This window comes from Tamandua tetradactyla, chromosome 16 (assembly GCF_023851605.1).
Source record: "Tamandua tetradactyla isolate mTamTet1 chromosome 16, mTamTet1.pri, whole genome shotgun sequence".
NCBI classification, from domain to species: Eukaryota; Metazoa; Chordata; class Mammalia; order Pilosa; family Myrmecophagidae; genus Tamandua; species Tamandua tetradactyla.
Genome location: NC_135342.1, coordinates 6,182,658 through 6,247,800, shown reverse-complemented (window position 1 = coordinate 6,247,800; position 65,143 = coordinate 6,182,658). Strand labels below are relative to the sequence as shown.

Here is a 65,143-nt window from a genome sequence, read left to right as displayed (position 1 = left end):
TTTTTTATTTTTATTTTTATTTCTCTATATTAACATTATCATATTTTGTTTTGTTATATTAATATTATATTATTATTTATTTTTTTCTCTATATTAACATTCTATATATTTTCTGTTGTTTTGCTAGTTCTTCTTCTAAATCGATGCAAATGTACTAAGAAATGATGATCATGCATCTATGTGATGATGTTAAGAATTACTGATTGTATATGTAGAATGGAATGATTTCTAAATGTTGGGTTAATTTCTTTTTTTTCTTTAATTAATAAAAAAAAAGAAAAAAAGACAGGAAAGGGAGGTCTGCAGGAGGGCATAGAACTAAGAATACCAGTATGTGTAATTAAAAGCTGAAAAGAGAAAGAAGGGAAAGAATATATAGATCTTACAAATAGAAACCAAAGGATAAGATAATAGATTCAAGAACTGCTTTTACAACAATAACTTTGAATGTTAATGGCCTAAACTAATTAATTAAAGATGCATATTGCCAGAATGGATCCAGAAAAGTGGTTCATCTATATGGTGCTTACAAGAGACTTGTAAGCCTGGATACACACAGATTAAAAATGAAAGGATGGGAAATGATGTTCCATACAAGTTATAACCTAAATAAAGCAGAAGCAGCTCTGCTAATATCAGACAAAATAGGCTTTAAATGTAAAGACATCCTCAGAGACAAAGAAGGAAACTGCATATTAATAAAAGGGACAACTCACTAAGAAGAAACAACACTCATAAATGCTGATGCTCCCAATCAAGGAGCTCAAAAGTGCATGAGGCAAACATTGTCATAATTGAAGTAAGCAATAGATGTGCTAACAGTAATGGGGGGACTTCAGTACACCAATCTACTCTATACATGGAACAACCAGAGAAAGCATCAAAAAAGCAATAGAAAATGGAAAACACCATTATAATTGAATTAGACCTTACAGATACATATATGGAGCTTTACACCCACAATCAGCAGGATAAACATTCTTCCCTAGTGCTTATGGAATTTTCTTCAGAATCAATCTTATACTGGTGTGCAAAATAGGTCTTTAAACATTTAAAAAGGCTGAAATTATGCAAAGCACTTCCTCTGATCATGATGGGATGAAGATGGAAATCCATAACCAACACAACAACCAGAACTTTCACAAATAAATAGAAGTTAAATAATGCACACTTAAACAACAAGTGGGTCAAAGAAGAAATTGCTAGAGAAAATGACATAATGCTGAGTGAAACAAGCCAGGTGCAAAATGATAGACTCTGTTTGAATTCACTTTTAAGACCTTGGTAAACTCAGAGGTTTTAATATAGAATCTATGGACATAGAGTTAAATGGAAGCTAGAGATGGGTGCATACTTATCTAATGATAACTTAAATGTAATGTATAGAATATAATATATATGGATAGAAGTGAAGGCAGTTCATTAGTGGGTCTATAAGCATTATTGCCATATTGAAGGTGATCATGATTGTAAAGGATTGTATAGAGCCATGTATCCCACCAATTGACACTGAAAATATAAGTTCTTATCTGAGTACTTAAAAGGTATGTGCCTCGTACAAGGATTAAATAATAGTGGGGTATACAGGAAAACTACTGCCGCATGCAGTATGTTTAACAGGAAGACATCAGCAGTACCACTGCCATGCCAGGGTTAAATAATTGGAGGGGGCAGGAAAAACGTTAAGGGTAGGTTTTGATTTTCTATTTGGTGAGAGTGTGATTATTCACTATTTTTCTCCTGGGAGCAATGAAAATTTTCTAAATTGAGAGTATTGAAGACTATACAACCAAATGAGGATAGTGTGGGACATGGATTGTTGACTTTGGAAATTATACATGAAGTCCAATGGATGGAGGTGGCTGAGAAATAGGAAAATTGTGGTTTATAAATATGATCAAATAATGTGTATCTCCAAAATGAAACAAAGTTGTGAGACTTAAAGCGAGGTAAATGAACCTGGGGGACATTATGTTATGCAAAGTAAGCTAGAAACAAAAGGATAAATATTATATGGTCTTTTTTATACAAAATAAAAGAAATATAAGAAAATTGGGGCCTAGATTTTAAGCTCTTATAGCTGTCACATTTTGGCCAGAGCTGGTATTGTTATTTCTAGATTTTGAGAGGTTGAGCTATATCTGTATAACCTGGTATTCCCTTGGAATTTTGAGGACCTCTGTGACAACTAGGACTCAGAGTAGGAATTCTGCTGATCTGAAAGTCAGCACTGCCACATATAACAATGATTAAAGTAACTGAAAGAGATCAGGCTTCAGTGAGAGATTTGTCAGTCCAAAAGTTATAAATGAAACTCCTCCCTCTTTCCCATTCCATCCCCAGGTGAACATTAATCTACTTTAGTTTTCACTCTATATTCCTATTGGAAGGGAAAGGAAGTAAAGTAAATTGTAAGATTGTGCTGTCTGTTGTGCCATGATTGAAAATGTCCTTTGTCTCTGACCCAGGAGTCGTGTGTTTTCTGCTATCATTCATAAAGTGTTGTAGATAAAACTGTATATTTGCAAATTGTGTTAAATTCTACACTATTTACAACTACTTGAGTTAACAGTACTCATGATTTGAATCCATAGAATCATAATGTTACATATTTGATATTTTAATTCACTTTCTAAAAACAGGTTTTCTTGTTGTTGTTGTTGTTAAAGAGAAGATAATGCTCATATAACATCATACACTATCAATATATGGATAAGTTTAATATGTAGTTGCCAAAATCTCTTTGCAAAAATGGAACAACAATGTGGAATATTGGAATAGAAGGCACTGGTGTATGGGAGAATAGGACCAATAGAGCTGGGTACAGAATTGGGAAGGGAGATGAGCCAATCACCCTCATGACAAGAGCAGCTCAGAAGGAACGTGGAAAAAAATCACTTACTATGAGTTTATTACATCATTTGCTCTAGGGTCAGCTGGCCTGTCTTCCTTTCTGTCTCTGTCTGTCTCTCATGCACATGCACATACATACTCAAATATGCTCAACCTTATCATTTCTTTAATAATGGCCACTTGACTTAGAGTCTCTATTCTGTGAAAGGGTATTCTTCTGGGGACAGATGAGCCAGTTTCTACATTTGTTGGCATATGGCCAAGGACACCTTAGACTAGGAAGACTGAAGTGAAGAAAGAGGAATGTCTGTCTGCCAAGTTCTATAATATAGCAAAAAATCTTGGGAAAATGCCATTTGCACTTGTGTTTTGGTGTGAATTCTAGAATTTATTTGCAAAACTATTAGTAATGCCTCCAAACTGAAATCCATTGCAATGTGCATCAAGTAAGATCATTAAATAGTTAGTGAGACACACAATGGAGTCCTCCCCAACAATGCCAATGAGTGATCTCTAAGACCATGTTACCATAAAGATATATTTAAAAACAACATATGAAAAGAAAACATTCACATAGAGAAGGTTCATTCTGTTAGATTCCATTTATATAAGGTATAAAATGGGGGAAAGTGATTTGTGCCATTAGGTGTGCTCACAGTGGCTTCCTTTTGGAAGACTAAGAAGGTCCCCCAGAGCAGCCTTTGGTGTGGCAATACTCTGTTTTCTGATCTAGGAGTTACATCCAGTTTTGTGTTTGATGTGAAAATTGCGTTGTGCTGTGCATTTATGATCTGGACATGTGCATTGTAAAATTGATTTTAAATACCTATCTACAATTATTAAAAAGTTGAAAGCAGACAAGTATGTTTTGAAATATCCTCCTATTATCAACATGGAAGGTAAAGGTATTAAATAACTTTACACTGAATTTAATTAATTAATTTATTAAGTAAACTGGTTTAAGAATGCATTTATTCTTAATAAAGAAGATCAGAAGAGTTTGTATAAAAGAAAACTTTCTCCTCCCCCTAACTGGAAACATATATTTCTGATCATAACCTGCTCTAAGAATCAGATCCACTCAAGTGTCACATTGAAAATTTTGACAATATGCTGAATAACTTTATTATGTGAAATAAGGAAATGTCTAGATATATAATTATTACAATCTATTTTCCTCTGATTATTCTTTGTGGAAATATTATTTGGAAGACAATTATGTATTAAGGATAATTTGAAAGTTTTGCAAAACTTATTTTAAATCACATTAAAAAATCTAATTCCATCCATTTGCTTCTTAAAAAATGAATAGGCAAAACAAAAAACAAAAAACAACAGAAGTTCAATAAATTGTGCTGCAATAATGAGATACTCACATAGAAAAATAATGAAATGTGATTCCCTATACAGCACGGAAAAAGAAATATTTTTTTTTCTTTCAAAAAAGTTTCAAAAATAGTTTTATTATGTGCGCTGGTATGTAATTTATTTATCACCTAAAAGCTACAAATCTCTGAAAGTTTTCAAACTTCGGTCTTGTACATATCTGTAAAAATTCAAAATTAACTCAAATTCCTTTGTAAACTCCAAGTTGATTCTTGATTTGCATGTTCAATTACTGTGATTCAACTCAGGAAACCCATGAAGCCCACCTCCTTGTAATAGTGTCATTCATCTGATGTAGATCATGAAAGAACATTTCTGTATTTGTGCAGTTAATCATGGACATTGCCCATCACAAGATTCACGATGTCGTACATTACCCTTAGACTGCATTTAAAAACATGTTGCAATATTTAAATTAAAAAAACATAAATTGAATTTAGAACCTCCAAAATCAAAGAGTGAAAAGTAGAATTCTTTTTAAAAAATTTAAAAGCACAGAAGTTAAAATAATTAGAACAAGAAAATAGATTAACAGTAATGAAGAGCACACAATAAGTTGGTATATCTAACCCCAAACCTGTCAATTATCACATTAAATCTATACAAAATAATTGCTTGTGTTCTAGTTTGCTAGCTGTTGGAATGCAATATACCAGAAACGGAATGGCTTTTTAAAAGGGGAATTTCATATGTTGCTTGTTTACACTTCTAAAGCCGAGAAAACGTCCCAATTAAAACAATAGCAATATTGTTTATTCAATCAACGGCATCTGGGGAAAGATACATTGGGTCAAGAAGGCCGATGAAGTTCAGGGTTTCTCTCTCAAGTGAGAAGGCTCATGGTGAACACAGTCACAGTTTCTCTCTCAGCTAGAAGGGCACACGGTGAATATGGCATCATCTGTTAACTTTCGCTCCTGGATTCTGGTTTCATGAAGCTCCCCAGGAGGTGTTTTCCTTCTTCATCTCCAAAGGTCACTGGCTCATGGACTCTCTGCTTCATGGTGCTGCAGCATTCTCTGCTCTCTGAATCTCTTATTCTCCAAAATGTTTCCTCTTTTATAGGACTCCAATAAACCAATCAAGACCACCCAAATGGGTGGAGACATGTCATCATCTAATCCAATTTAACAACCACTTGATTAAATCACATCATCCAGAGAGATGACCTGATTACAGTTTCAAACATACAGTATTGAATAGGGATGATTGTACCTTTATGAAATGGGATTTTGATTAAAACATGGCTTTTCTAGGGGGCATACATCCTTTTAAACCAGCACAGCTTGTATTTGGGTAACATAACTTGTTAAATACATTTAATTGGATAATTTTTCAAGACAAAGTACAAAACTTCAGGATCAAAGAATAACAATTATTGATGCATTGTACACAATTTTAACCAATTTAAACAACTATCATCATCTAAACATGATAAAATAAATATAAAAGTTAAAGTAACTTGCTTTTACTGTAATTAGTATCATTGCATTTGTTAATGTAAAATTTCCAGTATAATTGCTTGATAAATAAAAAACATGATCACACTGACTAAACAAACATATATTCACATAGGAAACAAATAAATACATGCACATCTCTAAATAAATTCACATACACACATGTATATACATTGACAGATGCATGTCCATGTGTGTGTATGTGTGGGAGAGTCTGTGTGCATGTCTGTGTATATATTCAAATCCTTCCTAAACTTGAGAACTATCTATTTTGTTCCTTTGAAAGTCATGCTGGCCCAGAGCATGAGTCTCAAACATACAGGTCGACATCAAAGGAAGGGATATGACTTCACGATTTCTGAATGTTTATTCCTCCACTGCTTCCAGATTCAAGATATTCTACACTTATTTCTTCACCTTAGAGATGTGAGGGTGTCCCTTCTAATGTATCCAGGTGGCATCTCACACTTTACCTCAATATCTGCCTTCTATGGAACTCTAAAATCTGCACGTTTATCCAAGATATCATACGTTTTTGCACTGTCAACATTTACCTAACTTTTCTTTTAATCGGTAAAGGCATATTTTCTGCTATACTGTCTCTTACTGCTGTTGCTTCTGGCCATTTATTCATGAGAATGTTTAAAATATATTAATGCCAATCCATGGAATTATATTTCAAACAACTGTCATCTCTCCATGGATTTAATGTACAAATTTCATAACCTGGTTCTCAATGCTTGTACTGAAACAGAAGTCATTGTCTAGTTTCAGTCCATGCTCATTATTACTTGAGAAGAGTTTTTTTTCAGGTTTCTGAAGGACTCTCACACATTTTCCTTTCTCAAGGAACTCTACCAACACTTCCATCTTTAGTTAATTCAAGGAGAATTTAATATCAGATTGAAAGTTGCAAACCAAAAAATTTCCTCCATAATCTCTACAATATTTCAGCAATACTGTTTTTAATTGCATAAACTCTGAATGACTCCACCACAAATAATATTAAAATTTCAATTCTTTAGGTAATTACATGATAGTTACTTAATATTTCATATATCTTTACCATTTCCATTGATTGATATATTTGTGGGGCAGAAGCTCAGTGTAATTGCTCACCACTCCATTGTACTGTGATGATTTCACTACTGTGATTCAAAGTCTGTAGGAATGGCTGAATAAGCAAGTAAACACTGTATGAAAACATAGCATTATATATTCCTAATCGGATCTGGAGACTTTGTTTTCCTTATTCAGGTGAAACAGAGTCTGCATGTACTGCAGTCTTGGCCCATAAGTACAAAGGGGATGAGTGCTGGAAAAAATGCGGTGCATAGTGCAGCCATGTCAATAAGCAACCAACTGGGATTATCAAAAACAATAAGACACATCTAAAACATGGAAGAGAGTGTGTAAAAAGGGACAAAGGTGCTCACCAATAAAAGGATAATTTGCGTAGCGCTGGACTCAGCAGAGGGCCTGTTAAAGAGGGTGGTCCTGTGAATGTGTTGGACCCGCTGTTTGTGCTGGTACAGGATGGAAACCATGGAGCTGCTGGCCCAGAGCAGGAGCCCCAAACAAACAGCATCAGGGAATGATAGCAACACTGCAGAGATTGAGACTGTGATTTTCTTATTAACTTGAAGAGAACAGTACCCAAAATTTCTTTTTGATGGTGTCATTTTTCCAACTACCAGACAGATACATAGGAAATAAAGATATTTAACAACATGAAGAAGAGCCAGCCCAGGGCTATGGAGAGGCTGATGTACTTGGGAGCTTTCACTTTAAGCTCTGCCCACCTGGAGTTCCTGGGGCTGATGGTGATAGCCTGGAAGATTCTCAAGAGGCAGGTGTTGCCAATGGACACACCCGTGCCCACCCTGTGAAGGTAGTAAAGAAGTTTGCACACATAATCCCTGGGAAATCATTTCCAAACCAAAGCTTCCATTGTCTGGGGAACTCCTCTGGTGATTAAAACTAAGGAATTGTCTATAATTAAGTGCTTGAGAATCAAATTTGTGGTCCTTAAACAACACCCAGTGAAATAAATGAAAAGATAATGAAAAAGAGAGGCATTTCCAAGGACTCTTACTATGGTCTGAGATAAGAAGATGATTCCTATTGCCAAATCCCTGGAGAACATTCTGTCAGTTCCCACTGACTTTTACTGACGTGATGTCAGAGTCAGAACAGCCTGGAAGGAAACACGAGGACAGTTATGTCCACTGAACCCCTACATTCTCCATTTATCACTAAGAATATTAGAGTATCAGAGTGTATAATGGGGATTTTTTATTAAGAGACTTTCAAGAGATAGTTGTATGACATTAAAAGAGTACTTACAATGTAGGTATCACTGCTAAAAAGGCCATCTATGAGGTAATTTCTTCACAAATTTTGAATCGGGCATTACTAAGATTTTCACTGGAAAGATTAGGAAAACATATGCAGAGAATGGCTGCATAATTTTTCTAAATTTCCTTCCGGCTTAAGGGCAAATCGGTGACTGGTACTTTCCTGGGCTGTTTCCAATGACATAGACTTTAACCACAGTGCTACAGGACTCAACTTAGTTAGGTGTCTTCTTCCAATAATCCAGATTGCTATTTTTATTTTTATTCATGGGATTTTAATCTCATGGCATTTTAGTTTATAATTTTGGTTGCAGCATTTTTCAATTTACATGTAAAGGCATAGACTGTAGGTCAACATTGAATAGAATAAAGATTTAGAGAACTTAAAAAATTAAGGCCTAACAAAATGTCAAGTAGTACAAGAGGTGGCCCCCTGAGACAGTTTGACTCTTACAAATGAAAGAACATGTCCATATGAGGGTAGCAGACAAAATACTTATTTTCATTTTTCAGGAACAAAAGTATAATGTCACTTATGAAAATAATTATTCAACACTATCATGGTTTTCCTAAACTGAAGGCCATGAAACACTAACATTGGAAATAAGTTTTTAGGGTAGAAAGAAGTTACTGTTTATATACACATCATGATATGAATTAATTTAATCTATTAGGAATCCAGAAATTTTTCAAAGATTTTTAAATGATGACATGCAAAAGTGAAATATCTTGTGCATTTTATAAATGGAAAGAGTAGATTTTTTGTTTATTAGAATATTTTTAAAGGAGAACACAATTTGACTCAGGCAGCTTCTGTGTGAAACACAACTATAAAGTTATTTTTTCCTTAAATTCTGAATCTCTGACTACAACAGAAAAGACAGACTCACCATAACCCACAGAGCATGAATGTTTTCAGTAAAAACATTGTGTTTCTGTTAAACTTGTCATACTCTGAGAATTAGAGAAACATTTGCATCCCAGCCGTTGATATTCACATCACTGTCTCTGCACGATAGGAAATGATTCCTATAGATTCATCTACTACTTACTACAAGTATAGAGTTATTAGAGGCACACCACTTGTAATGTTGAAAATTGTTTCCATGATCCTTTAAGGGTGGCTGAACAGTGACTGATTTACTAACTGCAGGCATTGAACACCTGTTTAGTAGAAGGGAGGTTTTTAATCATCTAGATAAACACTCAAATCTCTCTCAGAGAGGATTACATTAAATGCCATCAGGAGACTTCAGACTGTCAAGACAGCCAGTGTGTGTGGGAAGGAGGCACCAGATCCTCAGTTATGGATTTGTCATTCTGTGACCTCACCTCCCCATAGAACTGCAATTATCATTTCATCTGGTGTGCTCTTGACAGTGCAGGCTTGGGGAGAAGAGAATCTTTCTAAAAACATTTTCTCAGTTGCTAATTAACCAAACTAATCACAAGTTTTTAGTTAGCATCATTAAAGAGAACCTTGAATGAGAGAAGCTCATTATTTCCCAGTCTCCTTGGAATAGGAAGGGTTTTCCATGGAGGGGCTGACAAGTCCTCATCTCACATATGAGCACTCAGACCAAGGGCTGTGTATCTCTCTGCCCTGAGACTTTCTGCCAACCCAAAATGAATCCTTTCCAAATCGCTAAATAACTGAGTTGCATAGTCACTTTATTTAGTACACAACTTGTGGAATCAATGCATCTGAGATTGATTTCCAGTGATCAAGTCAAAGGTAGAACATGATGCCTAGTATTCAATGGCAACTAACTTGAAATTGAGATTGTATAGAAGTTTTGTAGGAAAAATGTCCTTAATAATATTGAGTACCCAGTAATGACAGGAAGTGTAAACAGAATAATAACTATAGAAAAGGATAAGGTTATGAGAGTCTCAGAATTAAAATGCCAGGATCAGATACTTTACTAAGGCATACACTTAATGATTAGATAAGCCAATACTACTTCCTCAATTGGAGAGCACTGTATAGTCAACAAAGTTCTGTACTCTTACCTTTGGCTGAAATTCCAGTACCGGCTGCTTTTGTCATCAATAAATGTGAGTTCAAATTAAGCATTTGGCTATATATTCACAAACTCTTGCTTTTACCCAGGTCTGCTATCATATATTTCTCAATTCCCAAGTCAGGAATTAGAGCCCTCATAATGAACAACTTTTAAAACGCACACACACATTCATTTACACACTTACACACAGATGCAAATACTTTTGGATGCTCAACAACAGACACCCTGTCACATTCACCTATGTGAGTACATGTATATAATATATATACCTCAAATCTGCCTCAATTATATATTCACATGCATATTTCTTCACATGCACATTTCCTCACAAACATACACAAATCTACACACTAGCCACCTGTAATCCCACACACACATTTACACACTTTAATGCACACTATCACAACCTCACACAGTCCTACTCTCATCAGTTTCACATTCACTGTCTGCATGTGGTGTTCACATGTGCAGAATAATACCATGTTCATATGTGGGAGAATAGTGGTATTTTCAGGTCTCTTTTATAAATTCAACCTTTAAAATCTTGCCACCTGTCAAACAGTTCTCAAGGATGACATCATAATATTTAAAATGTAAAAAGTGCTGTGAGCATTAGTGCCAAGAGAAAAAGTTGTGGGGTTCAAATTGCAGTGCAAGAGTGATAAAGTTGGGTAAAATGAGGGCCATGAGGAGGGGTTGTTTAGAGAGAAGAGGGAGAATCTGAGAGCCTTAAAATGTAGAAGGATAGTGAGTGTTGATGTGGAAAGACAAACAGAAGGTTGGAAGTCAGCAGATAAGGTCCAATAGGATAAAGTGCTCTGTCTTAAGGGTAAGAGTGGGCAAAGTGCCCAAAGACTTTATGGGAACGCTCAAGTTTTGGATGTTGAAGACACTAGGTCATGGGAAAGCAGGGGATCCTACAGATGTTGAGATAATGAGCAAAGGTTGATAAAGAGCAGGAAGGGGTAAAAGGCCTGAGAGACTTAATATCAACATGGAATTAAATATTAGGGGTAGAGGGGAAAGGGTGGGGTAGGCAGGTACTGAGGGTTATTTGTTTACCAAGGAACAGATAGAGGTTTGGAAGGTGAGATGGAATTGGGAATGTAATGGGACCTAGGAGGCAAAATGGGAGCAAGATGATCAAGTAAGGAAGCGGATTAGGAAACTGGAATGAGTGGAAAAAGAGCCAAGGAGAATATGGCAGGGATGATAGAATAAGGTGTTTGGTTTAATGGCAAAAGTAGAAGGCACCCCCTGCTTTTTGATATTTAGCTTTAGCATATTGCCTTTGTTACAGTCAATGGAAGAATATTACAATATTACTGTTAACTATAGTTCCTAATTGCATTCCTTGTGTTTTCCCTGCAAACCATCCCATTACCAACACCTTTCAATGTGGACATTTGTTCTAGTTTCCTAGTTGCCAAAATGCAATATACCAGAAATGGAATGGCTTTTAAAAAGTGGAATTTAATCAGTTGCTAGTTTACAGTTTTACAGCCAAGAAAATGTCCCAATTAAAGCGAGTCTATAGAAATGTCCAGTCAAAGGCATCCAAGGAAAGATACCTTGGTTCCGGAAGGTTGATGAAGTTCAGGGTTTCACTCTCAAGTGAGAAGGCACATGGTGAACACAGTCAGAATTTCTCTCTCATCTGAAAGGGCACATGGTGAACACAGTCATGGTTCCTCTCTCATCTGGAAGGGCACATGGCAAACACAGCATCATCCGCTAGCTTCTTCTCCTGGCTTCCTGTTTCATGAAGCTCCCCAGGAGGCATTTTCCTTCATCATCTCCAAGGGTCAATTCATTCTCCAGCAATATCTTACCTGGGATTTCATGCATTTAATATAATTCTTAACTAGTGATGAAAACCCCACCAATTTTTTGATATAAGTTTTGCCAGGTTTCTCTATTGCAAATTTAATACATTTCCCTTTCCTTATTCTATTTTTAGAAAGAACTTTCTCTGATCAGCCCAAACTCAAGCAGGGAGAAGAGAGTCTAGGAAGACAAGGGTGGGTGGGCATTGATTTAAGTACACTTCCTATTGGGTAAGTAATATACACATATATTACTTGATTTCCAATGTGGACATAGTCTCCATTGCTCATTTGCTAAATTATTTATTCACCTTAGGTGGGACTTATCTATATTTGCTTTATACTTTGAATTATAATATAATACTATACTACTTATTTTGTTTTACAAAAATTTTCTGCTTTGTCCATTGGGAATCTTTCACAATGGAACCTGGGTCCCTTTGATATAACCTCGATCTTCTGGTTTTTCAGCACTTCTTTTATTTTTGGCAATACAGTATGTTTCAGGCTGATTTTAATTTTTCCTGCTGAAATGTAACCATCCTTTTCTATAAGGAACCATTGATTAGACAACGGTATTAGAAAAAAATTACTGGTTCTAAATGTATTCATTGTTACTGGCTGTCACTGATCTTAAGCCCTCTAAGCAACAGAGCTTTGAAATGTGTATTTGCATTAATTGTATAATTATTTCTGGATCTAAACATCTGTGTTTGTATATGCATTCATTCTCATGTCTCTGGCTCTAGTTCAGTACCAAAAGTTTCATTCTATCCTTTCCTCCATTCCTTATTTGCACATATCTATATTTATCAAGTATAATGACTTTGCATGTTTTCAAGGATACCCTTACGCTGGATAAGGCAAATTTGGAGGTACATTGAGAAAATATTAATTGTATACCTTTGCCCTTTAAAATTTCACTTTAAGGAGGGCCATGGTGGGTCAACAGGTAGGAATGCTTGCTTGTGATGCCCGAGGACCCGGGTTCAATTCCAGTGCCTGCCCATGTAAAAAAAAATCCACTTTAACTTAAAGTGGGGTAAAAATACCCAAAAGGTATCAGGAATTACCTCATCCAGTAAGCAATACAGACACTTATTAATATGTCCATGCCATACATTTCCATTACCCCTTACCTCAACTTGAGTTCTGCTGCTGGGGTATTTGTAAAGGCCATCCCATTGTGCTTCTCCTCCTAATTAATCCAAGGTGTCTTTCTCTGCAAAAATCACTGAGTTAAAAGACAAGTAAGAAACGATCCAGAAAGTTCCTATGTGTAAAATACATGAACTTTTATATTATCCCCCAGCTCGCTCCTTTCCCACAAACTCTAGAGAACAGCTGTTCCACTACCAGTAAAACAGTAAATTTTACACTGAGGAAAACAGCAGTGTTGTCAGAAGTTATGCCCAGTAAGATAAACAGCCCCATCATTAGAAGTTATGCCCATGAGGAAAACATATAGTGTGTAGAGGCTTGGTAAGCCAACTTGTCATCCTTAATTGAATGCATGCACAGTGAGCCATGCTGAGCTATGCTTCAACCCCATGTCACTTTGTTCAAATTTCATAAAGCATTGCGCCATCCTCTGGTCAGTGTGGACCATCATACCAAGGAACTACTGTCTCTCCTCTTGCCACTGAGGATAGGGACCCCATACAAACCCTCAATAACTCTCTATCTTACTCTCCAAGCTGGGACTTGTCTGTGTCTGCTAACATCACAGAAGCATTCTTCTTACTCAGAAAAACATGGGACTACTTCTCCAACAGCACCACTATCCTCTCAACTTGGCAGGTGTTTAAGGCTAAAAGTTTTTCACATCAGAAAATTTATTATTTTTGTGATATATAAGTGTGCCTCAAATGTTTTGTTTGTAAAACCTAAAGATTTTTAAAATACTGTGACCTGATTTAGATGGAATCTAAAATTCTAATCTGTGAAGTAAATAATTGTAGACAATTTTTAGCATACATTAAATGTTTATGCCTAATAAAATTTTTAAAAATTACCTAACCCAGAAAAGATCTATATGGAATGCTTATAACTATAAAGTGAAGTTTACAGAGGTGGAAATAATTGAAAACATCTAACAACTGATTGATGATGTATTAGTCAGCATAGTCAGGATTCCCAGAGAGATATAAAGATAGATACCTGTGAAAATGATGAGAGACAGTTGTAGAAAATAAGCAACACCACCATGAGGACTGACAATTTTGCATTCTGTAGAGGAGTCTGCAAATTAGAAACTTGGTGAAAGTGATGTTGAATTCCCCAGGAGATACTGGGTGCTTGAAGCAGACATAATAATTCCTCATTCTGAATACTGCAATCATCAGTTCTCATTTTGAGCTTTCCAACTGATTGTATAAGGTGACTCCTCTCATCTCTGATTGTACACGTAATCAGTGGTAGTTGCAATTAACAGAACAATGGCTTAATTCCATCTGAACTCTGACAATAACAATAAATGTGTTTGCTTGACTGAACAATTGGACACCATAATATGGCCAAGCTGATGTGTGAATTTAACCATCATGGATATATAAACTAATCTATATCCATACAAAGGAGCCATTACTCAGAAATAACAATAACAAAACTAATGATATATGCAACACCATGGGTGAATATATAAGTTTTTTGCTGAGTGAAAGAAATAAGTTTCAATTTATCATATACTACATGATTGTATTTATATGACTTTCTGAAAAAGCTAAAGACATGAAGAAAGAAATCTTATCAAAGTTTTCCAGACTGTGATGTAAGGGGAGGGTATTGATTTCAAAGAGAAATGAAATCTTTGGAGTACTGAAAAAGCTCTACCTAGCTACTGGTTATGGTTACTTGACTGTTTGTCAAAACTAATTGAAAGTTCAAAAATTCTCTGGGTGAATTTCCATGATATAAATTATATATCAGTAAACCATACTTCTATAAAGATTGTTACATAATTGAATCAAATTGTTTAGAAATAGCATATTTAGCACAATGCATAACAAAATAAACAGGCTTCTCTTTACCAGAATTTTTACATATGCTAATTCATTAAATTTAATGTGCCATAATTTATGAGACACTTTCTGTTTGTTAAGGTCCAGTGAGGAAAGAGAATCCACTTTGAGGTTTTACTCACAGGAAATTTTGAGGTAATTAGCCCGCCTGGAAGGTACTCTCCACACACACACAGCCACCAATCCCAGGGCTAAAGGGATGACATGGGAGAGTTTGAGTTACCTGAGCCCAGCATCCATGACCATTTGCAGGGGAGGGTCTCCCACCTTGATATCTCTTCCCCCTCCAATCACTGTCAGTGCCTCCTTGTGCATTAATTGACAAAGGGCTGTGGGGGTCTGTGGAATACCTGACCATGTGTTCTAGTTTACTAGTTGCCAGAATGCAATAGACCAGAAATGGAACAGCTTTAAAAATGGGGAATTTAACAAGTTGTTAGTTTACAGTTCCAAGACTAGAAAAAGTCCCAATTAAAATGTCTAATCAAAGGCATCCAGGGATAGATACCATGGTTCAAGAAGGCCAGTGAAGTTCAGGGTGTCTCTCTCAAGTGAGAAGGCACATGTTGAGCCCAGTCAGGGTTTCATTCTCATCTGGAAAGGCACGCGGTGAACACGGCATCATCTGCTAGCTTTCTCTCCTGGCTTCCTGTTTTATGAAGCTCCCTGGGAGGTGTTTTCCTTCTTCATCTCCAATGGTCACTGGCTGGTGTACTCTGTTTCTTTTGGCTACATCATTCTGCTCTCTCAGAATCTCTCCCATTCTCCAAAATTTTTTCTCTTTTATAGGATTCCAGTAACCTAATCAAGACCCACCTAGATGGGTACAGACATATCATCACCTAATCCAGCTTAACAAGCACTCTTGATTAAATCACATCTCCAGGTAGATGATCTGGTTAGAGTTTCAAACATACAGTATTGAATAGGGATTATTCTGCCTTTATGAAATGGGATTTTGATTAAAATGTGGCTTTTCTAGGGTACATACATCCTTTCAAACCAGCACACCATGTTTCTACAGCAGACCAGGTAACAGGTGGTCTGTAAATCTGACAGCTTACAGGCAAAGAATGTGCAAATCTTTTAATAAAAGAAATGAGTCAAAGAAAGTCCCCAGGTGGGCAAGTTGGGCAAGATCAAAGACCAAACCATTGAGCATTGTCTCACGTGAGGTCCATGACTGTCCCATGGGGAAGTGTCACACATTCTCTGTCCCTGCAAATCCTGGGGTTGCAGTTCCTTCCTATAATTCTGCACTCAGGGAAGACAAGGCATGTGCAGTGAGACCATGATTTTGTCATAAACTATAGAAGAGCAGTACACTAAGTCTTTTCTCTTTTTGATGGTATTATTTCTCCAATCGCCAGTCACATACACAGGAAAAATGATATTTACCAGCATGAAGAAGAGCCAACACATGGATATGGAGATGCAAATGTACTTGGCCCTGTCATTTATATTTTCAGAGTCAGAAGACACTGCACAGGAATAGGAGATGTGGGCTATGTCTTCTCAGGTGGGCAGAGCTTAAAGTGAAAGTTCCCACGTACATTTGGTAGCTCCATTTTCCATTAGTGCCCACAAAGAAATAATTGCTTAAAGTTTGTCTTTAATTTACTGCTTTGTGAAAGTTGAATGTTCAGCATTTAAGGGGTATTTTTTTGGCATTAGCACACACTGGGAATTGAACTAAAGATTATTTTTAATGAATGAATCACTGCTATGAAGACTGTAATGTAGTAATGTCCTTATTCTTCACAAATCCTTCCAGTCACTACTATTGTTTTTGGGTAGCATTGTATCATTTAACTATCCATTCACCCTAGTCCTTACTATTGTTTTATTGTAAAGATGATGAGAGCTTAGGCACAGGGGGGGTTGTCTATGTTCACATGATGGCTAAGGGCAAAGTGGAGACCTGAACCTGTCATCGTAGTTGGCCCCCATGCTCTACTAACAAAATTAGTCAACCGTGTTCTTGCAGTAATACAGATATAGGTTGAGTTCTGTTTCAATGCCTTGTAATTTGACTTTACACTGGTGACATCATACTTTACCATTTTGGTGGTAGCAAACTTCCAGTAATGTATATAAATGCAATCCAGAGGCCTAAATTAATTATAAATAAAGCTTTAAAGATTCTAATAAAATGTAGATGCCCTGCTTACAGTATAAAGTACTACAGGAACCTGTCCCATGCACAAAGTAGATTTCAGAAAGCAAGATTAGGTCAACATTAGGATGGCATCTGAAAGACTCACTTGCTTTTATACAAAGAACAAAGATATGACAGTGTCTATCTCAGAGTTGTTCAGCAATCTAATATCACACCCTAAACTATAGAACCTGAAACTCTAAAATGTAAAAAAGAAAAATGCAGCAGTATAGGCAAGAAATCAAATGTTACTCTTTGCAATTCATATATTCATCAGTTAACTAATAAATGAGTTAAAATTACTCACAATGAGATGAGATGAGAATACTATTAAAACCTTAAGACACATATGAAAAATTGAATGTAAAAGTCATGGAATTTGTGCACTTTAAAATTGAAATGGTGTACTTAAGGTTGATATTAGAATATTTTAAACAGGGAAAATGTTAAAAGGGAGATTTGAGCATGACAACTGCTGTATGAAGCCCATAATTATAAACTTTCCTTTTACTTTAATCCTTCTTCCCTAATTCAATAGGGAAAACAGTCTCCCCATAATTCACAGACCACATGTGTTTTCAGTGAAGATGCAATTACTGTCTTCAAAAAGTACTTTGTACACTCAGAGAAAACATGTCCATCCCAGCAGTTGCCATTCAGATAAACTGTTTCTACACTGGATTAAATGATGCTTGCAGATTCATCCGACATTGTATTAAATGCATGAATGTGTTATATGTTCTTCTCTAGTGATCATGAGTATTTTTTCTCTGTTAGTGATAATGATGTGATAATGGTGGCATAATAGTAGATATATTTCAGAACTACCACATTTAAGAATCTACAAGTCGGGTTCTCTTATTCTTGGGTTACACACTAAGAATCACTGTTATTGAGGACAACACCACATCCCACTAGAAGCCCTGAGGGGTTGGTGCTGATCTGGGACCCCCATCTCTCTATACCTGCTCAGTCCAGGCCTCAGGAATGATTCCTCTGTCCCTGTGACTTTGGCACTGATCAGTTCCAACCCCAGTTGATTCCCTTTTTCTCCAATATGGTTTGCTTACAAAGACTCCTCATAGGTCTTCTTTCTTTACAGAGTCTCATTGGACTGATATACAAAATATTCACTCTACTCCTTTCTGGATCCAAGCCAGTGGGCTCAGTGGGACAGTCATAAGTGTCAGGCAAGTGTCAGAAGAGCACCATGATGATGATATAAGGGCTCATGGCTCTGTGATCTCACCTACCCACATAACTGTAATTAACATTTCACCCATAGCAGCAATGAGACTGCAGGATTATGGAGCTGAAGATATTTCTGAAAAAAATTTTTCCCAGTTGCTAATTAAGAGAAAAATATTACAAACTCCTACATAGCATCTCCAAAGACAATTTGGAGGGTTTGGAAGGGGGCCTTTCTTACATTTGTGCCCTGGAGGCTGACAGATTCTCACTTGGAGGTTGCAAGTAATGCTGAGGTCTGGTTGTGAGGGACTGGCCGCAAGGTAGGTGCATCTCACTGGAGGCCCTGCTTCCCTGAGAAGTCCTTCCATGCAGCATAGAGCTCTTTCCAAATCCTCAGTACACGCAGCTTTATCATATTTCATAACCAGAGAGATGGAATCAGTCCATATACCTGAGAAGTATTTGTAAAATGATACAAGTAAAAGGAAGAAAGTGATGCCCATTATTTGTATTAAAAAGTAAGGAATTCATCTGAAAACCTCAATGTCAATTAATTTTTTTTCTTTCACACACATTTATTGGAAAAGGTAGGTTCCCATTTTGCCTCCCCCTTTTGGGATCTTACTGGCAACCCCACTGTAATCTACGGATTTGCCCAATTTCCACAATCTCAGCTTCGGAAGACAGGTGTGGAGAACATTTTCTCCTTCCCTTAACTTCCACACTTCATTGCCTAGGAATTAAGTAAATGGCAGAGAGCTATTTGGGGAAGGTTTTTAGCATTACTTGACATCTTAATTGTTTAATACTATATCTCAAGGATAGAATCAGATTCAAAATTTGCAAGGCATTTTCACCAATGATATGAGAAGTGTGGACCAACAGGAGACTTCTGCTACTGGTTTGGATTTTTCAATACAATCATGCCTCTACGTAAATTGAGGATAAATGGCCCAGAAGATGAGATCAGTAACAGGAGGAAACATGAGAAGGCGGCTTGACCTGTAGTTATAAGAATGCTTCAGATTAGAAAGCCCAAGCCTGTGGCCTGTAAGCAGGAATACTTTGTTCCTGCCCCTCACTGTGTGAGGTTACTGATCTAAAAATTGTCTGCCCATTTTCCTTTTCTTACTTTATTTATGCGTCATTCCTTCATTCATGATGGGTAGAAATTCATTTTCATCTCTACTGAAATTTCCTGTCTGGGAGACAGACATTGGAAATATATCTTTTCCTTTTCTCGCATCCTTAAAGTATATTTTCAGACAGCATTTTCTAGTGCTCATGTTATCAGAGCTCCAAGGTTTGGTTCCATCCGTGGATTTTCTTTTTGGCATGGGCAGGCTCTGGGAATCAAAACCAGGCCTCCAGCATGGCAAGCAAGAAATCTGCCACTGAGTCCCCATTGCACCATCCCTCCTCCTTGACATTTCTATCTTCTTAAAGAAATATGCTTCTTTGACATCATCTAAAGTTCTAAAATTTGACCGCCTGTTCTCATGTCTGCCAGTATCATTCTTGTCTCTTGATATATGTAAAACTGCTGTATATAAATGATATGTTGTAGAATATAATTAAAATTCTCTGTATCCATGTTTAATGAACAATCCAAAATTTCCTTACAGACATGCCAAGCTACCTCAGACATTTCCATATTTATTATGTAAAAACATCACTCTCAGGGCTATATTTCCTGTTTCATTCATCATTATGCTATCCCCACTTTCTTCTTTGAAGTTTATTAGAATACAGTGTTCTATCTGGTAATATTCTTTCATGCAATTTTTCCTCAATTTGTCTTTGCTATTATTACATGAATCTTTTTTTTTAAGTGTGGAAAACTGCTTTATTTTTTTATTTTTTTATCATTCATTCTCAAACTTTATATCCTATCACTTAAATAAAATTACATGAACAATACAACTTATGTCATATGATAAGAGAAAAACAAGTTATTTTTTATGTACAAATATGAACACACTCATAAGAAAACAGGAAGAAATATTCTTACAATCACAGTCCTCATTTTTGTAACTAGTACATAGTCATACTTCATATTTATAACTACCTTCTTCTACTACCCATTCCATATTGGCTTTGTCCTCAACAAGAACTTTAGTTGGCCATGATTCTTTTCCAGGTGGGTGAACCAAACCTTAATTCCTCAATTTCTGGGCCATTGGTTGTCCAGAACCTAACCATCACAGCATGATTCTGGACCTGTGCTGAATTATGTTTTTGTTTTTTTTTTAATTAACAGAAAAAAAAGAAATTAACCCAACATTTAGAAATCATACCATTCTACATATGCAATCAGTAATTCTTAACATCATCACATAGATGCATGATCATCGTTTCTTAGTACATTTGCATACATGAATCTTTTTGAAAAATTTTTTATTGCATTGCCATACTCATAAAAAAAACCTTTGATTGGTATGGGCTGATGTACACATTACTTTCTAGAGACAAATTTTTCAGCTCCACCTAGAGAAACACACCACAATCAAATTATTTAAGTGTTCCATCATGCCAACATGAAATACTTTATAATTCTCTTCTTAAACCTATTCTGAGCTTAAGACTAGAGCCAGACTATAGTCGGTTAAATTTTGGGACTGCTTTCCTTGATATTCCATCCACTTAAGTGTATATTACTTGTTTTGAAATAAATATAAATGTCTTTGATTTTGGTGCATTGTTTTTTGTAGGCAGCAGCTGTGTGGAATTCTATTCTTAAAAATGCTGGGTTTGATTAGTTTTGCTTACATTTACACAGAGGTAATTACATCATCAGACACTAATGAAAGCTCCAATAATTATTTTATTGCTCAGAAGATTGGGTATGCCTGCCAATATAGTGACAATGAGAAAAGGGGTTGTAGGTGTCCTTCTGGCTGGACCTGTCTTTAAAGTTATGAATGCATGACCATGTCTCCTAAGGTGTGCCTAAGATTTTAATACCATGATCCTTTGTGTTGCATTTGAAATTTATGGTTCTTTCTCTGTGTTAGTTTTAAAATCTGCATCTGTTCAATGAGTATTGACCAATTAAATTGATGATGACAGTACTCACTATGCCAAACCTAAAACTTTACTAAATAATAATTGTAATGTAGGAAAATTTTTAGGTCTTGGGCCAAGAAAACACCAGAATAAAATTTATACCTTTATCTGTTTAATGCTGTATTTGGAATTGTTTTGACTTTCAAGTCTATGATTTTGAATGAGGGATTAATTGAGAGCCAAAACATTCATGAGATAAGAAGTACTTATGAGTGAAATGACATAAATCAAGGATTTGATTAAATTATCTCAGCTCCATTACCCCTGGTCAATGGGCATGTCAGGAATGAGTGATACAAGACTGGCCAATGCTGTCTGAGTTTCTCTCCTATTGCTTTAATTTTCTGAATGGTTAGAATTCCATTTAAAAGTTTGAAAATAAATAAACATATCTCTACAACAAATATGTTTCCAAAAAATATTTATACTTCATTGCTAGTGTTGCTTTCTTGACAATGTGTGGTATTTTTGAAATACGTTCATTGGCACCATTGATGGTTAATTCTCCTCATGTGATAACCAGTATTTCCAGACTTTGAGTTGACTCTCCTCTTATCCCAAGCCTTGGAGTAGACATTAAATCACACCCAATGATTGGGGCTTTGATCTACACTTATGCTTTGAGGATTGGTTTTCCTGTACCTTACATAGCCTGAAATTATGGGAGACTAGAGGATTACAAATAGATGCACAGTACTTCACTAATATAGAGGGAATGTTTGAGATTTGTATCTTTGTTTTTGACATGCCGATGACCCTCATTTCTCATTTCATGGTGGAGGAAGTTGCAGAAAAGCCATAGGCTTTGGACTATAGATGAAATTAAGATGAGAATTTGTCATCTTGTCTCTCTTGCCTACTAGCTCTATTCTCCTGGCCTTGATGTCATGACTGGACCCTGTATATCTCTGACTTTGTTTGTATCTGGTGTCCACTATGAGCAAAAAAACAATGTTCCAATCACAAAACAGCTGGGGCACTGATGAGTGGTGGTTAGGGATGGCATGGGTAGAGGAATTTTTACAACTAATCAGAGCAAGCCACACCCAGTTGTCTGAGAAACTAATTAAAGGCAGGTCCTTCAGGCACCGTTCACTCTGACCCTGGAATAAGAAGAGAGAGGACCTTGCCATTGGGCACAAAGATCGGCATGGAAACTGGAGAGTGAAGCCTCCTTGGTCCTCCACCAAAGGGCTACAGAACAGCCACCTTCCCAACACAGCTCTGTTAAGGAAAAGAGCTTAGATATGGAGGAAAAATTACCTGATAGAGAACATAAGACAGTCTCATTCAGGCCAGGGGAGACCCCCATCCAAAGACAAGGTAGGCCTTTGGGGTATTTTTACAAAGATGGAAGAAAGGATGCAGGCAAATATGCAGACTCCCACATGTTTTCTTAGGTTTATTTTGGGGGAGAAGGATGGGACAATGATGTTAGAGTCTTCAGGGTGCTTTGAGAAAGGTGGACATCCTCACATGGAATGTTATGCTCCCAATTCAACTGCCAGGAGTTATGAACAGCCTCCTTGAGAGAATGACTGAGAAATATGGAACAGGAATTGGCTTGGAGCCTTGGTTCCCTGGAAGTTCATTAAGAAATTGTTTTCAGAAAAGCAGGTTCAAAATGAGAAATGGCTGCATAGGGGTTTCAGTTAGGATATTATTCTTTTCCTACAAGGAGGTCCATGGCCTGAGGTAACCCGGAGTCCTTGGGCAGTGAGCTGGGAGCTCACTGACAGCAAGGGGTTTGCTGACCCCAGACTCTGGAGAACAGGTGGTTACTGAAGTTCATTTGCAAAGACAGAGACTTGTCTGTCCCAGATGAAACAGGTTTTTGGAGTATTCACTTACAGTCATTCATGTACTCTCTCTTTACCCACAGAATCTGAGGGCAGCTGTCATGGAGTGAAATCCAGGAAGAGGAGAGCCCCTACCAGGGACATCAAGCCTGGGCAACCAGGTAGGAACTTACTTTAAGTTGACAAGGACCACAGGCAGGAAACCAGATAAGTCTATCTAGGGCAATGGTGGATTCAGTGAGTTTTTGAAGATGCCAGAATCCAGGGATTTGGGGGACTAAGAATGGGTCTTGCCTCTTTCCAGAAGCACTTATACCAGGAAGGGGGAGTGTTTCTGGGGTTTTGGAGAAATCCTTGCTCATGACGAGATAACTGAAAGTGGAGTCAGGCCATTAACACACATATGCTTTTCCCGTAGGTTCCTGTCTGGTCACTGAACACAGCATGACCTATGGAAGGAAGAAAAGAAAGTCCTTCAATTCTGGTGACTATAGCAAGATCCAGAAGAACAAAGGTGCATGCCTGACTGGACACTCAAGGTCATCCACTGGGCCCAGGACAACACCCATATCCCAGTCCCTAGGATATCAGCCACTGCTTCTTAAGAAGAGTCTGGTATCCAACCTGCAGGCCCTGAATGAGTGCATTTATCAGGACATGGTAGAAGTGTGGGCCCAGCAGGTACGTTCCCTGCTGACCTGGGAGCAGCTCTCTGCACTCATCTATCTCTGGGGATCTTGGTGCTTTGCACCACAGAAGTCCAATGCCATAGCCACCCAGGAAGATTTCTCTGCAAAGTCTGGCTAATCCCAGCCCAACTGTCCAATACTCAGGATCAAAGGACCATGGAGATGTAGTTGAGGTCTCTTCTGTGGGACAAAGGGCCAATTTGTCCATGGAGTATCAGGAGCCAGGAAATCAGTGGATCTGACTAGGCTTCAACAGAGATGCATGCAACACTCATTCCCAGTCGACACAGCTCTTGCAGTGAGAACAACACTCTGTGCTTGCTTAAAAATATACAGATGTACAGGGAAGACTTTAGACACAGTGCCTTAATAAATTACATAAACCTAACAAAGAGATTCTTAAATTGAATACTGTTAATTGTCATTTTCCTGGGTTTCAAAATTTTATGTTCACCAAAAAAGCCATATCCTTTAGTTCTGATTGTAATGATGGCACATTTTGGTCAGATCATTTCCACAGAGAGGTGCAAAAGAGTGTTAACTTTTGTTTAAATGGAGACGTGATTCCATCCATTCAGGGTGGGTCTCCATTAGTTTACTGGAGTCCTTCAGAGAACTCATGGAGAAAGAAAGACAGGTCAGAGCTGACAGAAATGCAGACATTTGGAGTGGTTGTTGATGAAGAGCTGGTCAGAGGTGAGGCCACTGGGATGATTACCTTGCAGAAAAAAAACAGGAGCTAAAGGGCAGAAGGCATGGCCATGTTTCCATTAGATTCTCAGAACACTGGAACTCAGAGTTTTGCCTGGTGGAGAATAGTAAGCACCTCAGATGCCAGCCACATGCATTCCCAGCTGGAAGCCAAATTCCAGAGGTCATTCAGCCTTCCTTTGAAATGAAGATGTTCTTTTCTGTGTGACTCAGTTTGGACATATTTAAGCCCTTAAATCTGTAAACTTGTAACTGGGTAAAGACATTTAATAAAAGCTGTTTTTTTTCTTACAAGTTGTGTTCAAAAATCTTTAACAAACTAAAAGACATGTACTTATTTCTATGCAAATCTTTATGGCATAAGAGCCCTGTAAGAGCACTTAGAGGATTCATAGTATATTAAAGACAAATTGAAGAAAATGATAAAAGCTCAGAATAATCAGGATAATTTCAAGCCTGTGTTCTCATAGAACAACTTCTATTCTATAACATAGCTGCTTCCTAAGTTTATTTCCAAAGTATTCCATACTTTAGTTCATCTAATTTGTCTTTTTTACCCTCACCACAATCTGAGAACTGTTAATGGACACGTGACAATGGATATTCCCTATTCTTCTCCTTCTTAATCCAAGATTTCCATCTTTACCTGGATCACTAGCTCAGGAGTAAGAACAAAGAAAGGGTCCAGATGGTCCATTAGAGACCACTTTAGCAGTGTCAGTGTGCCTTGTCATGGGGACACTTAAAGTTGCATATTCTGTAATAGGAGAATTGTGGGATTACGTGATATATCCTTGCTCATCAAATGCTTTATACTTGACACCTTTAAAAGAGGGAGTAAGACTCTAAGACCTCATTTACGATGGTGTGTAAAAGTTAACTTCAGGAACGTATGATTGCAATACAAGTTTTTTTTTACAGTGTCTCAAATAATTAGAAGATTCATGAATGATTTTCATCACCAAACAAGGATGTGTCTGAATCCTACTTTGATGATGGTGGTGACACAATATACGATAATCCCCAAACCATTAAATGACACAGTCTAACAACAAGACAGGTTTAAACAAACTAAGCTTCTGAGTTGCCAGAATGAGATATCTCTGAAGCAGAGTGGCTTTTGAAAGGGGGATGTTAACAAGTTACAAGGTGACAGTTTGAAGCCTGTGGAAATGTCCAAACTAAGGCATCCAGGGACAGACACTTTAAATCAACCAAGGCCAAAACATCAAGAACACCTCTGTCAGCTCAGAAAGCACTCTAGACCCTTCCTCCTGGGCCCCTTGACTTTCAGGCTCTGTTCAGTCTGAAACTTTTGCTTTCATCTCGTGGCTTCTCTTGCCTCTCTCCAGGTCCTGGCTTGCTTAACAACTCATAGCACTTTCTGATGGGCTCCAAACACTTCCAAACATCCATGCCTCCCTTCTCTGTGCATCCACACCTCTCAGCCCCCCTTTGATGTGCCTCTCAGCTCTGAGTCTTCTGTCATTTCTTTATGCTGGGCCATTTCTGAGGTTTCCCCCAAACGTTTTCACTTTAGAAGGATTCTGATAAACTAATCACAAAACACCTGAATGGGGTCTAATCTCATCTCACCTAATCAAAAGGTGTTTCCCACAATTGAGCATGCCTATGCTCTGTGGAGATAATCTACTCAATTAGCCACCTACAATGTGGCAAGGGGTTTAAAATAAGGGCATCTTCCACAAGGTTGGATCCATACTAGAACATGGATTTTCCAGGATATATAGACAAAAACTGTGCTACATGCTTTCCATAAAATACCACTAAGTTATAAAAAATTACCCCGTGGTCTATCTAAGCACATGAGTACACATCATAGGCAACATTTGTAGTGAAATGAACAAGTGTCACTAGGTTCATCCTGCACAATTAATTAAATTAATATGACATCCTGAAAAACAGAAACCTATGATGTCCGAAATCAGATCAGTTTCCTTGGACATGAGGCTGGGAGGAGAACGTGATTTCCAAGAGACAGGATGAAAACATTGGGGTCATGAAAAATCTTTATACCTAGGTTGTGATGATGGTTAGAGCACTATACGTGTTTCTCAAACGCTTTGAATTGAACACAAAAATAATGATGAAATCTACATTATGTAAATTAATCCAATATGTCATAGTTTGATACGGAGGTTACATAGTCAGAAATGCCATAAAATTAGCATAGAAATGGGACCATGACATTTAGTTTGTTAAAGATGCTAGAACACAATTTGTAAGAAATGGAATGGCTTTTATTAAAGGTCTTTCTCCAGTTTCAAGTTTACAGACCTCAGGGCCTATCATTGTCCAACCTGAGTCACCCAGAAAAGGACAGCTTGAATTCAAAGGAAGACTGAATGTTCTCTGGAATGTATGTCTCTATCAGTTGGGAATCCATGTGGCTGGCATCTGAGGTCCTTACTTCACTCGGCCAGGCAAAACTCTGGGCTCCAGCTTTCCAAGCATCTCATGGGAACTTGGCCAAGCCTGCTGACCTATGGCTCCTGGTTTTTTTGCTGCAAGGTAATGGTCCCAGTGGCCTCCCCTCTAACCATCTCTTTCTCTCCAATCCACTCCAAATGTCTGCATTTCTCTCAGATCTGACCTGTCTCTCTTTCTCCATGAGTGCTCTGAAAGACTCCGCTAAACAAATCAAGACCCACCCTGAATGGATGGAGTCACATCCCCATTGAACCAAAACTTAGCAACCTTTTGGCACCTCTCTGTGGAAATGATCCCATCAATATGTCCCATGCCTACAATCAGGACTAAAGAACATGGCTTTTCTGGTGTACATAAAATTGTGAAACCTAGACCAATGACCACTATCAGTATTAAACTAAAGAGACTCTTTTTCAGATTTCTGTAATTTATTAAGGCACTCTGTCTAAAGTCTTCCCTGGGACCTCTGTGTACTTTTGAGCAAGCGCAGAGTATTGTTCTCACTGCAGGAGCTGTGTTGACTGGGGACGAGGGTTGCATGCATCTCTGCTGAAGCTTAGTCAGATCCACTGGTGGTGCTGGCTCCTGATTCTCCATGGAAGGAATGGACCCTCTGTCCCACAGAAAGGTCTCAGTGATGTCTCCATCCTTCACTGGAACCCGAGTATTGGAAAGTTGGGCTGGGATGAGCCAGGCTTCGGCAGGGAAACCATAGGCTGCCTGGGTGGCCATGGCATAGGATTTCTGTGCTGCAAAGCACAGAGAACCCCGGAGATAGGTGAGTGCAGAGAGCTGCTCCCAGGTCAGCAGGGTATGTACCTTCTGGGCCCTCACCTCTACCATGTCCTGATAAATGCCCTTAGACAGGGCCCACAGGAAGGATACCAGGCTCTTCCTAAGAGGTTTTGGCTGATCTCCTTGGGTCTGGGATTCAGGCACCGTGTTGCACCCAGTAGATGACATTGAATGTCGAGTCAGGCATGCATCCTGTCTCTTCTGTATCTTGCTGCCATATCCATAATTGGAGGCCTTTCTTTTCTTCCTTCCAAAAGTCATGCTGTGTTCAGTGACCAGAGAAGACCCTGCAGGAAAAGCATATGTGTCAATGGCCTGACTGCACTTTCAGTTATCTTGCCATAAGCTAGGCTTCTCCAAAACGCCAGAAACATCCCCTGCCTTTCCTGGTACCAGAGACTCTGGAAAGTGACAAGACCCATTCTCAGTCCCCAATGCTCCCTGGATTCTGACGTCTTCCAAAACACATGGAAGCCACCATTGCCCCAGATAGATACATCTGCTTGCCTGCCTGTAGTCCTTGCCACCTAAAAGTAAGCTCCTAACTGGCTAACCAGGCTTGATATATCTCATTGGGGCCTTCCTCTTCCTGGATTTCACTCCAAGAGAGCTGCCCTCAAATTCTATGGGTAAACGGAAGAGTAGGTGAATGCATGTAGGTGAACACTGCAGAAAAACCTGTTTCATCCGGTACAGACAAGTCACTGTAGTTGCAAATGAACCTCAGGAACCACCTGTTTTCCAGAGTCCAGGGTCAGAGGTCCCTGGGACCTCTGTGTACTTTTGAGCAAGTGCAGAGTCTGTCAGCGAGCACCCAGCGCACTGCCTAAGGACTCCAAGTCACCTCAAGCCATGGACCTCCTTATGGGAGAAGAATAATATCCTAACTGAAACCCCTATGTAGCCATTTCTCATTTTGAGCCTGCTTTTCTTAAAATAATTCCTTAATGGACCCTCCAGGGAACCAAGGCTCTGAGCCAATTCCTGTTCCAGATCTCTGGGTCATTCTCTCAAGGAGGCTGCTCATTCTTCCTGACAGTTGAAGCAGGAGCATAGCATTCCATGTGAGGATTTCCACATTTCTCAAAGCACCCTGAAGACTCTCACATCATTGTCCCATCCCTGCCCCCCCCCAAAATTAACCCAAGCAAACATGTGTGAGTCTACATATTTGCCTGCATCCCTCCCTCCTACTTTGTAAGAATACACCAAGGCCCTACCTTGTCTTTGGATGGAGCTCTCCCTTGGCCTGCATGATACTCTCTTGTCTTCTCTATCAGATAATTTTTCCTCCATATCTCAGTGCTTTTCCTAAAAGAGCTAAGATGGAAAGGTGGCTGTTGGGTGTAGGGTCAAGAAGGGTTCACTCTCCAGTTGCCATGCCAATCTTTGAGCCCAACAGAAAGGTCCTCTCTCTTCCTGATCCAGGATCAGAGTGAAGAGTGGCCTGAAGGACCTGCCTTTTATTAGGTTCTCAGACAACTGGGTGTGGCTTGTTCTGATTGGTTGTAAACATTCCTCTGCCCACGTCCCCCGCCCACCCCCACTCATTAGCGCCCCAGTTGCTTGCTGATTGAAATATTTTTTGTTTGCTCATAGTGGACACCAGATACAGACAAAGTGAGAGATATACAGGGTCCGGTCATGACATCAAAAGCCAGGAGAACAGAGCCAGTGGGCAAGAGAGGCAAGATGACAGATTCTCATCACAATTCCATCTACACTCCAAAGTCTACAGCTTTTCTGCAACTTCCTCCACCAAGAAATGAGAATTGAGGGCCATCAGCACGTCAAAAAGTAAAGACGCAAATCTGAAACATTCCCTCTATAGTAGAGGAGTCCTGTCCATCTATTTTTAAGCCTTTTGTCTCCCATAGTTTCAGGCTCTATAAGGTATAGGAAAACTGATCCTCAAAACACAACAGTATATCAAAACCCCCATCATGGGGTGTGATTTAATTTCTACTCCAAGGCTTAGGATAAGAGGAGACTCAACCCAAAGTCAGGAAACACTGGTTATCACACGAGGAAAATTTACCATCGATGGTGTCAATGAACATATTTTAAAAATACCACACATTGTCGAGAAAACAACACTAGCATTGATGTGTAAATATTTGTTGGAAACATATTTGTTGTAGAGATATGTTTATTTTCAAACTTTTAGAATCAAATTCTAGCCATTCACAAAATTGAAGAAGTAGGATAGAACAAATCTGACAGGATTTGGCCAGTCTTGTGTCATCCATTCCTGACATCCCCATTGGCCAGGGGGAATGGAGCTGGGAGAATTTAGTCAAATTTTTGATTGATGTCATTTCACTCATAAGTACTTCTTATCTTATGAACGTTTTGATTCTCAATTAATCCCTCATTAAAAATCATGGATTTAAAACTCAAATACACTATTCAAACAGAAAAAGCTATACATTTTATTCTGGTGTTTTCTTGACCTACATTACAACTATTACTTAGTAAAGTTTTAGGTCTGGCATATCGATTACTGTCATCATGAATTTAATGGGTCAATTCTCATTAAAGAGATGCAGATTTTAAAACTGACACATAAAGAAAGAACCATAAATTTCATATGGAACACAGAAGGGTCATGGTATTCAGACCTTAAGCACAACTTATGAATCATGGTAATGCATTCATTACTTTAAAGAGAGGTCAACCCAAAGGGACACCTACAATTTCTTTTCTCATTGTCACTCTGTTGGCAGACATAGCCAGTCTTCTGAGCAGCAATGAAATAATTATTGGAGCTTTTTGTTAGTGTCCAATGATGTGATCATCTACTTGTAAATGTATGTAAAGCTAATCAAACCCACTACTTTTAGAAATAGAACTCCGCACAACTCCTGACTACAAAAAGCAATGCACCAAATCAAAGACATTTACATTTATTTTAAAACAAATAATATACACTTAAGCAGATGGGATATCAAGGAAAGCATTCCCAAAACTTAACAGACCATAGTCTAGCTCTAGTCTTAAGCTCAGAAGACGCGGAGGTCGAGAATTATGAAGTATTTCACATTGGCATGATGGAACATTTAAATAATTTGACAGTGGCATGTTTCTCTAGGTGGAGCAGAACGGTTTGTCTCCCAAAAGTAATGCATACTTCAGTCAATACCAATCAAATGTTTTTTATGAGTATGGCAATGCAATTGAAAGCATTTTCAAAAAGATGTGTGTAAAATAGCAAAGACAAATTGAGAGAAACTTGCATGAAAGAATACTACCAGATACAACACTCTATTCTAATAAACTTCAAAGAAGAAAGTGGGGATGGCATAATGATGAATAAAATGGTAAAAATAGCCCTGAGAGGGATGTTTTTACATAATAAATATGGAAATGTCCGAGGTAGTTTGACATGTCTCTAAGGAAGTATTGGATTGCTCAATAAACATGGATATAGAGAATTTTAATTGTATTCTACGGCATATCGTTTACATACATATATCAAGAAGCAAGAAGGAAACAGGCAGATGTGAGAACAGTCTGTCATAGTGAGAACTTTAGATGATGTCATAGATGGATAATCCTTTAAGAAGATAGAAATTTCAGGGAGAAGGGGTGATGCAATGGTGATTCAGTGAAGGATTTCCTACTTGCCATACTGGAGGCCTGGGTTCCATTTCTAGAGCCTCCCCATGCTGGAAACAAAATCTTGGGATGAAATCAAACTTTGGAGCTCTGATAAAATGATCACTAGGAAGTGCTGTCTGAAAATATACTTTAAGGATATGAGAAAAGGAGAAAATTCATCTCCAATGTCTATCTGCCATACAGGAAATTTCAATAGAATTAAAAATGAATTTCAAACCATCACAAATGAAGGAATGACCCACAGGTAAACTAAGAAAACCAAAATGGGCAGGCAATTTGTAGACCAAAAACTTCATGCAGTGAATAATGTCCTACATTATACACAGTGTTTTTCACAATAATGTAGATGTCAATTCAGTTGTCAGTATTTCACTTACTTACAACCATTACTTGGTCTGTGATGTGGGGAACTGAAATCCTCATCTCCAGGCTTCATGATGCGTACTTGTTTAAACCTCTTCAGAGGAAACTATGCCCCCGAGTCCTCCATTTAAAGATGTGAGAACTACACACATGAATTATTAAGTCCTCATTTTATGAACAGTCCTCTCCTCATAAAAAGGGCATTACCTGAGTGTATTCATGGCAGCATTGACAGTAGTTGAAAATAATTGGAAAGAGTAAACCTTGTCATTGCATCAGACATTAAATGCAAACTGTCAAAAATCCAGTGTATCTGCACAAGAAAAAATTTGATGAAGTTGAATTAATTCAAAGTACATGTATGAAGGAGACTTTCCAGAAAGTTATTTGCTTGGAGAACACTATGTACCTGCGTAGAATTACATTAATTGGGCACAGAATAATATCTAATGCTAAAAGTCAATGCAGATATGTTTCCATAAGAAAAATGCTTGGGAATGGAAAACAACAAGGTGTAGCTGATTTTATTAGCTGCGCACACTGATGATAAAATAGCAGTGTAGAGGAAAATTAAACACCAAAAAATTATCACAGCAAACCTTGGGCTAGCAGAAGATGATTTGCTCACATGCAATAGTGCTGTCATGATTACATTAGCATGAATGCAAGAATGTCCTGAGGCAGGAAAAATCTACCTGGAGAGGGAGTTTCTCATCCACCTCACCCTTTCCGGATCTCACTGGTAACCCCACTGTGATCTATGAATTTGCCCAGTTTCCACAATCTCAGCTTCTGAAAACAGGTTTGGAGAATATTTTCTGTTTTCCTTGAGTTCCAGACTTCATTGCCTAGGAATTAAGCAAATGGCAGATAGCTATATTGGGCAGGTTTTTAGCAGTACTTAAGTTGTTTATTGTTTAATTCCTTATCTCAGGTAGAATCATATTCAAAATTTGCAAGGTTAAATTAAGCCTAAGAGTCACCCCCAAGAGAACCTCTTTTGTTGTACAGATGTGGCCTCATTCTCTCAGCCAATACAACAAGCAAACTCACTGCCCTCCTCCTCTGTACACGGGACATGACCGCCCGGAGTGTCGACCTTCCTGGCAATGTGGGACAGAAATTCTAGAATGAGCTGGGTCTCAGCACAAAAGGATTGAGAAAAACCTTCTTGACTGAAAGGGGGAAGAGAGGAATGAGATAAAATAAAGTGTCTATGGCTGAGAGATGCCAAGCAGAGTTGAAAGGTTATCCAGGAGGTTGTTCTTACACATTAAATAGATTTCACCTCTTAGTTAAGGCATAACACAGAGGCTGGAGGGAACTGCTGAAAATGTAGAGCTGTGTTCCAGAGCCATGTTTCTTGACAATAATTGCATAATAATGTAGCCTTTACCATGTGACGGTTTGTGATTGTGAAAACCTTCTGTCTGCTGCTTCTTTTATCTACCTTATGACAGATGAGTAAAGCATATGGACTAAAAATAAATCAATAGTAGGGGGAACACATGTTAAAAATAAATTTGACAGACTGAACTGTTAGGGATCAATGAAAGTGAGGGGTAAGGGGTATGGTATGTAGGAATATTTTTTCTGTTTTCTTTCCTCAATTGATGCAAATGTTCAAAGAAATGCTCATGATGATGATATAAAACTATGTGATGAAAAAATAATGTTAATATTGTACCTTAATTGGTTTTATTAATAGGAATTAAAGAAAGAAAGTATGTGCTTGTACATTGTTTTATCAATAAATTTTTTTTTAAGTTAACACCCTTTTGCCTCCTCTCTCTGGAAATGATCTGATCAAAATGGCCAATCACCACAATATTGAATCAGGACTAAAGAACATGCTTTTCTGGTGTACATAAAATTCTGAAGCTTAGAAAAATGACCATTATCAGTATTAACTTAAAGAGTCCTTTATTAAGTTTCTGCAATTTATTAAGGCACTGTGTCTGAAGTGTTTTCTGGGACATCTGTATATTTTTTAGCAAGAGGAGGGTTTTGTTCTCACTGCCAGAGCTGTGTCAACTAGTGATGAGGGTTGCATGCATCTGTGCTCAAGCCTAGTCAGATGCACTGATGTTGCTAGCTCCTGACTCTGCATGGAAGGACTGGGCCCTTTGTCCCACAGTAGAGGCCTGAACTCTATCTTCATACTGCATTGGATCCTTAGAGTCAGACTGTTGGGCTGGGATGAGACCGTCTTCACCAGGGAAGCCATAGGCTGCCTGGCTGGCAGCCTAATGGTAAAATAATATTAAAATTTGATGCAGATGTTTCCTAAGAAAAATGCTTGGGAGTGGAAAACAACAAGTTGTAGATTATTTTATCAGCTGTACACACTGATGATAAAATAGCAGTGCACAGGAAAATTGAATCCCAAAAAATTACAACAGCAAACATTGGCTAGCAGAAGATGATTTGCTCATACACAATAGTGCTGTCTTGATTATGTTAGCATGAATGCAAGAAGGTCCTTAAGCAACAAAAATTCTCCTGGAGAGGGAATTTGCCATCCACCTCACCCTTTCTGGATTTTACTGGCAACCCCACTTTGATGTGTTGATTTGCCCAGTTTCCACAATCTCAGCTTAAGAAGACAGGTAGGGAGAATATTTTCACTTTCACTTGAGTTCCAGACTTCATTGTCCAGTGTGGTCATTAGGTTCACGGGGCAAACTAGCCAAGTGAAGATGCCTACTTCTGTTACTGTAGACATGAGCCAATGGTCATCTGTTGCTGATTACATCTGCAGTTGGCTAGGAGTCATGCATGCTACAGTGAATAACGTTTGCTTTAATTGGCTGGAAACTTAAATGAGAAAGCACAACAAAGCACAGCCCAAGATGCTCAGCACACCCCCTCTCAGCATTCACAGCTCATCCCAGGCCTTTGGAGATGCAGAAAGGAAACACCCCGGGGAAAGCTTTTGGAACCCAGAGCCCGAAGAAAAGGTCAGCAGAGATTACTCTGTGCTTCCCGTACAAGAAAGAACCTCAGTTGAAAGTTAGCGGCCTCTCCTCTGAAGAAGTATATGATTTTACCAAAGAAATCCCCTTTTATTAAAAGTCAATTCATCTCTGGTGTGTTGCATTCTGGCAGATTTGGCAGACTAAAACACCCAGGAAATAAGCAAATGGTAGGTAGCTATATTGGAAAGGTTTTTAGCACTAAATTAGACAATTTAGTGTTAAATTGTCTAATACTATATGTCAGGATAGAATCAGATTCCAAATTTGCAAGGAATTTTTCCCAATGAAATTAGAAGTGGGATCAGCAGGACACTTCTGGTATTGGTTTGTTTTTCCCAATACAATCTTGCATCCACTTATCTGCTTGCCTGCCTGTAGTCCTCAGCTCATAATTTGAAGATCCTACCCAGTGGAAACTGGATTTAAGTGGGGAAAATTTACACACCAACACTGCCACTGTATATATTTTAAAGATGCCAGAAAATTTACTGAAAACATCACCAGTAATGAAGTACAAATAATTGTTGGAAACATATTTGTCAAAGTGATACATTATTTACTTTCAAAATTTAAAAAATTTAAAAATGGAATTTTAACCATTCACAAAAAAGAATAGGAAAGAAACTCTGATAGCATTTGGCCGGTTTTGTTTCATTCATTACAAACATCTCCATTGGCTAGGGTGAACGGAGCTTAGATCATTTAATGCAAATCTTTGCTTTATTTCTTTTCTCTTAGAAGTAATTCTTATCTTATGAATGTTTTTGCTGTCAATTAATCTCTCATTAAAAATCATGAACTTAAAAGTCAATACAGAGATGCAAACTGCCAAAATGTCCATCAACAGACAAGTGGCTAAACAAACTCTGGTATATACATATGATCAAATATTATGCAGCTTTAAGACAGAATAAAGTTATGAAGTATGTAACAACATGGATGGACCTTGAGGACATTATGCTGAGTGAGATTAGCCAAACACAAAAGTACAAGTATTGTATGGTCTCACTGACATGAACTGACATTACTGAATAAATTAGAATATTTCATTGGTAACAGAGACCATCAGGAGATAGAAATAGGATAAGATATTGGGTAATTGGAGCTGAAGGGATACAGATTGTGCAACAGGACTGAATGTAAAAACTCAGAAATGGACAGCACAATACTACTTAACAGTAATACAATTATGTTAAAACACTGAATGAAGCTGCATGTGAGAATGATAGAGGGAGGAAGGCTGGGGGTATAAATGAAATCAGAAAGAAAGATAGATGATAAAGATTGAGATGGTATAATCTAGGAATGCCTAAAGTATATAATGATAGTGACTAAATGTACAAATTTTAAAAATGTGTCTGCATGAGGAAGAACAAAGGAATGTCATTACTGCAGGGTGCTGAAAATAGATGGTAATTAATATTTTAAAATTTCAACTTACGTGTGAGACTAAAGCAGAAAATATTTATTTGGTACAAAATTTATATTTTGACTAGTGCATCTCCTAATGTAATTTATGTTGATAGCTTGATTGAACACCATAAGTACTTGGAATCTTGGGTAGGACATGAGATTTTGTTGGTTTGTCCAGAGTGATGCCTCAATGAATCCCCGAGTGATTTGATCAGTGAGTGGAAAAGTATTTGCAAAGTCCCCTTTGGAGAATGATGAGAACAGGGAGAAATTCAACTTCCCCAAGTTGAATTCTTGATGTTCTCACAAGCAGTGTGGACAACCAAAGTTTTGGCTGAGCTCCCAGTCTTGGCATATGTTCATATGAAACGTAATCCCACAAAGGATAAGTCAAGTCTACTTAAAATTTAGGCATAAGATTCACCCCCAAGAGAGCCTCTTTTGTTGTTCAGATGTGGTCCCTCTCACCAGCCAACACTACGAGCAGTCTCACCACCCTCCCCCTCTCTGCATGGGACATGACTTCCAGGGGTGTGGACCTTCCTGGCAAAGTGGGACAGAGATCCTGGAATGAGCTGAGACTCAGCATCAAGGGACTGAGAAAAACTCTAGAATGAGCTGAGAATTAACATCAAGGGATTGAGAGAAACTTCTCGACCAAAAGGGGGAAGACTAAAATGAGACAAAGTGTCAATGGCTGAGAGACTCCAAACAGAGTCGAGAGGTTATCCTGGACGTTATTCTTATGCATTAAGTAGATATCACCTTGTTGTTCAAGATGTAGTGGAGAGGCTGGAGGGAATTGCCTCAAAATGTAGTGCTGTGTTTCAGTAGCCGTGTTTCTTGATAATGATTGAACAATGGTATAGCTTTCACAATGAGACTCTGTGAATGTGAAAACCTTATGTCTGATGCTCCTTTTAGCTACTATATCAATAGAAGAGTAGAACATATGGAATAAAAATAAATAATAAGGGGAACAAATTTTAAATTAAATTCAGTTTGAAATGCTAGTGGTAAATGAAAGCGAGGGGTAAGGGGTATGGTATGTATAGTCTTTTTTTCTCTATTATCATTTTATTTCTTTTTCAGTTGTCTTTTTATTTCTTTTTCTAAATCGATGCAAATTTACTAAGAAATGATGAATGTGAAACTATGTGATGATATTAAGACTTACTGATTGTATATGTAGAATGGAATGATATCTAAATGTTTTGTTTGTTAATTTTTTAATTAATCAGAAAAAATTAAAAAAAATTTATTCCTAGGAGTCATCCCCAAGAGAGCTCTTTTGTTACTCAGATATGGCCTCTCTCTCTCCAGCCAACACAACATGTAAATCACCACACTCCCCCTGTCTACGTGGGGCATGACTCCCAGGGGTGTGGGCCTTCCTGGCAACGTGGGACAGAAATCTTGGAATGAGCTGAGACTCAGCATTAAGGGATTGAGACAAAACCCTAGAATGAGATGAGACTCAGCATCAAGGAATTGAGAAAACGTTCTAGACCAAAAGGGGGAAGAGTGAAATGAGACAAAGTGTCAATGGCTGAGAGATTCCAGAGTTGAGAGGTTATCCTGGAAATTATTCTTATCCATTAAATAGACATCACCTTTTTAGTTAAGGTATAATGGAGAGGCTGGAGGGAAATGCCTGGAAAGGTACAGCTGGTCCAAAGTCATGGATATGAGCTTGTTTACTTCTCTTCAGAGGACATTGTGGTCAGAAGGGATAAACTTGACTATTTGAAAACTGTGAAGAAATCCAAGCCCTCATTTTCTGTTCACAACAGGGACATTACCCAAGTATATTCATGGCAGCATTTTCAGTGGAAGAAAAATACTGGAAACAACATAATATCTTAATAAGATCAGACAGTAAAATTTTAAAATCCAGCATATCTACATAAGTAAAAAATTGGTGAAGTTGAATTAATTATCAGATGAGTATCAGATGTTCGGAACATTAATGAGAATTTGCTGCAAGGAAGAAAACTATTGTTAATATGCTTTCCTTTATACCTAAATATTGGAGCTGTCTTCTACTCCATGATTTCTATTTCCTTAACTACTATGAAGCCTTAAACTTCAGTAAATCGGCTTCTACCTACAGGGCTTGGTCAAGATGAATGCGACAAACATTTATGACTGTATCCCAGCATTTAACCCCAAGAGTCAAAGCTGAGTCATTTATTAATATTATTCACAATCTACCCACAATCCTCCACCCCATTTTTAATTTAAAAGGGATTTTATGTGTATTCTATATAAGCAAGTTTTTTGTCTCATGAGCTAAATCTGGAGGGATCCATGAGGCACTCATCATTCCACTATCCATCCTGCTCTCCCATACTTTATCTCCCCCAATGACCTCCACTCCACCATCCCAACACCCCAGTGAACTTCAGACATTTCTCTGACATCTATTACCCTGTTCTACATTCAAATGGACTTCTTGACATCTTTAATTGGACTCCACCTTCTTCCATTGGACTTTTCCACTTCCTTCCCTCCAAGTCATGTTTCTGTGGAGACAATTTTTCATACCTCTCTGCCTCTCACCCTCAAGCTCCCTAGTCCCCAACCATAGAACATCCACAGCTTCTTAATGATTCCCATGCATCACCCCAGCCATACAATCCTTGATGTTTTCTCTTGGCGCTTTTATTCCACTAATGCCAAGTTTCTGAACTAGCTCCCTTCATCATCTTATACTCATTTTGACTCGCACAGCCCAATAATTTTCCCAAGTACATCTTCCATTCCCAAAATAACACCCGTGCCTTGGGGCACTAATAATCCCAGGGCATGATTATTTTTCTGCTCATTTTACCCTCTCCTTATCATTTTATTTAATTTCTCACAGGCATTGGTCTCTTATGCCTTTTTCCCACACCTGCTCCTTACCAAACTTTACCTATTATCTCGACATCCCCATGATCCCTGCTTTCCTTTACTTTTGCATCTATAAGATTCTTCATTCCCATCTTGCATTTTCCATGGCCCTGCCTTAGATTCAGCCATTTCTCCAGGGGACTTTTCATTAGAGAATATTAGAAACCAAGGTCTGGGCATGGGGTGTGTACTGTGCTACTGGGCTGTCAATACTCTTAGGACTTCTAAGCACATAGAACCAAGAAAATATGCTTGCACATATCTTCAATTATTTCTCAATATCTATATAGCTAAATGTGGTTTCAAACTAATGTGTACACCTTTAAGCCACAACCACAAGATTTATTAAATGTTTCTCCTTTTCGTATATTCGCTCCTCTGCATTTATCAAATTGCATGATTTAGAGAGTCCTGCATCTTGATAATAGCTGTATTTTGTTTTTCTCATCAAACTTCAGGAAGATTATAAAATATTGAACTTTCTGATTTCTTAAACTTCAGCGTAATTTATATTGGACAAAGGAGAAATTAGAGGTACTTTGAGAAGACATGAATTACCCGCTTTTCCCTTTTGTTTCCACTTTGTGAAATCAAAACCTCGGACAGATTTCTTAAAACCTCAGATATAAATTCTCTTGTTTCTTTCGCAATTCATGCAGGAATTGATATGATGATGCCATATTTGCACAGCCCTCATTTCTAATGTGAGTTCTGCTTTGGGAAGGTCAAAAGGGGTAGTCCCCGCTCTATTCACCCTTAATCCAAGATTTTCATCCTTGCATGGATCACTGTCTCAAGAGTGAGGAAAGTGAAGGGGTCCAGAAAGTTCATAATGAACTACTTCAATAGTGTCAGTATTCTCCCTTTCCCACAGACATTTAAAGTTGCAGTTTTCTCTCATGAGATAATTGTGAGATTTGGTGATATATCAGTGGTCATGAAATGCTTTATTTTTTATATCTTTTAAAGTGTTTCATAAAATTCTGTGACATCATTTTCTATGGTATCTAAAATTTATTCTAAAGAATTAATTGTTGGAAAAATACAATTTTCAGATATCGAATACTTAAGATTTAAAAATAAACATTTTGCATCACCAAATTATGACTCAAAGTAAGATTTGTGGGTTTGTGGGGAATTTTTTTTGCATTATACTATTATCTTCAAAGCTATAAATGACCCAAATGTATAACCACTAATGGATAGATAAACAAACTTTGTTATAGCCATTGAATTAATTACCACTAGGTAAAAAAAAAGTGAAGAAATAATATACTCAAACACCATAAATGCATATAATAGGCTGTGCTGATTTAAATCTATTATATACTCCTCAAAAAGCCATGTTTTACACCTGATCCAATATTGTAGGAGCAGATGTTACTTTTAATCCTGATTCAATACTGTAAGTTGGAAACTTTAATTAGATTATTTCCACGAAGATGTGGCCCACCCTATTGTAGTCTTTTTATTAGATGGAGATATGACTCCACCCATTCTACGTGGGTCTTGATTAGATTAGTAAAGTCTTTAAAGAGGGGGACATTTTGGAGAAAAATCAGAGCTGACATAGAGAAACCCATCAAAACCAAGTTTGACCTCACACAGATGTGGACATTTGGAGAACAGAAACACAAATGTTTGGAGATACTTGGGGCAGGAAGATGTCACCATGAGATGCTGAGCAAGCCGGAACCTGGAGAGAGCCAAGGGAGCCAAGAGATGAAAGCCAGGATTGGGGAAGCAAAGTGAAGAATCCTCACAGAAACAGAGAAAGCAATGGAGCCTAGGAGCAAGGGACCAGCATGCCTTCCCAGTGACATACTTGTTTCAGATGCATTGGTCTCTCTTGAATTAAGGTATCTTTCCCTGGATGCCTTCATTTGGACATTTCCATAGGCATAGAACTTTAAATTTGTAAAGTATTAAATTTCCCTTTGTAAAAGTCACACCTGTTCTGGTATATTGCATTCCAGCAGCTTACACATTAGAACACCTTCAGACCCTCAAGGAACTCCACAAATGCCTCACAATTGTCAGCCCATGACAGTCTGAAATATGTCCTGGCATTACACTAACTACACAGAAACACAAGGCTTCATTCCTACTCTGGACCCCAGGAGACTAGATCATTCAAATGAGCTATCTAGACAGGTTGATTCATATTATGTGTTACAGAAAATCTCGGATCTAGACATAATAAGCCTCTCCACTTTAAGTCTCATACTAGAAGGTCTAGGGTACATATACTATCATCTTTTACCCTATATTCCAATTTACCTTAGACCTAGCCAAAATGGCTTCATGGGAGCTGCAATCTGATTCTACAGATAAAGGGAGAGCTGCAATGGGTGCCTGCAACAGGCACTGCACAAACTCTGGACCATCTGGCAGAGACATGTAACCATAGCTGCAATCAAAATTCAATTCCCAATTTTCCCCAGAGTAAAGGCTCTACAAGCTCCTGGCTGCCAATGAATTCCCTACTCTCTGCTTAAAAGAGACAGATTCAACTCACCCCAGGTACATATCACTTTCTCCCACCTCCCCACTCAATGGAGCTTCAACTGAATTGTGATAAGGAACATTTTTGGCTGTGAAAATTCTGGAGACCCAGGTCCAAAGTTAGGATTACACAGAGTCCTGTCATGATGTTGAAAAATAGGAAAACAGAGCCAGTGAGAAAGAGGCAGGATGTGAGGGGCATGGTCCAGTCTTATCTCTGGTCTAATTCCTACCCAGGTTTCTGCATCTTCCTCCACCATGAAATAAGAATTGAGGGTCATCCAAGGACAGGACACAAAAGGTAAAGAGGAGAATCTGAATAATTCCCTCCATATTGATAGAACACTGTACATCCATCATCATCCTCTTTTCTCAGATAATTTCATCCTACACAAGTTATAGGGAAAATGATCTTTAAATTGTATGTGTACAGCAGAACCACCAAGCAAGGGGTGTGTTTAGTTCTGCACTCAAACTTTTGGAAGAACAGATTAGAGTCTACCTTAAATCTGGAGAAAACCTAGGTTTCACTTGAGAAGAATTTACAAACCATTTGTGCAAGTGAATATGTTTCAAAAATATCAAAACTTTTCATCAAACTAAAAGCAGCAATGAAATATTAATGATGTTAAGCATATTTTTGGCAGTGATATATTTATTTCTTTTCAAGACTTTAATGTGGAATTCTAAACACTCATAAAATTTTAAAAAATGAAACTGAAACTCTGGGTAACCTAAAGATAGTTTCAAAATGTGTCAATGTTTGGCAAGTCTGATATCATCTATTCCAACCCTATCCATTGTTTGGGATAATTTAGTTGGAATAACTGAATGCAAATTCTTTATTGATGTCATTTCTCTCATAAATAAATAATATCTTATTGATTGTTTTATGCCATAAATTAATCTCTCAATAATAGCTCATCATGGATTTAAAAGATAAAACAATACCCATCAGATATCAAAATAAATTGTTCAAACTTCGTTATTACAATTTATTCTCAAATAAGTCAAACCTACATATTTTTTCTTGTTGTTTTACTTTTGAACACAGATCTAAAAGACCTACATTACAATTGCTTAGGAAACTCTCACGGTTGGAATATCCATTAATGCATCAACAATTAAATGGATAATCTCTGTCTAATTTTACATGTCCAGGGTTTTAAAAGTTTAATAAATAACCTCAAATTATATTGAACATTACAGAATCATTGTAATAAAATGCTATAACATACCAAATGCTTTGTGGTAATACACTCATATCTTTAAAAACAGGTAAACACACAAGGAGACCCATAATCCCTCTTCTCATCGACACTGGACTGGCAGACACAGCCAGTTTACTGAGAAATAAATATTTGGTGGAGCTTTTAATAATGGAAATAAAGACCCCAATATTTTCGTTAGTCGAAGATGATGTAATTAACTACTTGTAAACATAAGTAGAAATGATGAGACTCATCATTAAGTATTGATGTTAGCCCAAATTGTATGTGCAGAAGTAATGTACATTATCACTGTCATTTTCATCTATTTTCAAACAGTTGTAACAGAATGTAGCAGGAAGACTATTAACAACAGCAGCCAAAAGTTAAATGGTCCACAGACTAGTTCTAATCCTAAGACTGACAGAGGATTAGGAAGAAAAGTGTAAACTGTTCCACGTTGAAATGATAGAACACTTAAGTAATTGGAGAATATCATGTACCACTAGTTGGAATGAAAATGTTTAATCACCCCAAACTAATGTATAAATCAATCATTCCAATCAATATATTTGCTCTGAGAGTATAACAAGGCAATTTCAGGATTGAAAAATAGAAGCATGCAAGAATACCCAAGACAAATTGCAGAAATAATAGTGTGAGTGAATTTCCCAACCAGATTCAACCCTCTATTTTTATAAAATAATAATAATAATAAGGTGATGGTGGCATAATTATGAACTGAAAAGTCAATGTAACAAGATAAATAGTCTCTAGTGAGATATTCATATATAATAAATACTGAAATGTCAGGAGATGGTTTGGAATATCTATAAAGAAATAATGGATCACTCAATAATCATGGAGGAATACAAATTTAATTATGTCCTACCATATATGATTTACATGCAGAAATGTCACATGCATCAAGGGCCAAGTACAGAACTGGAAAACATGAAAATATTCTATTAAAAATTATAAATGAAAGCTTTAGAATTAGGACATCAGAAAATATTTCTTTAAGAAAATACAGAATCCAAGGAAGAGGTCAAAGATTAAAACTATGATAACATAAAAGATAGTAAATGGCTATCTGAAAAATATTTTAAGGACACCACAAAAATGAAAGCATATATTTGCAATGTCTATCATCCAGAAAGAAATTCTATACAGATAAACAAAAATAAATTTCTACCCATCCATAAATGAAAGCACACACACAAAAAGAGTTTAAAAAGGAACGTGAATAGGCTATTTGTAGATCAGTACCCTCATGTGGTGAATAACATATTATGCTATATACATTGTCATTAGTAGTAATATAGGTGCAAATTAAAATGATGCCATTTCAGGGGGCCACAGTGGCTCAGTGGCTGAATTCTCGCCTGCTGTGCTGAAGACCAGGGATTGATTCCCAGAGGCTTTTCATGCTAAAAAGAAAAAAAAGAACAATAAAACGATGCATTTCACTTGCCTACAATTTAAAAAATCCTGATAACATGGTGGGTCCAAGATATGGGGACTAGGGTTCTCCCCTAGGGTTTGTGGATGTGCACTTGTTTAAAATATGTGAGAGGGCAATGTGGTCATATGGAATAAATTTGAACAGGTGAAAACTATGCATCAGAAACAAGTTCGTTTTCTGTTTATCACAAGGGCACTGCCTGAGTATATCATGATAGCATTGACAGTGGAAGGGAAATACTGGAAGATACATTACATTACATAAATCAGGAATTTGAAACAAAAAACTCCAGTGTGTCTACACAAGTAAGGGGAAAATGGTGAAATTGAATTAACTAGAGGTACATGTGTCAACAAGGAGATTTTTCAGAAAGTTATTTGATTGGAAAAGCACAATGTAGACTTACACGGTATTTTTACCTGTGTATAAGTATTTTAAACAGGAAGAAAATCATACATAATGTGAAAATATACACCTATAAGTTACTAAATTTAAAATGCTTGGAAATCAAAATTAATCCATTATGTTTGATTGTATCAGCTGTATGAGAAAATAAAAGTGTAGAGGAATATAAATAAATAAAATATTGTACCATATCTTGGGATATTAGCAGATGATTAGATTGAACATGACGGTGTCATCTTGATTAGGTTAGCATGAATGCAATAATGTTCTGAGGCAATGATACTCCAGCTGCAAAGGGAATCTTCCCCTTAGCCTCACACTTCTTCAATCTTTCTGGACAACTCACTGTTGTCCTGTGGATTGGCCCATCATCCACAATCTCAGCTTCTGAGGACAAGCTCTGTTCCACATTTATCATCCAGGAAGTAAAAGTAGGAGATATCTACACTGGAATGTTTTCTGACATTAGGAAAGGGTTAGTTGCTTAATACTACATCCCATGATAGAAGCAGTTTCAAATGAAACGAGAGGCTCTTAATTGAGGTAAGGGGGAGAAGGACCAGTGAGCCAGAGGATGAAATTAGGGACAAAAGAAATCATGAGAATGTGGTTTGGAATGGAAGATTTTATGTGAATGTTTCATAATCTGAAGCACAGAGCATCAACCTGTAATGTGGAATAGGTTGTTAGGAAAAGCTCCTCAACTTTAGAATTTGCTTATCCCATGCATACAAGAATTTAAATATTAGAATGCTATTTAGAAGTGGGCTTTAAGAGCAGTGTTAGTGCATATGTTAGTTATTACAAATTGAAGCAAATTTTCAGCACTCAATAAGATAATGAGAATGTTTTCAACGCTGTTTTCAAGTAAAAGATCTCCTATTATCATTAGTGCTTCTCAACTTAAATTTTCAAAGTATTTCAGTAACTTAAATTGCTCTAAGTTGAAAGTGCAACTTAAGTCCAACTGTAAGGGGGCCCTGAAGGAAGAATGTGGGTTCAAACTTAGTTTAGGGGTGATCACAAGAAGCACATAAAGCACAGTGAAGGAAGTAAGAGGGCCAGAGAAGAAAATCAATAGATTATGGGTTATGAGTTAGATTATTTTTATTTACAAAAATAATTTTGGATTTTCAAGTCAAAGAATTAATATCATGTCATACACAGGTTTCATTCCCACTGTTTTTTTCGGATGCTATGTCTTGAATGAGTTATGACAATGCACAGGCTCTCAAATTTAGTTTGTATGTGATTGATCTCCCAGGCTTGAGGGATAACATACTAAGGTCTATTCATGGAGCCCAAAACCAGGGCCACCATATGCCAGGGCAGCCAGCAGGAGAACAGACATAGTCCCCGAGACAGAGGACAACAGGAAAGACACAAATATCTCCCAAAAAGGGATCTGGACTTGCCCTCTCTTCTGGAAGAAGACCCAAGCTCCCTTCCATCCTGTGCAGCCTTCAACATGACACACAGGCTGCTTGAGTGACCTTGATATAGGAGATATTTGGGGCTGGGCAAGCCCAGATTTCTACATCCCAGTCAACAGAGGTTATACCTACTGTGTCCTCATTCAGGCCATGCTCTTAAAAATGACCTCTGACACAGATCAAAGATCACTTTTGAGGCTTTACCAAAATGTCAGGAGTTGTTCTCTTGGGGAGGATCAGGGCTGCTTGGTGTGCACAGTGTGCATGCTCTGGTGGGCATCTCAGGTCTCCCCATGCTTGCAGCTATTGCTGGCTTCAGAGGCCTTTACTTTCCTGTTTTCCAACTTCATGCTATGCTACTTACTGAGAGAAGATTCTGCAGAGGAAGCTGGTGGGTGAGAGACCTGCCTGCCATGGTTAAGGACATCACATTCCCAGGATCTTCATTGCGACTTCTTGGGGACATAGACCATCTCTTGCTCCCACTCTGTTCCACCTAGTCCCTGGAAGCAGGTGAAACGGTGCCCACCCAAGTGTCCAGATGCCTATAAGTTATCAAATTCATTTCAACCACTGAGAGTCACTCTACCTGCCCATGCCCTGAACAAATTAGGTGCTTGCCTGTTTATTACGCACAAGGCAAAAAGGTAATATCCTACCTCTTGTACCAGAGCACCTGGCATGGAATGGACTTTCGTCTTCCTAGAGATCTCCCCATGTGAGCTGTGCTCTGATGTAGTAGATAAGGTGAATGTGGATATTGTATGGTCCCCAGACCATCTCAGACACACAAGATGCCAAGGTTGCACCAAACTTTAGTACTCAGGTAAAATCCCTGCTTCCTGCTCAGGGGAGACAGAGTTACTCATCCCTTGTCTTGCTACAGAAGAGTAAGCTCTTAACTGATCCTGCATTGCAGATATTTCTAGATTTCCTCTTAGTTTCCTTAGAATCATCTCTTCATACCTCCTTTGAATTTGAACTCCTCCTCACAGTTTGAACTCTGGCCCTGTGGAAGACCTGAGAGTGAAAATACTGCTACTCCCCAGACACATTTGACTTTCTTTTGAATCCATGATCTATTTTTGTGGGTTTTTCCCTATACTAAGGCAGATCCAACTTTGTCTAAGTAAACTTGAGAAATCTGGCTCCAGAGGATTATTGACAATGTTCCTAATATCTTCTGGAAGCTTTAAGTCATTCGTCCCACTCCTCTCTCCAAACAGAAATTAAGACTGTTGTTGTGATCTCCCTGGCCCCACCCCTCCCTAAAGCCTTCAAACTAATAATCTGCATTCCTGCCTCCCCTGCAAGGGAACAGGTGCTGTGACAAGTAATGCCATGTTGCCTAAAGGGGCTGATCAAGGGAGGCTCCACGCATGTGCAGGTGATGCTAGAAGTGATGTAGAGACAAATATTAAGACTCAGAGCTTATCTCCCTGCAAGTCCTCCTGGCTTCCTCAGGTGAGGGATATTGAGAGAGCTGTGAACTCTCTGGAAAACTGTCCAAAACAAAGAAATATGGTGGTTGGTGGATACACAGATTTGGGAATAATATGTTTTCCAGATATTTGCAAATCCTGTAAATTTGCTATACAAACAGAGATTGGGTGACCCTGACAGTTCAGTTCCATGTCTAAGGACCACCTACATATTCCATAGGTATTCAATTCAGTCTGACATTCACATTACGTGGGTGTGTGATTGCAGGAGACAGAGGGTCAAATTCAACCCTGAAAATGGGTAAACTGGGAGTATTTTCACAAAGATGGCTCATATCTAGTGTCCAAGAAATTACAGACTGACCAAAGGTATAATTGGGGTGTTGGGATCTTAGAATTGCAATTTGGGAAACAGAGATTCAGGTAGCAACACTAATTGTGTCCCCGGGAAGCTAAAACCACTTTAAGGAATGCTTAACTTGAGCAAACTGCTGTCAGAGCATTTTGCTGTTAACAGATTATTAAATGCTTAAACTAAGCAAACTGCAGCCCGAACATTCTACCCTTAACAGGTGGTTTAATGGATAAATTGAGCAAAGTGTGGACAGAACAGCCTGTTAAAGCAAGAAACAAAGCCACAAAGGAAACACCCCCAAGAAAGCGCCCTAGTAATCTATGCACAATACTACCATCATCTAGCCCTATAAAGCCCTGATCTAACTACAACCAGAGCCAGTCTGATTCTTCACCAACTGAACCTGTTCTTCTTTAGGACATATTTCCTCTTCTCTTTTCTCACTGCTTTTAATAAATCACCTTGCTCTCCCAATGTCAACTCGAGTTTCAATTCTTTGTCTTCACGAGTCAAGGATCAGGACCCTGACCAGGTCAGGCCAGGGCCAACAGAGTTGCTGTAACTGTAAGTCTCTACTTTAATTGTCTTTCTAATTTTATCTTGATCCAGATTTCTTTTAAAAGGTTATAATTCCCCTTCAACTCCATCAGCAGTAGAAGAAAGACCTGAACGAGCACCAGGGCTCTAAGTTTTGAGCTCCTTATAATCTCACCTTTATTCATCCATTTTTTTATTCATAAGATTGGATTTCTGAACAACAGGATTTATTTGAGGGAAAGCCTTTGTAAGGCATTTGATAAGTCCTTAGTTATTTGGGGTTTTTTTGTTTTTTTTTTTAACTTTTTTTATTAATTAAAAAAATAAACAAAACATTGAGATCATTCCATTCTACATATACCATCGGTAATTCTTAATATCATCACATAGTTGCATATTCATCATTTCTTAGAACATTTGCATCGATTTAGAAAAAGAAATAAAAAGACAACAGAAAAAGAAATAAAACGATAACAGAGAAACAAAAGATTATACATACCATACCCCTTACCCCTCGCTTTCATTTACCACTAGCATTTCAAACTAAATTTATTTTAACATTTGTTCCCCCTATTATTTATTTTTATTCCATGTGTTCTACTCTTCTGCTGATATAGTAGATAAAAGGAGCGTCAGACACAAGGTTTTCACATTCGCAGAGTCCCATTGTGAAAGCTATATCATTGTTCAATCATCATCAAGAAACATGGCTACTGGAACACAGCTCTATATTTTCAGGCAGTTCCCTCCAGCCTCTCCACTACATCTTGAACAACAAGGTGATATCTACTTAATGCATAAGAATAACCTCCAGGATAACCTCTCAATTCTGTTTGGAATCTCTCAGCCATTGACACTTTGTCTCATTTCACTCTTCCCCTTTTGGTCGAGAAGTTTCTCTCAATCCCCTGATGTTAATTCTCAGCTCATTCTAGGGTTTTTCTCAGTCCCTTGACGCTGAGTCTCAGCTCATTCCAGGATCCCCGTCCCATGTTGCCAGGAAAGTCCACACCCCTGGGAGTCATGTTCCACGCAGAGAGGGGGAGGGTGGTGAGACTGCTCATTGTGTTGGCTGGAGAGAGAGGCCACATCTGAGCAACAAAAGAGACTCTCCTGGGGGTGACTCTTAGGCCTAAATTTTAAGTAGACTTGACCTATCCTTTGTGGGGTTAAGTTTCATATGAACAAACCCCAAGACTTGGGGCTCAGCCTATAGCTTTGGTTGTCCACACTGCTTGTGAGAATATCAAGAATTCAACTTGGGGAAGTTGAATTTCTCCCCATTCTCACCATTCCCCGAAGGGGGGCTTGCAGATACTTTTCCAGTCACTGATCAAATCACTCTGGGATTCATCGGGGCATCACTCTGGACAAACCAACAAAATCTCATGTGCTACCTGAGATTCCAAGTGCTTATGACATTCAATCAAACTATCTACATGAGTTATATTAGGAAATGCTCTAGTCAAAATATAAATTTTGTAACAAATAAACATTTTTTGCTTTAGTCTCACACATAAGGTGACATTTTAAAGTATTAATTATCATCTATTTTCAACACCGTGCAATAATGACATTCCTTTGTTCTTCCTCAGGCAAAAACATTTCTTAAATTTGTACATTGTACATTTCACTATTATTATACACTCTAGGCATTCCTAGATTATACCATCTCGATCTTTACCATCTATCTTTCTTTCTGATTTCATTTATGTCCCCAGTCCTCCTCCCTCTATCATTCTCACATGCAGGTTCGTTCAGTGTTTTAACATAATTACATTACTGTTAGGTAGTATTGTGCTGTCCATATCTGAGATTTTATATTCAGTCCTGTTGCACGATCTGTATCCCTTCAGCTCCAATCACCCAATATCTCACCCTATTTCTATCTCCTGATGGTCTCTGTTACAAAGGAAATATTCTAAGTTTATTCACTAACGTCAGTTCATGTCATTGAGACCATACAGTATTTGTCCTTTTGTTTCTGGCTAATCACATTCAGCATAATGTCCTTAAGGTCCGTTCATGTTGTTACATACTTCATAACTTTATTCTGTCTTACAGCTGCATAATATTCCATCTTATGTAGATGTCACAGTTTGTTTACTCAACTGTCTGTTGATGGACATTTTGGCTGTTTCCATCACTTGGTAATTGTTAATAATGCTGCTATAAACATGTAAATGTCCATTTGTGTCCTTGGCCTCGTGACCTTTGAGTAGAGACAGCATATACATGGGTCCTGTTTTTTAAACCATTCTGCCAGACTATGTCTTTTGATTGGAGAGTTTAATCCATTAACATTCAGTGTTATTACTGTATGGGTAGTATTTTCTTCTAATATTTTGCCTTCTGGATTTTATATGTCATATCTAATTTTCCTTCCTTTTACCTTTACTCATAGTCTTCCTTTCTACACTCTTCTCCACACCTCTCTCTTCTGTCTTCGTATCTGTCTCTAGTGTTCCCTTTAGTATTTCTTGCAGAGCTGGTCTCTTGGTCACAAATTCTCTCAGTGATTTTTTGTCTGAAAATGTTTTCATTTCTCCCTCATTTTGAAGGACAATTTTGCTGGATATAGAATTCTTGGTTGGCAGTTTTTCTCTTTTAATAATTTAAATATATTATCCCACTGTCTTCTTGCCTCCATGGTTTCTGCTGAGAGATCTGCGCATAGTCTTATTGGGCTTCCCTTGTATGTGATGGATTGCTTTTCTCTTGCTGCTTTCAAGATCCTCTCTTTCTCTTTGACCTTGGACATTCTGATTATTAAATGTCTTGGAGTATGTCTATTTGGATCTGTTCTCTTTGGGGTACGCTGCACTTCTTGGATCTGTAATTTTAAGTTTTTCATAAGAGTTGGGAAATTTTCAGTGATAATTTCCTCCATTAGTTTTTCTCCTCCTTTTCCACTCTCTTCTCCTTCTGGGACACCCACAACACATATATTCATACGCTTCATATTGTCTTTCAATTCCCTGAGTCCCTGCTCATATTTTTTCATTTTTTTTCCTATAGTTTCTGTTTCTTGTTGGATTTCAGATGTTCTGTCCTCCGGTTCATTAATCCTATGGTCTGCCTCTTGAAATCTACCATTGTAGGTTTCCATTGCTTTTTTCATCTCTTCTACTGTGTCTTTCATTCACATAAGTTCTGTGATTTGTTTTTTCAGAATTTCAGTCTCTTCTTTTTGTTCCTTCCTTGCCTTTTTTATATCCTCCCTCAATTCATTGATTTGGTTTTTGATGAGGTTTTCCATGTCGATTCGTATATTCTGAATTAGTTGTTTCAGCTCCTGTATGTCATTTGAATTGTTGGTTTGTTCCTTTGACTGGGCCATATCTTCAATTTCCTTAGTGTGATTTGTTATTTTTTGCTCATCATCTAGGCATTTAATTACCTTAATTAGTTTATTCTGGAGATTGCTTTCACTTCTTTTATCTAGGGTTTTCTTGCTGGATGAATTTGTTGTCTATCTGTTCTTTGACATTCTGTTCAGCTTTATCTGAACATTTAGCTTAAGTTTTGTTTAACAGAGGAGAATTTTTCAGTTCTTGCTTTCTTGTTTCTTGCCCTGCTTGTGTGGTACCTTTTCCACACACACACTTAGGAGGGTCTGCTTAGATATTACAGACCCCAGCCAGATTTTCCCAGACCAAACTGGCCTCCTATCAGGAGGAAAGAGTCACCTGCGTCGGTTTTCCCTGAGCATGAGACCCAGCGGGTTGAAAGACTTTCCTGTGAAGTCTCTGGACTCTGTTTTTCTTATCCTGCCCAGTATGTGGCACTTGTCTGACTGCAGGTCCCACCAGCATAAGATGATGCGGTACCTTTAACTTTGGCTGGGGGGTTGTTGGAGACAGAGGAGAGGTTGTAGGCTGGTTTTAATGGCTTCAAATTACCAAGCCCTGGTGTCTGAATTCCTTGATGGAGGGATTCCACCTGGGTGGGCCTTCACCCCTCCCCTGGGGAAGGCACAGGCTCCAGATAAGCCCCCAGAAGAGCTCACTTCTGCCTATGCCTGGGGCAGTTGCAGCCTGAAAAGTCCTGCCGCTGTATCCAGAGGCAGTCAAGCCTTTGTAGATACACAGCCAAAAAACCTGTTTCCTTCTTTTTTTTCCCCCTTTTTCTGTCAGTCCTGCCCCCTTGGTGCCGGGGCAAAAATGAGCAACCTCCGCTTTGATCAGGTTCACCTAAGCTGGGGGCTTATTTTTAGTAGTCAGAATTTGTTAATTAGTTCCACAATTGGCGTTTGATTGTGCCCAGTCACTGCTGCTGGTAAAGTCCTTTCCTTTCCCCTCTGGGAAGTGGCCTGTGGGGGAGGGGCACTGGCCGCTGCAGCTTTGGGAACTCACGGTTTTGGGGGGTGTTCGCAGCTGGTCCAGCTGGTCCAGACTGGGGTACGCTGTGTGTCCGGTCACTGACGTGGCCCCAGGAGCTGTTCTGTACTGTTTCTGGTTATTTAGCAGTTGTTCTGGGGGACGAACTAAAACGCGCACGTTGTTAAGCTGCCATCTTGACCCGGAACCTGTCCTTAGTTATTTGGATGGGCTTCCTGGAAGTGTCCCTACCTATAATATTTGTAGGATCCCTTATATATTCTTCTGGCTTTTCTCATTTAGTTGCTCAATCCCTTTTTTCTCTCACACAATTCAAAGCCATGTATGAATTGAAAAAGGTCAGAAAATCATGGAACTTAAGCTCCAATTAGAATTTAAATACCTCTGATAAATGTTTGGCTCCATTTTAGAATTGGGAATTTCTGTAACAATATCCCTAAGCTCTGCTCTACATCATGGATAAAAATCATTGTTCTGGCAGTCTCAGAAGGTCTGGTTTTATGAGGTATTCACTGAATTTTGTTTGGACCTTCTGGGAAGAGTGCTCTAATGCTATAGCCCCTGCCTTTCAATCCAGGGCCCTCTAGCCACTCATTCCCACCCTTCTCCCATGATTCCCTCATTGCTCTTCTCCCATTTTGCCCTCCTGATTTACTGGGGCCATTTCCAACCCAGATTCCATCTCCGCTTCTTACCCTCCATCTTTGCCTTGGACCATTCTGTACCCAGCACCTGCATGCCCACCTGATGTCTATCTCCCTCTCACGTTCTTTACACTCATAGATGTGAATGTCCTTGTGCCTTTTCCTTATTCTGTCCTTTACATTCCTCCATTCATTAACTCCCCACCATTGCTGTATCCTTCATTCCTAAGAAGCCCAGTATGCCATTACCCCCAGATTCCAATATTCATTTTACTCATGAATCCCTTGCACAAATTTCCTTGTTTCCTTAACCCAGTGTTTACACCTCTGCATCTTTAAATATGCTGTGCCTATTAAATTTATGTCCTCTCCAACTGAATTCTGTATGTCCCCACTTCCTCAGCCTCTTATGTCTCATCTTGTTCCTATGCATTCAATTTCTGTGCCTTCATTTTCATACAATTCTATACCCATGCTCACACTGTTACATCCCCAACATTCTAACTTTCCAGCTATGTGCCTAGACTGAAAATGCTCATGTACAGGGCTTGTTAAGTGTGACACTGAACTTACTGTCCTTTTGGGGTTTTGCACAGTGAGAACAAGTTTTAAGGGTAGAGAAGCCCCCCGTTAAGGTTGCCGAGTCCAGCTCAAGCAACTGTCCAAACAGAGTCAGAAGGGGCAGTGGGAGATTGAGAAAAACACAACACAGGGTTACGAGAAAGTGGAGGCTAGGTGGTTCATTGCCTCACTGAAGGCAACAACCCCAAGAAGCCAGTGCAAGTTTATTGTATACTGTTTAACAAGAGAATTTCAGATGAGGCAGTGCAGTATGTGGAAATGTGCTTGACATAATGAATCGGGATACAGAAATTTCTTGAGAACAGAGTGAACATTAACTAGCCTGTCTGGAACTGTAAGTTATCTGGAATGGTACAGACAGAATGTTTCCACAGTAAGGACTGATTAGATAAGGACAACCCAAGCCAGACCTCATTCCACAGGACACCAAGGGGCCATGCCTCCAAGGTTACTCTGATGAGGCCTTGCCAGCAGGCAGAGGCCTACTTCATGAAAAATCTGACCTGAGTTCCAACAAAGGCAGCTGTAAGTAAGGAGATACCCCTATTCTTCACAAGCTGGACACATTGTCAAAATATATATGCACACTCAGACTGTGTGAGTGTGCTTTTATCAATGTGAGTGGGGCTGTGTGGGTTTGTATCCACAGGCACCATAATGAGTGTATATAAATGTCTATGTGTATGTGGCGAGGGTGTGAAAGAGTGTGAGAATGTTATGGAAAATGTATATGAGTCCGTACATGTATAAATACACTAAAAATGTGTGATTATATGACTGTGTGAGTGTGTATATGCACATGTATTTTCATCAGCGTGCAACTGGGTAAGTGTGTGTGTGTGTGTGTGTGTGTGTGTGTGCACGCGTTGGCATATGAAATATGGCTTGTCCAAAACTATGGCTCTAATTCTGGACTAGGATTATAGGGAAAGTAGAGAGTAGAAATGGATCAAATTGTGCATTTTTGTAGGAAAAAACAAAAGACTAATGTGAACTCAGACTTTAAGTTTCTTAATTAATTACAGAGACAAATAATTGGCATTATTGTCAATTAAGCAAATATGTGAGTATGTGTAGAGGACTGAGGCAACCATTCAGTGCCCATAAAGTGAGAAAGTAGCATTGGCTTAACTGATAGTTGAGAAATGGTAGAATCTGCCTTTTAAAACATCTGCCTGACTTTCATGTTTTTATTTTGACAGATGCATAAACTTCTATCTTCTATGGTTATCATTCTGTTTAGACTTCTAATCACTGCTAGGGAGCCAATAATGGAAAAGTACATTTTCCAACAAAATTGTGTGGATGAGTCAAAATTAATTGCCATTGAGCTGTTCAGATGACTTCTATAATTTCTAAGGTAAAGTACTGGCTTCATACCATTCTTTTAACTTGTATCACTTTACATATCCTTCTCAAGCATATTGGCTATTTTCATTTCTCTGGTCATAATTTGAAATGAATGTAAATCTGAATGGAATGAAAATTTGGAAAGAGCTCTTCATTGTTTGGAAGGACTTCTCAGGGAAGCAGAGCCTCCAGTGAGATGCACCTACCTCGCTGCCAGTCCCTCTCATCCAGACCTCAGCATTACTTGTTCCAACCACATGAGTCCCTGTCTGTCTCCAAGGCTCACAGGAAGCAAAGAGCCTCTTCAAAAACTTCCAATCACTCTTTGGAGATACTAAGTAGGAGCTGACAATTATTTTATGGTAGTCAGCACTTAGGGAAAAGTTCTTTGGAAATATTCTCAGTTTCCCAAGCCTGCAGTCTCATTGCTGCCACAGGTGACGTGATAATTGCAGTGCCGTGGGGAGGTGAGGTCACAGAGCCACAAGCCCTTATCTCAGGGTCGGGCTGCTCCTCTCACACTTGCCTGGATCTCATGGCTGTCACACTGAGCCCTCTGTCCTAACAGAGGAAAGGAGTAGGGTGAGTATTTTTCATACCAGTCTAATGAGATTCTGTAAAGAAAGGAGGCACGTGAGGTCTTTGTAAGTGATCATATTGGAAAAGAAAGGGAATCTTCTGGGGTCACCTTGGAGACAGGAATCATTCCTCAGGCCTGGGCTGAGCTGGTTTACAGAGATGGGCATCCCAGACCTGACATCAATCCCTGAAGATTCCTCGTGGGATGTGGTGTCATCCTCAATAACAGTGATCCTTGGTGTGTAATGCAAGTGATAAGAGAACTTGATTTTATAGGTGCCTAAAGGTGATGCTTTTGAAATGATTATATTGTTCTGCCAACCTTACAGGAATCAGAGACAAAATGTGGGGGATTACTAGAGAGGTGTATATAGCAAATTCATGCTTATAGTAACATGTCAAGTGAATCTACAAGTATCATTTGATATGTGTAGAAACAGTTTATGTGAATGGCAACTGCTGAGATGGAAATGTTTTCTCTAACTCTGAGGCTATGAAGTGCTTTTTTTTTTTTTTAACATGGACAGGCACCGGGAATCAAACCCAGTTCCTCGGGCATGGCAGGCAAGCATTCTTACCTGCTGAGCCACCGTGGCCCTGAAGTGCTTTTTGAAGACAGTAATTGAGCCTCTACTGAAAATGTAAATGGTCTGGTGTTCACAGTGAGACTATTTTCCCTCTTGAATTAGGGAAGCAGCATTTAAGGAAAATACAATTTTATAATTATCAGCTTCAGACAGCTGCTATCATGTTCAAATATATCTTGTGATCTTTTCACTGACTTAGAATATTCTAATGTCAACCCCAAAATGTACCATTTAAATTTTTAACATGCACAACTTTCCATGCCATGTAGATGCCATTTTCCATAAGTGTCTTATAGTTTTAATGATATTCTCATCTCAGGGTCAGGCTTCTCTTCGCACACTTGCCTGGATCTCATGGTTGTCACACTGAACCCTCTCTCCTGGTAGGGTAGATGAGTAGGGTGAGTACTTTTTACATCAGTTCAAGGAGACTCTGTAAAGAAAGGAGGCATGTGAGGAGCCTTTGTAAGTGATCATTCTGGAAAAAAGGAGAATCTGATGGGGTCACCTTGGAGACAGGAATCATTCCTGAGGCCTGGGCTGAGCCAGTTTAGTGATGTGCACATCCCAGACCTGACACCAACCCCTGAGGCTTCCTAGTGGGATGTGGTGTCATCCTCAGTAACAGTGGTCTTTGGTGTGTAATCAAGTGTAAGAGAACCTAATTTTTTATGTGCCTAAAGGTGATGCTTCTGAAATCATTATACTGTTCTGCCAACCTTACAGAAATCAGAGACAAAATCTGGGGGATTACTGGAGAGGTGTGTGTAGTAAATTTATGCTTATAATAAAATGTCAAGTGAATCTACAAGTATCATTTGATCCTGTGTAGAAACAGTTTATGTGAATGGTAACTGCTGAGATGGAAATGCTTTCGCTAACTCTCACTCTCTAAAGTGCTTTTTGAAGTCAGCAATTGCATTTCTACTGAAAATGAAGAAGGTCTGGTAATTATAGTGAGACACTTTCCCTCCTGAATTACTGCTTCAGAGAGCAGCTGTCATGCTCAAATGTATCTTGTGATCTTTTCTCTGACTTAGAAACATTCCAACATCAACCGAAAAATATACCGTTTAAATTTTTGATGTACACATTTCCATGTCATGCAGATTTCATTTTCCACTAGTTTCTTATATTGTTAATAATATTCTCATCTCATGCGAGTAGTTTTAACTCATATGTTAATTAATACATGAGTATATCAACTGCAAAGACTAATGAATTGGTTTCTAGCCCACACTGTTTTTAATATATTAGAATTTCAGGCCCTGTCATTTAGGGTATGATAAGAGATTATTTAATGATTCATAGGTAGGCACTGTCATATCTTTGTTCCTGGCATAAAAGCATATGAGTTTTTCAGTTACCATCCTAACATTGACCCAGTCTTGCTTTCATTAAATCCAACTTGGTCATGAAGCCAGTTCCTTTAGTATTAAACTGCAACCAGTGCATCTATGTCTATTAATAAGGACTGTGAAAGCTTTATTTATAATTAATATTGGCCTCTGGATTACATTTTTATATGACTAGAAGTTTGTTACCACAAAAAGGGTAAAGTGCAATATCATGAATGTAAATTCAAATTGCAAGGTGTAAGAACAAAACTCAAACCGTATCAGCATTACTGCAAGAACACAGCGAACTGGTTTTGTTAGCATAGCACAGGAGTTCACTGCACACCCAGTTCAGGTCTCAGTCTGCCCCTAACCAGCATGTGAAGGTAGACAAATCTCCCTGTGCCTAAGTTCTCCTCGTCCTCATAATAAAAGCCAAACAAATGCCCATCTCATAGATTATGAAGAATGAAGAAGTTATCACATGTACAGTCTTCACAGCAGTGATTCATTCATTAAAACACACACTTTATATGCTACACATCCAACTATAGGAAAGCTCTTAATAAAGGATAAACTTAATAAAACATTTCTTAGTGGGCACTAATGTTAAGTGGAGAAGATTGAATTTCATTTGACATGTAGCCCACTTCTCCTATCCCCATGCAGAATCTTCTGGCTCTAAAGACAGATATCAGTGCCTGGGAAGTGGCAGAATGTCCTCCAGTGATTTGGCATCAGGCTTGGTCTTCTTATCCCAGATTTTAGTTGGAGTCCTGGGAAATTTCTGTCTTCTTTACCATTATCTCTTCATTTATATCACTGGGTGCAGGCTTAGGTTCACAGATTTGATTATCAAGCACCTGATTTTAGGCAACATTTTGTTAATTCTCACTAATGGAGTCCCCAGGACATTGGCAGAATTTGGGTTGAAAGATTTCCTCAATGACTTTGGATGCAAACTTCTTTTCTACCTTCACAGAATGGGCAGGGGTGTGTCAATTGGCTGCACCTGCCTCTTGAGTATCTTCCAGGCCATCACCATCTGCCCCAGGAACTCCAGGTGGGCAAAGATTAAAGTGAAAGCTCCCAAGTACGTTGGCCTCTCCATATCTGTGTGTTGGCTCCTCTACATGCTGGTAAATGCCATTTTCCCTATATTTATGACTACCAATTGGAGAAATGATACCACTAAAAGAAAAGCTTTAGGGTACTGCTCCATTATAGAACCTGGCAAAATCCGAACCTCACTGTACACTGCATTGGTATCATTTCCTGATGCTTTATGCTTAGGACTCATGCTTTTTGCCAGCAGCTCCATCGTTTCCATCCTGTACAGGCATAAGCAGCGGGTCCAACACATTCACAGAACCAAACTCTCCCCCAGGTCCTCCCCTGAGACCAGAGCTACTCAAACCATCCTTTCACTGGTGAGCACATTTGTATTCTCTTACACCATCTCTGCCATCCTCCAGATATTTACTGCTGTTTTTCATAATCCCACTTTGTGGCTGCAGAAGATGGGTATACTATTTTCAATGTGTTTCCCAGCTGTTAGCCCCTTTGTTCTCATGGGCCACAACTCCAGTGTATCTGGGCTCATCTTGTCCTGTAGAAGGAATAAAAAATCCCCTAAATCCATCAGGTATATGTAAATGGTAATTCTTGACACAACATTCCATTGCTTGTTCTCTTGCCCCTCACAGAAATGCAAGCATGATTATGTAGCTGTCACCTCGACAAGAGAATGGGAGTGTGCACACACTATACACACATTTCCATATGTATGAATTTGTAACATGTGTGTTTAGGTGTCTGTGTAAATATATTCACACATACATTTGTACACAGATTGCTTCCTATCAAGCAGGAATATTTGAAAATTGTATACTAGGAAATGTAAAAATAATACAAATTACAAAGAAAATTTTCTTTTTCTTTTTTGGTGGTGGGGAGGGTACATGGTCCAAGATTCAAGCCCAGGTCTCCCACATGAAAGGTGAGCATGAATTCTGAGTCTATTTTGTTTGATTTTTATCTATGTATTTATTTATTTACAGAATAGATTATCTATTTATGCCATCATAATAGTCAAGTAATTGGTAAAGAAAAATCATGAAATATATTTCTTCATTGCTCTACTTTAATCTTTAAATTTTTGCAACTGCCTTGAAACAATATCCAATTGAATACAAATAATCATTTACTGTAACAGGAGAAACTAGTCTATCAATAATGGATATATTTCGAAGGAAATTTATCACCAGATTGTTTTTTCCTCATGACACTTGTTCTATTTTCTTAATTGATCTGCCTGACATCTCTGTTCGGTTTTCAAATAATTCTGCATTATACTCCTTTTCTTTGGAAGTTGATACGGTATCTTTCATTTTTTAACCTATAAATTATAACATACAAGTGTAAACTATCACAGTATCAAGTTATTTAATACCGTTAACTTCTACTTTGACAATATAAGGAAAATAACATGGCATGACAGAATCCATTTCTTAAAAGAAATTCTGATGTTTTAAAAATATGCAATAAGGTATATGCCCAAGGCATAAGTGGACAGCTTAGAGAAATTTAAAAAATGGAACACTTCCTGTAAGAAGTTCCTAGATTAGATACTAGAATGTTTCATTCTGTTCTTGCATATGTGATTGTTTTTCAGTTTGGGACTGTTAGGAATACTACTGCATGTAAATTCTAGAAAATGTTTCATTGACACAGGTATGGATTTCTGTTGGATATGTACATAGTATGTAAATGTTGCATCATATATTCACAGGTTACCTTTAGGAGACACTGACAAAGTTTTTCAAAATATGTGTACAACATGGAACTTTCAATAAGACATGAGATTTTGTTGGTTTGTCCAGAGTGATGCCCCAATAAATCCCAGAATGATTTCAACAGTGAATAAAAAAGTGTTTGCAAAGTCCCCTTTAGGGAATGGTAAGAAAGGGGGAAATTTCAACTTCCCCAAGTTGAATTCTTGATATTCTCACAAGCAGTGCAGACAATCAAACCTATAGACTGAGCCCCCAGTCTTGGGATTTGTTCATATGAAACTTAACCCCACAAAGAATAGGTCGAGCCTACTTAAAATTGGGCCTAAGAGTCACCCCCAAGAGAACCTATTTTGTTGTTCAGATGTGGCCTCTCTCTCCAACCAACACAACAAGCCTCCCTCCCCCTGGCTACTTGGGAGGTGACTCCCAGGGGTAAGGACCTTCCTGGCAACATGGGGAAGAGATCCTGGAATGAACTGAGACTCAGCATCAAGGGATTGAGAAAACCCATAGAATGAACTGAGACTCATCATCAGGGAATTGAGAAAATCTTCTCAACCAAAAGGGGGAAGATGAAATGAGACAAAATGAACTGTCAATGGCTGAGAGATTCAAAACAGAGTCAAGAGGTTATCCTGGAGGTTATACTTATGCATTAAATAGATATCATCTTATTAGTCAGATGTACTGGAGAGGCTGGAGGTAACTGCCTGAAAATGTGGAGCTGTGTTCCTGTAGCCATGTTTCTTGAAGATGATTGTATAATGATGCAGCTTTCACAGTGTGACTGTGTGATTGTGAAAACCTTGTGTCTGATGCTCCTTTTGTCTCCCTTATCAACAGACAAGAAAAACATATGGAATAAAGATGAATAATAAGGGGAACAATTGTTAAAATAAATTTAGAGTAAAATGCTGGTGATTGGTGAAGGCGAGGGGTGGAGGGCAATGATATGCATGAATTGTTTTCCGTTTTCTTTCTACTTTTTTTTCTGAATAGATTCAAATATTCCAAGAAATGATCATGATGATGAATATGCAACTATGTGATGATATTGTGAATTACTGATTATATATGTAGCATGGAATGATAAAAAATGTGTGTACATATTTTTACACCAACCAGCAGTGTGTGAATTTACTGCTGTATCCATACCTTTGCCAACATTGGGAATCTTCTGTCATTTTCATGTCTGGTAGGTGTGGGATGGTAGCAAATACTGGCTTTATTTGTACTCCCTTGTTTAGTAAGAGGATTGAGAACTTCTCACATGTTTATTACACATTGGGTAAAACCTTTTTTTTCTTTTTTTTAGTCTCTGTTCATTTTGTCCATCTTTTTTCCTATTATGTTCTCTGTGGTTTCCTTATTGATCTGTAAAGCTTCATTGTATATGCTATATAGGAATGCTTTCCTGGTGCCCATTCTCTCTCTCTCTCTCCTCTTCCAGTAACCAGATTCTCTCTCTTTCACTGCCTACCTCATTGTCTTTTCATGAGAAGATCTTAATTTTAATATAATCTACTTTGTGATTGTGTCCTTTACATTTTCTTTTGTTTAAAACTTTTTTCCTATTTTAAAGCCATGGAGTTGTTCTTTGTTTTCTTCTGAAAGCGTAATCTTTTTCTTTAAAATTCAGATCAGCAGATTATTCATAATTGATTTCTTGTATTATGGGTAGGGTTTAATTTTTCCTAAAGCGTTAAGAAATTCAATTGATTCTGAAACTATCATAGCTAGCTTTTTATTTTTATTTGCTTTTCATTGCCACCTCACCCTTGGAGATGACTTTTCTCTGATGTCTGTTGGGAAATCTATCACTTCCTGACTATTTCAGTCCTTAGCAACCCCACAGACCACACAGCAAAAGTTAGGTGACTTGTCAAATATTTTCTATGGGTCTTTTTGTTTGGAGAATGGATTATTTCCATTTTAAGTGACAGTTTACACCCTACTGGGAGAAATTCTCCGTGGGTGCCTCAGGTTCTTTTTCTTTCTTTCTTTTCTTTCTTTCTTACTTTCTTTCTTTCTTTCTTTCTTTCTTTCTTTCTTTCTTTCTTTCTTTCTTTCTTTCTTTCTTTCTTTCTTTCTTTCTTTCCTTCTTTCCTTCTTTCCTTCCTTCTTTCTTTTTTCCTTTCTTCCTTTCTTTTTTGTAACTTATATCAACTTCTGTCCTGACTATGTTTCAAGAATATTTATAAAGCAAACAGTCTTGGGGGATGGTATGTCTAACCAAAGGGCAATTTACTATCCTGACCAATATCATATTGGTCATACTGCCTCTGAGGAAATGTTGGGCACCTTTGTTTGAAGCACAATTTAAGGGACTGAGGTCCTTGATCTTAAATTTCTCAGCTGTGATGTGATTCTACTGCCTACACAGCATCTTCAACATATGGATAACTAAAAAAGAGGGAAATATGTATAACTGTGAAGCTCTGCCTTGAATAAAGATAATGAAATAGATCAACTTGACTTGTAATGTGCTTCTTGGCCCCTCTTATGAGCTGCTTGGACCCACCTGCCCCCTCCTGGGCCAGAGAGTCCTGCCTTGCAAAAACCCCCTCCTCTGAATCTCACATACTTCCCTTCTTGTCACAACCACTGGAAAAGGTGTAGTTTAATCTCAGAGAAAAATCGTGGGAAAGATGTAAGTATTCCCCCAGAGAGAGCAAGAAAGTATGTATTTGGGCAAATTGATTGAGCTTGGGCACAAATTGCAAAGGCAGTTGTTGGGAGACAGGACCATGGAAGGGGACGAAACACAGACACTAAATGGCACCAAGGAGGACACTTGGCAAAACATTCTTGGTACTACCAAATTAAGAGAGCAGAATTATATGAAGAAGTCCCTCCAGTGCCACCTCTGGGCATTCAACTTTGCCAAGTTACAAAAGTGCAGCTTTGCATTGGTCATGGTTCAGGTTGCTTTTTGGTTATTAGAAGGTATCTTTCTAATTTCAACCAAATTTAGAGATAAAGCCTATACAGCTACATTTTACTAGAAGTTTCAGTTGAAGCTCTGAGACATACACAACATTTCTAAGAAGATTATCACAATTCATCTCCAGGACTATGACAATTTGGATCACACTATTTCTTTACAGAGGCCAGGAGTGAAGATCAGAGCAGGGTTTATGGTGTTTCTGAATGAGACTAACTGAATTCCACGATTTATCATCCCTGCCCCAAGAAAGGGTCAGGCAGGGTTCCTTTACCTCATGTCTGGAATGCAAGACATTTAGGAACCAGGCAGATAGTTGAACAGGTGTGCCCTGCATTTTTGGTGGGTAAGGGGCCTTGGGTGTCTGTGTTTTACCCTCCTAAGAACTCTCAAGGACAAAAATCCACTAAAAAGATCCTTTGACTGCATATAGTAGGAAAAAAGCTGCAACCCCAGGATTTGCCAGGAAAGAGAATGTGTGACTGTTTCCCATGAACAGCCATGGACTACACATGAGGAAGAACTCAACGGTTTGGACTGAGATCTTGCCTGATTTGCCCACATGGACACTTTCTTTACCTTTTATATGTCTCTGAAAAACTCTTCCCACCAACGGCTTTAAAGAAGTCAGACTTACAGACCACCTGTCACCTGCTTGGCTGTGGACATATGCGCAGGTATTTTAAAGACCCCCCAGCCTACAGACCTTTAGGGAACTCATGCACGAGGACACACTTGCAGGGGAGAAGGTATCAGGGTGTGGGTCCTTCCCCTGCTGCTGGCCCTGGCTGCTGGGCTCACATAATTCAATGATGTCCCTTCAGCCCTGGGAGAGGTGTGTGCATGTAGAGTGCAGCTTCCAGCTAGAGCTCTATCTGCATTGTCTCATTTTTCTGTGTGAGTGAAAGACCCAGAGTGGATTATTTTTTCTCACAGGAGCTTGACTAACAAAAGGTATGTAAAATAAATGCATCTTAAGAATAATGGTATCTTAAATTTAATGAGTTGGGATATGTAAAACTTCTGGTAAAGATGACCCAGTTTATTTTTATTGAGTATTATCCTAAATGTCTTTTTTCATGCAATTTCATTTAATTATGTAGCAGGATTCATTGAGGTATGATTTACTGAAATATAATTTATATCTTGTACAGTTTCCAAGTTTAGTTGCTCAATTCTATGAGTTTTGACAATTTTATGTAACCTTGTAACCAACATCACTAACTAGGCATAGAGCTTTTTCAGTACTCTAGTGATTTCTCTTCTCTTTGAAATCAATAACTCATATAATACCCTAGAAAAATTTTATAGTATTCCTTTTTCTATAACTTTATTTGCTTCAAAATGTCATATAAATAGAATCATGTATTGTATTGTGTTCTGAAACTTGTTTCTTTAACTCATCCTATTGCTATTTTGCTGTTAACTCATCTTAATACCTATATCATTACTTTATTTTTATAGCTGAATATGAATTTATTGTATAGGTACACATTTAGTTAACAAACCATTGATGGTTAAATTCATGTGTCATCTTGGCTAAATTACAGTGTCCAAATGCTTGGTCCATTTGTTT

General features: G+C 38.3%; 1 protein-coding gene, 1 long non-coding RNA gene and 1 pseudogene across 2 annotated transcripts; 2 read left to right on the top strand and 1 right to left on the bottom strand.

Annotated features, from left to right (window-relative positions):
• Window positions 1–6,952: 6,952 nt before the first annotated feature.
• LOC143658256 (vomeronasal type-1 receptor 4-like) lies at window positions 6,953–7,905 on the bottom strand (annotated as a pseudogene).
• Window positions 7,906–15,009: 7,104 nt separating this feature from the next.
• Window positions 15,010–24,192, top strand: LOC143660136 (uncharacterized). The gene is made up of 3 exons (XR_013163860.1): window positions 15,010–15,064; window positions 23,227–23,304; window positions 23,562–24,192. It is a non-coding gene; the product is annotated as an uncharacterized LOC143660136 (long non-coding RNA).
• Window positions 24,193–58,544: 34,352 nt separating this feature from the next.
• Window positions 58,545–59,583, top strand: LOC143660135 (vomeronasal type-1 receptor 4-like). The gene has a single exon (XM_077133557.1). It carries the CDS (start codon window positions 58,545–58,547, stop codon window positions 59,481–59,483), a length of 939 nt encoding a protein of 312 aa, XP_076989672.1. The 3' UTR covers window positions 59,484–59,583.
• The last annotated feature ends 5,560 nt before the right edge of the window (window positions 59,584–65,143 follow it).

What these genes read in the sequence shown, in the direction of transcription:
- LOC143660135 (XM_077133557.1), top strand. Translation starts at nt 58,545, where the DNA reads ATGTCCTCCAGTGATTTGGCATCAGGCTTGGTCTTCTTATCCCAGATT.